The sequence below is a fragment of the Physeter macrocephalus genome, chromosome 8, assembly GCF_002837175.3.
Source record: "Physeter macrocephalus isolate SW-GA chromosome 8, ASM283717v5, whole genome shotgun sequence".
In the NCBI taxonomy this organism is placed as follows: domain Eukaryota; kingdom Metazoa; phylum Chordata; class Mammalia; order Artiodactyla; family Physeteridae; genus Physeter; species Physeter macrocephalus.
In genome coordinates this window covers 117,334,509-117,406,597 of record NC_041221.1, presented here as the reverse complement: position 1 = coordinate 117,406,597, position 72,089 = coordinate 117,334,509, and the positions used below count along the sequence as shown (strand labels likewise).

The 72,089-nt window shown below is 36.4% G+C and overlaps 1 protein-coding gene across 1 annotated transcript; it reads right to left on the bottom strand.

Moving 5' to 3' along the window:
- Positions 1-22,699: 22,699 nt before the first annotated feature.
- LOC102986915 (dual specificity protein phosphatase 3-like) lies at positions 22,700-59,909 on the bottom strand. Its single transcript, XM_055086900.1, has 2 exons — positions 59,819-59,909; positions 22,700-23,268 (listed from the first exon to the last, which is right to left on the bottom strand). The coding sequence occupies exons 1-2, from the start codon at positions 59,907-59,909 to the stop codon at positions 22,700-22,702; spliced, it is 660 nt and encodes a 219-aa protein (XP_054942875.1).
- Positions 59,910-72,089: the final 12,180 nt, after the last annotated feature.

Below are 72,089 nucleotides of genomic sequence, written 5' to 3'. Positions count from 1 at the left end.
TTTCTGCAGATGTTGATAGCAAGGTAGATGCAGAAATATTGGACCTTAGGCCAAACAAATGACAATATTCAGAGACTTTAGAGACCAAATATTTCAATGGCTTTCTCTATAAAGTGAGGAATTCTTACAAAAGTATGTAGCAACTTCCTCTTTGGTCCCATGTTTTGAACCAGATCATGTCAGGACAATGCTGTCACTAAGTACTTAAGCCGGAGAGCTTGATCCACAGGAGGATGAGAGTAATAGTTTCTTGAGATCAACTGCTCTCAACTCTGGCTGCACTTCAGACTCACCCGTGGAGCTTTTAAAACAATATCCCAATAATCAGGACTTATCCCTTTGAGTGGTGCTCAGGTATCTGTAATTTGTAGAAAATCCTCACGTGATTCTAATTTGCATCTGGGACTGAGAACCACTGGCTTGTACTAATTAGAACTCACCACTGGATGTGGAATTAACTCCCAAACTGCATGTACTGAACAGTGTCTGAAAATTAACCTCAGTATCCAACAAAATGCACATAAACACAAAGAAAACTTTAACACATTTAAAAAAACAAAACTATAGATCAGATTAAATATAAGATTGCCCAGTTATCTATGGTTTAGGATAAACTATGTTACATCAGTGTCCTAGATAACTAGTCAAGAAAGAAAAGAAAAATGTAATTATATATAGACCCTCAGGAAAATAATGAGTATCAAAGAGAATTACCTATCAAATGAATATAATAAATCTGAATTTGATATTGGTGGATGTGTATTTAAAGTTCTAAACTGATTACTTTGCCAAAAAGGCTGATATTTTCCAACATGACATAGCATTCACATTGTATTCTCCTTTCCTCTCCCCTCCCTTCTGGTAGAAGCTCTATAGAATTTTTGTGTTTTACATTTAGGACACTTTCTTTTTTCTTCCCATTTTAGAGTAATTAAAGTTCATTACTTCTATTATTGATAGATTGTCATTTTCTATTTCCATTCTGTGCTATATCTATAGCTATTAGACATTAATTATTGTGGAAGAGAGGAAAGGAGAGAGGGAAGGAAAAGAAATAAAAAGAAGGAGTGAAAAAGAAATCTTCAGTAATTACAGAATCACATGACATTGTCTGTTCTTTATTTTTTTTTAACACTTAGTAATCCTGCCATATTCAAACAGAAAACCAGTTCAAAAATACTTCTCAGAACCTTCAGTTTTCAGACCTTTGTTCTCATTGGATAATGAGTGAAAATAACAAACAAGGGTCAAGAAGAAACGCAATTCAAACCTTTCCCAATCTGATCTTTCCACCAAACTTGATGACTGTAAAAAAACAGTATGTACTACACAGCAGACATCAAAAGAAAGTCATCAGAGATTAAAAGAAAAGGGCATTCCCAAAAGACTTAACAATTCTTAATGTGTATGCACCTAATAACAGAGTATCAAACTCTATGAGGCAAAAACTGATAAAACTACAAGGAGAAATAAATGAATCTACTATTATAGTTGAAGACTTCAACAATCCTCTATCAAAAATGGACAGATCCAGCAGGAATAAAATCAGTAAGGATATAGTTGAACAGAACAACACCATGAATCAACTGGATATACTATACATCTATAGATTGCTTCATCCAAAACAACAGAATACACATTTTTTGCAAGCCCCCATGGAACATTCTCCAAGATAGACCACATTCTGGGCCATAAATCACACCTTAAATTTAAAATTATAGAAGTCATAAACAAAATCTGCACTCAGACCACAATGGAGTTAAACTAGAAATCAATAACAGAAAGATAACTGGATAATTCCATAATGTGGGCAATTAAACAACATACTTTTAAATAACACATGAGTCAAAGAAGAAATCTCAAGAGAAATTTAAAACCATTTTGAACTAAGTGAAACTGAAACACAATGTATTGGTGGGTGACATCAGCATCATGGTAGCATCTCTCACGTTCTCCCCCACCCAACAACAAAAATTCAGCATTCATCCATGGATTGAAGTGCCTTTGAGGGAGATTTCAGTTCCAGTGACATATGCCAAGGAACCTGGAAGTAGTGTAACCCACCCATGTGGCAGGTGATAGACAGACCTCAATCCTGGCTGTGGACCATGAACCAGATTCAGCCCCTCTTGGCTGTGGTCCTAGGAGCCGCTGGAGAACACTAACTTAGGCAATCATCCATGAATAAAAGAGCCTTTGTGGGAGTCTAATTTTCTAGAGAAGAGTTTCTGCACACTACTGGAGCAAAATAAATATGACTTTGGACACATTGATGTAGATATGAGAAACAACTTGACTTACCTGCATCACCCCTCAGCCAAGGCAGCATAGCTTAGGGCTAACAGAAATCTTCCTCAGCCTTGACTTCTCCTGTGGGAAAATGGGAGAGCATGTGATTAAGCCTCTGACTTCCCCAGCTATGCAAGATGCTGCCACAGAGACTCATTCCTCTCTCACCCCATTCATAGTACTAAATCATAAGCTACATGACTGGGGACTGGGAGGAGCAGAAGACAGAACACTTGGGGAACAGTAAAGGAACACAGATCCTACTAATTTTATGATGGACTCCATCAAGAAGCCCATAAATGGACTACTGGGAACACCTCACTCATGGGCCCCCTCAATTGATCCAAGAGCACCCTCAGCACTCCATGTGCCTTACCCACATACACCTGCACACATTTGCCAGCTTCTTGTGCATGTTTCTGATGGCAGCAGTAAGAGCAGTCTTTGGAAAATGGCTAGAGAGTGAGCAAAGTCAGACAAATCTGTGAGAGATGAGAGCAACCACGAACTTGGGCTCTAGCACCATGTTTGAGAAAACAGAAGAGAGGCTGTCAGCACTTAGCCATGGGCATTGCAGTGTTCATAGATAGCGTGCAAGCTTAAGAACCCTCCACAAGATGAAGCAAAAAGCATGGAGCAGGTGTACCCATAGAATGTCTGAAATATCCTCAGAACATCTACCAAGACTGACAGAAGGCATCTCTCTCCCAGAGGCAGACAGTGAAAACTGGAGGAAGTGAACGCTACTTCAAATGCAAAGACATCCACACAAAACTTCAAGGAACATGAAAAATTAAGGTAACATGACATAACTAAAGAACCGCCATGTCTTCCAGTAACCTAATCCAAAGACATGGACATCTACAACTACCAGATAAAGAATAAAAGATTGCTGTTTTAAGGAACTCAATGAGCTACTAGAAAACACAGAAAGACAATTCCATGAGCTCATAAAAATAATAAACTAAAAAATGAAGGGGCTTCCCTGGTGGCGCAGTGGTTGCGCGTCCTCCTGCCGACGCAGGGGAACCGGGTTCGCGCCCCGGTCTGGGAGGATCCCACATGCCGCGGAGCGGCTGGGCCCGTGAGCCGTGGCCGCTGGGCCTGCGCGTCCGGAGCCTGTGCTCCGCAACGGGAGAGGCCACAGCAGGGGGAGGCCCGCATACCACAAAAAAAAAAAAAAAAAAAAAAATGAAAAGTTTAACAAAGAGAAACCATAAAAATGAACCAAACAGATATCTGGAGCTGAAGCAAACAATGAATGGAATGAAAATGTAATAGAGAGCATCAACGGAATTCTTAAGTAGGAGAATCAATGAGATTGAAGACAGAAACTTTGAAACTATCCATTCAGAGGGGAACAAAGGAAAAATAAGGAAAAACAATGGAGAAAATAGATGTTAAGCCAAAAACAATAACTAGAGACAAATGAGGTCATTATGTAATGATAAAGGGGTCAAATCAGTAAGAAGATGTATCATAAATATATAAGCACCCAATATGAGAGAACAAAAAATATATTAAGCAAATACAGATCTGAAGAGATAAAGAGATAGTACAATAAGAGTAGGGGACTTCAATAACCTGCATTCAACACTGCAAAAATCACACAGTCAATGAAGCAACAAGGAAACATTAGACTTAAACCTTACTTTAGACTGAATGGGCTTTATAGATATGTACACAATATTCCATCCAACAACAGCAGAATATAAGAGTTCCCCACTGTCCAAAGTTTTCCTTTTCATAGTTTCACTTACCCACAATCAATCACTGTCCAAAATTACTAAATGGAAAATTCCAGAAATGAAAAATTTATAAGTTTTAAATTATGTGCTATTTTTGATACCATAATGAAATCTCCCACCTTCCTGCTCTGTCCCACCTACGATGTGAATCATCCCTTTGTCCAGTGTATCCTACCCAATTAGTCTCTTAGTAGCCATCTTTGTTACGAGATTGACTGTTGCAGAATCATAGTGCTTGTGTTCAAGTAACTCTTATTTTACTTAGTAATAACCCTAAAGTATAAGAGTAGTACTTCTGGCAACTTGGATATGCTGAAGAGATGCTGTAAAATGCTTCCTTTATGTGAAAAGGTGAAAGTTCTCAACTTAATAAGGAAGGAAAAAGAATCATACACTGAAGTTGCTAAGATCCACAGTAAGAACAAATCTATCAGTGAAATTGTGAAAAAGGAAAAATAAATTCATGATAGTTTTGCTGCTGCACCTCAAACTGCAAAAGTTACAGCCACAGTATGTGATAAGGCCTTAGTTAAGATGGAAAAAGCATTAAATTTGTATAAGATATTTTGAGAAAGAGAAAGAGAGACTACATTCACATAATTTTTACTGCAGTTTATAATTGTTCTATTTTATTATTAGTTTTTGTTGTGAATCTCTTATAGCACCTAATTTATAAATTAAACTTTATCATGTTTATGTATGTATGTATGGAAAAAACATAGTATATATAGGATTCAGTACCATTCACAGTCGCAGGCACCCACAGAGGGTCTTGGAACATAGCCACCATGGATGGGGAGACTATTATATACATTCTTCTGAAGGGCACATGAAACACTCTCCATCATATGGTAGGCCACAAAGCAATTCTGAGCAAATTAAAGAATACTGAAATCATACCAAGTATCTTTTCGAACCACACTGGTATAAAACTAGAAAGCATTAACAGGAGAAATGTTGGAAAATTAACAAATATGTTCAATTTTAAAAACATTATCCTATACAACCAATGGGTCAAAGAAAGAATTGCAAAAGAAAAAAAAATACCTTGAAGCAAATGAAAATGGAAACACACACATCCATACCTATGGGATGCTGCAAAAGCAATTCTAAGACGAAAGTTTATAGTAATAAACACCTACATTAAGAAAAAAAGAAATATCTCAAACAACCTAACCAACCTAATTTTTCACCTCCAAGAACTAAAAAAAAGAACAAATTAAGTCGAAAGTTAGTAGAAGAAAGGATATAACAATGATCAGAGCAGAAACAAATGATATAGATCTGAAAACCAACAGAAAATTTCATAGAAACTAAGAGATGATTCTTTGAAGAGATAAAGGAAACTGACAAGTCTTTAACTAGACTGACTAAGAGAAAGAGAAGAGTAAAATAAATAAAATCGGAAATAGAAGAGGAGACATTAGAACTGATACCAGAGAAATGCAAAGAACCATGAGAGACTACTAAGGACAAGTGTAAGCCAAAATAAAATTATATAACCCAGAAGAAATGGATAAATTTCTATAACCATACAAACTACTAAGAAGGACTCACATAAAAACAGAAAATTTGAACACATAAATAACAGGAAGACTGAATCAGTAGTCAAAAATTTCCCAACAAAGAAAAACCGAGGACCAGATGGTTTCACTGGTGAATTATACAAAACATTTTAAAAAGAATTAATGCCAATCCTTCTTCAACTTTTCTAAAAAAATTTAAGGGGAAGGAACCCTCCCAAACTCATTTTACAAGGCCAGCATTACCCTGATATCAAAGCAAGATAAAGACATTACAAGAAAGGAAAACTAAAGACCAGTATTCCTGAAAAATATTGATGTGCAACTTATTCACTGCATTAATAGAATAAAAGGTAAAAATGATCTGATCATCTAAATCGGTGCAGAAAAAGCATTTGACAAAATACAACATCCTTTCATGATAAAAATGCTCAACCAATTGGGAATAGAAGAAATATACCTCCAAATAATAAAGTCTACATATGACAGATCCACAGCTATCATCATACTAAACAATGAAAGGTTGAGAGCTTTTTCTCTGAGATCAGGAAAAACACAGGTTGCTCATTCTTATTCAATATAGTACTGTCCTAGCCAGAGCAATCAGACAAGAAAAAGAAATAAAATGAATACAAATCAGAAGGAAAGAAAGAAGTAAAATTGTCTGTTTCCAAACGATATGACCTTATATGTAGAAAACCCTAAGAGTCCATGAAAAATGTTAGAACAATCAACAAATTCAGTAAATTTTCAGGATACAAAATCAACACGCAGAAATCAGTTGCATTTCTCTATACTAATAACAAATTATCTGAAACAGAAATTAAGCAAATAATCCCCTTATAATAGCATCAAAAACAGTAAAATACTTAGGAATAAATTTAACCAAGGAGGTGAAGGATTAGTACACTTGAAACTATAAGAACTTGATGAAAGATATTGAAGAGGAGCACAAACAAAAGGAAAAATATCCAGTGTTCATGAATTAAAAGAATTAATACTGTAAAAATTTCCACTCTAGCCAAATCAATCTACAGATTCAACACAACACTTTTCAAAATTTTAATGGTATCTACCAAAGAAATAAAACGAATATTTCTGAAATTTGTATGGAACCACAAAAGAATCCAAATAGTCAAAACAATACTGAGAAAAAAAGAGTAAGCCTGAAGGCATCACATTTTCTGACTTCAAACTATACTACAAAGCTATAGTAATCAAAAGAGTATGGCACTGGCATAAAAATAGCACAGAGATCAATGGAACAGAATCAAGAGCCCAGGAATAAATCCCCACATGTGCAATCAACTAATATTTGACAAGGGAGCCAAGATTACTCAACAGAGAAAGCATAGTACCTTTATAAATGGTGCTGGGAGAACTGGGTAATCACATGCAGAAGAATATAACTGCACCCCTGTCTTACACCACTCACCAAAATTAACACAAAACGGATTAAAGATTTAAACCTAAGGTATGAAGCAATAAAACTCCTAGGCAATAAAACTCCAAAAACAAAAAAAAACCTCCTATATATTGGGGACAATCTTGACATTGGTCTTGGCCACAATTTTTTGGATATGACACCAAAAGTGAAAGCAAAAAAAGGAAAAATTAATACATTAAACTAAAAAGCACAAAGAAAGAAATAATCAACAAAATTAAAAGGCACCCTAGGGATGGGAGCAAATATTTGCAAATCATATATCTAGTAAGGGGTTAATATCCAAAATATATAAGGAATTTATACAACTCAATATCAAAAAACAAGCAAGCAATCAATCTGATTAAAAAACAGAGGACATTTTTCCAAAGAAGACAAACAAAGGGCCACTGGTACATGAAAACGTGCTTAACATCACTAATAATCAGGGTAATACAAATCAAAACCACAATGAGATATCACCTCACACCTGTTAGAATAACTATTATCAAAAAGTCATGATGTAACCAAGGTTGATGGAGAAAATAGATTTTTTTGCTATATTTTTGGGAAAGTAAATTGGTACAGCCACTATGGAAAACAGTATGGAAGTTCCTCAAAAAATTAAAAACACATCCAGCAATCTCACTTCTGGGTATACATCCCAAGGAAATGAAAACAGACTGTAGAAGAGATATTTGCACTCCTATATTAGTTGCAGCATTATTCACAATAGCCAAGACATGGAAACAACCCAAGTGTCCAAAACAGATAAATGGATAAAAATAGATGTGGGTTGTGTGTGTGTGCATATAGTATAAATAATATAAAAATACTACTCAGCCATGAGAAAGAAGAACATCCTGCCATTTGCAACAACATGGATGGACCTTAAGGAATTATGCTAAGTGAAATAAGCTAGGCAGAAAAAGACAAATACTGTATAATATCACTTAAACATGAAATCTAAAAAATTTTCTCTCATAGAAAGAGTAAAATGGGGTTTCCCAGGGGCTGGTGGGTGGGGGAAATGGGGAGATGTTGATCAAAGGGTACAAACTTCCAGTTTTAAGACAAATAAGTTCTGGGGAGCTAATGTACAACATGGTGGGATTATAGTTAATAATACTGTAGTGTATAGTTGATAGTTGCTAAATTGCTTAAATGCTCACCACAAAAAGAAGAGGTAATATGTGACATCATGGAGGTGTTAGCTAACACTATGGCAGTACTTATTTTACAATATATAAGTGTATCAAATCAACATGTTGAATACCCTGAAATTATGCAATGTTATATGTCAATTATATCTCAAAGCAGAGGAAAAAGAAAACACAACTTATCAAGATTTATGAGATACAGTGAAAGCAGTGCTGAGAGGGAAATTTATGGCGTTGAATGCATGTATTAGAAAAGAAGAAAGATCTAAAATCAGTGATCTAAGTTTCCACCTTAAGAACTGAATAAAAGAAGAGCAAGGTAGACCCAAAGTTAGCAAAACAAAAGAAATAATAATTAGAAACAAATAAAACTGAAAGCAAGAAATCAATAAATAAAATCAATGAAACCAATAGCTGGTTCTTTGTCAAGATCAATGAAATTGATAAACCTCCAGCCAGGCTAAGAAGAGAGGGGACACAAATTACTAATAAAGTAAAAGAAGGAGGATCATACTGATGACATGGACATTCAAAGAATAATAAAGATATACTATTAATAACTCTATGCCCACAAATTTAATAAACTAGAAAATGGACTAATTATTGATAGATATGATCTGCCAAAACTTAAAAAAGGAGAAATAGATGATCTGAATAGGACTATATTTATTAAAGGAATTCAATCAATAATTAATGTTCTTCCAAAACAAAAAGCACCAGGCCTAGGTGGGTTCACTGGTCAATTCTACCAAACATTTAAGAAAGAAATTATACCAATTCTCTATCATCTCTCAGAGAATAGCAGAGAGAATACTTACTAATTTGTTCTATGAGGTCAGCTTTACCCTAATACCAAAACCAGACAAAGACATACAAACAAGTAAAACTACAGACCAATATCTCTCATGATCATAGATATAAAAATCCTCGGGCTTCCCTGGTGGCGCAGTGGTTGAGAGTCCGCCTGCCAATGCAGGGGACACGGGTTCGTGCCCCGGTCCGGGAGGATCCCACATGCCGCGGAGCAGCTGCGCCCGTGGGCCATGGCCGCTGAGCCTGCGTGTCCGGAGCCTGTGCTCCGCAATGGGAGAACACACACACACACACACACACACACACACACACACACACACACAAAATCCTCAATTAAATACTAATAAGTCAAATCAAAACAAGTATAAAAAAATTATACAGCACAACCAAGTGAGATTTATCCCAGTTATGCAAAGCAGGTTCAACATTCAAAAATCAATTAATGTAATCCATCACATAAACAGAAAAATTACATGATATCAATAAATGCAGAAAAAATATGGGACAAAAACTAGCACACTTTCATGATAAAACCTCTCAGTAAACTAGGAATCAAGTCCTCAACTTGACAAAGACTGTCTACAAAAACCCTATAGCTAACACTATACTTACTGGTGAGAAACTCAATTTTCCTATGAAGATCAGGCACAAGGCACAGATATTCCCTCTCATCACTCCTTTTCAGTATCATACTGGAAGTCGTTACTAATGCAACAGGCAAGAAAAGGAAATAAAGATATACAGATTGGAGAGAGACATAAAAGTATCTTTATTTGCAGATGACAAGATTGTTTATGTAGAAAACATGAAAGAATCAACAAAACAATTCCTGAAACTAATAAGTAATTATAGCAGGTTGCAGGATACAAGGTTAATATATAAAAGTGAGTTGATTTTCTATATAACAGTGAACAAGTAGATTTTGAATTTAAAAATGCAATTCCACTTACATTAGCACCCCCAAAAGTGAAAGACTTAGGTATAAACCTAACAAAACATGTACAAGATCTACATGAAGAAAACTAAAAAATTCTGATCAACAGCAACAAAGAATTAAATAAATGGAGATATATTCCATGTTAATGGATAGTAAAACTGTACTGTCAAGATGTCCGTTCTTCCCAACTTGACCTATAAATTCAATGTAATCTCAATAAAAGTCCCAATTATTTTATGGCTTTCAATAAAATGATTCTAAAGTTTACATGGAGAGGAGAATGACTCAGGATAGCCAACACGATATTAAGAACAAAGTTGGAAGACTGACACTATTCTACTTCAAGACTTACTATAAAGCTACAACAATTGAGACAATGTGTTTAATGAAAGAATAAGCAAATAGATCACTGAAATAGAACAAGGAGTCGATAAATAGGCCCCATGTATAGAGTCAATTTACCTTTGACAGGAGAAAAGGCAATACAATGGAGAAAGATAGTCTCTTCACCAAATACTGCTAGAAAAAACTGGGAATCCACATGCAAAAACTTGAATGTAGACACTACCTTACACCTTTCACAAAAATTAACTCAAAATGGATCACAGACTTAAATGTAAAATCCCAAACTATAAAACTCCTAGAAGATAACATAGGAGAAAACTTAGATGACCTTGGGCATGATGATGCCTCTTTAAATACAACACCAAAGATATTATCCTTGAAATAAATAATTGGTAAGCTGGACTTCATTAAGATTAAATGTTTCTGCATTATGAAAGACAATTTTAAGAGACTGAGAAGATACAGAAGAAGAAAATATTTGCAGAAGACACATGTGATAAAGAACTGTTATCCAAAAATACAAAGAATTCTTAAAACTCAACAATAGGAAAACAAACAACCCATTTAAAAACTGGGCAAAAGACCTTAACAGAGACCTCATCAAAGAATATATACAGATGGCAAATAAGCATAGGAAAAGATGTTTCACATCATACATCATCAGGCAAATGCAAATTAAAAAATAATAGGATACCTCCACACACCTATTAGAATGGTCAAATCTAGGACACTGACAACACCAGATGCTGATGAAGTTGTGGAACAACAGGATTTCTCATCCATTGCTGGTGGGAATGCAAAATGGGCCAGCCACTTTGGAAGGCAAGTTGACATTTCTTATAAAGCTAGACATACTCTTACTATATGATCCAGCAAACATACCCCTTGGCATTTATCCAAAGGAGTTGAAATTTTCTATCCACACCAAAACCTGCATATAATGTTAACAGCAGCTTTATTCACAATGGACAGAACTTGGAAGCAACCAAGGTGTCCTTCACTAGGTGAATGGATAAATAAACCACAGTACATTCAGACAGTGGTGTACTACTCAGTGCAAAAAAGAAATGAGCTGACAAGTCATGAAAGGATGTGGAGAAATCATAAATGCATATTGCTAAGTGAAAGAAGCCAGTCTGAAAAGGCTATCTTCTGTAGGATTCAAAATATATGATATTCTGGAAAAGGCAAAACTATGGATACAATAAAAAGATGAGGGGTTACCGGGAGCAGGGTGGTAGATAGATTAATCGGCAGAGCACAGTTTCACTGCCCTAAAGAGGATCTGAAATTGCTCTGTGTAATACCATAATAACGGATATATGTCATCAAACATTTGTCCCAAGCCCATAGAATATACAATACCAAGAGGAAACCCTAAAGTAAACTCTTAACTTTGGATGATTATAATGTGATAATGTAGATTCACCCTTAGTAAGATCAGGTAAATGATATTGATAATGGGGGTGACTACATATGTGTGGGGTAAGAGGGTATATGGGAAATCTGTACCTTCCTCTCAGTTTTGTTGTAAACTTAAAACTACTCTAAAAAATCGTCTGTAAAACAGTATGCACTTATTTGATTTAGATAAGCCTCAAATAATGCTTTAGATAAGCCTCTCCCCCACCATTCAAAACAGTCTAAACTTGGACTTATTTTGGCTCTGTCCAATTTTTACTATAATTTGAGCACTTCCTTTGCCAATTAATTTTTTCAGTAATTTTAGCTGTTCAAGTACGCAAAGATTATTCTCTGGTGTAAAACAAAAAGCAGATTTAACCAATGTCGAATTATTTAGTAAGCAGAGTATTTTGTATTCAGCTTTTAACTACCTTTATCTATCATATTTATTATCGAACAAATTCATCAAGTTCCTTTGACAAGTATGTATCAAATGCTTGAATTTATTAATGGATGGAGTTTAGAAAGTTGAAATAGGATTGAGGAGGTGATTTAATCACTTTGGGTCTGCATTTTCTCACTTATAAGGCAGTGGCTAGGACAAGGCTTTGTCTAAGGTCATATTTACACCTAACATTCTGTTAGGAATCTAATTTTGACAATGCTCAGTTATTAAGATGAAATCAACCAAGATCTGACCATTCTAGTCTTCTAGTTCAGACCTTTGTCTGAAAGATAGAATGTAATTTAAATGATTTAAAATATACCACACATGGAAAGAATATTACATTGCCTTGAAGGTAACCAGTCTAGGAACGATGGAACAAAATCTGCTAGGAACCATATTTAATAAAAATCTAACTCTATAAATGCAATACGATAACGTGAGAAAATGAAATGCTATCAGGTAAACAGTGCATAAAACTTTGAAGTAAACTGATGATCAATTTTTTATTTTGAGAATAAGCAAAAGACAAAATGCTTTTACACTTCTGATTATTTCAAGTTAGAGGTAAATTTAGGTATGAAGTTACTCTAAACAAGTCCTGGTCCCTGAAAATTTAGCACTCCTATCTTCATATAGTAAATTCCTATGTGCTCACTATATTATAGTTGATTTATATTTCTTTTCTAAAAATCATAACAGCAAAATTGTATACCTTTATTACAATGCTATATCATCCATTAAGTTGCATATCAAATGGTGAATATTTTAACGATTTAAATTTTCCTATACCAAGAAATGTGTATTAATCTGCTAACAGATTATAATCCATTTTAAGAAATTTTGATTCTTCCTATATATCATAGTAGATATGCATGCAATTGTATTGCATATTGGGGTTGTTTTTATTACATGTGATAAACTTTATAGATTTATAGGAAAATTAAATATTTTCATATTTAACAGAATTTTCTTGGTTCAAACTACTTTGTTTACTGAATAAAATTATCTTGATCACAAACAGTGGGCTCAGACATTTCACATAATCTTGTGAAATTCATAAATAAAATATGAGAGGTCAAACGTAGTATCACACGCTTTAGAAGCTTATGAAAATGAACAACACCTAATACATAATTTTACACTGCAGTTTCCAGCAGAATATATTTTATTATATTTTAGACCGTATGCCAATACAGATGGAGGAATCAGTTGTGAGAATTTTCTGATAATGATTTATGTTCAGCCGTCAGAATTTTCTAATTATAACTGAAGATTCAGTGTAACAATTGTGAAATTTAAATTGTTGATAAAGGCTCTAGAAAGCTTTGAAAAATGATCCCTGCCTGGTACTACTCATCATATTCTGATTTAATTGGTCTGAAATGCACCTGGTAAACAGTATATTTCAAAACCTCCTCTGTATAACTATGACTATGTAACTGCTTGAGTGCTATGACGAATAAAAGAATAAGAGATACTGTGGTTTACAGAAAAATCCAGCAAACACTGGACCTCCTTATAGACATGTCTGAAACAAACAAATGCTCAACAGGAGTCACACATCCCCTTAAATGCACTCTAATAACATAATTAATCACTGACTTTAATCTTTAGGTAAATTTTGTAAATTCTTTTAACTTTATTTTTTAAGGTATGTCTAGTTGTTCATAAGAATTTAAGCCAAAGTTACTAAATTATTATTTCTTAACAGATAAAAGAAATTTGGAAGAATAAATAAAAACTAGCTTTGTTATTATCCTTCATTAAAAGGTTGCTTTGTATCAATTCTAAGCAAAGATAAGAAAAACTGGTTATTGCTACATTCAGCCTAATTCCTTTAACAAAATATCCAGAAAGAGAAGCTCACATTCCATTTGTCCCAGATGGTCTTCTGGGTTGCTTAAAAATACCCTTATTATTCTTGGGCCTAGTATAAGACCTGTTCATTTTTCTCAGATTACTCTGAGATTAATTTTGGCTGTCCGAAGACCTACTCATTGAAATCTATAAATAAAATAGCATTACTAGGAAATGTACAATCGTCTTAATTTGAATAATATTAGTTCAAAATAAATAACTTGAAGATGTAATTCAGTTCTATAGAATTTGAAATTTCACCAGCTTTCACAATTTTTTCCAACATCTTATGTCTGAAAAATTTCAAGACTACTGTTTTACTAACCTTGAATATTCTTAGAAAATTGAATATTCTGATATTTTTGTGCTTTTGTCTTGATTAAAATATTCTCAGGCAAGTTTGCACCCCTTGGGAAATCCCAGGCATATATATAGTCTTCTTCAGTGGAAAGACAGAAGCAGTGACAACACTCAGTTGTTTGTAAAAAAGAAGGAAGGGAATAAGGAAGGAAGGAAGGAAGGAAAGGGAAGGTGGAGAGAAAAGAATATCAATAACAATATAATAATTTAGTCCCCTCAAGATATAGCCGAAAAGTATACAAATGGATGACAAGTGTCTGAATTGACTAGCAGACGGGTGAATGCCCAAAGAACTTGGCAAATGGAAGTTTTGGCCATAGACAGGCAGTATAATCCTGAGTGTCCTATAATCTTAAGAAGGCCTGGTACTCCACGACTTGGGATATCAGAACAGTGTGTCTGAATCCAATGCTGTGTAAACATATGCAGGAAACCCACAAAACTGCTTTTCCATGCCTTGTGGGGAAACTAATTTTCTTTGTAATCAAAAGGTTTGTAGGTTCTGTGATGCTTAACAAGACAAAAGAATATATGTTTACTGAGATGTACATGAAAAATGGAACAATGCAGCCCCTTATTTTCTATAAGTCATCTAATCTTCCTCAAGCTGGGAAGTGTGGGTAGAATTGAAGTTTGTTTGAACCAAAGTTATTGCAGTTCTCTCCAATTAAAACCATTTCTTTCGAGCTCTTTTGAATAAAGTCTAAATGGTTCAGACTGTCATTTCCTCCTTTGTCTTCTACAGAAAGGAGGCTATGGGGAACTTAGATAGCCTTGTGATGCCAGGAAAGGGAGCCCCATTTTCTGCTCTGAGCAATTGTCTAATAACGATTATAAATAGTAAATGATTGCAAATCTTAAACATTTTTTATAGTACCAGCATAGAGAACATTCACTGTAGGTTAAAGGGATTATAACTCGGGGGCATTTCTATTACTTCCTATGTAAAAATGTCACCTGTGCACTCAAACAAGGCACCACAGTTGTTGCATGCCATTGACCTAATGGCGCTTTGATTTGTTCTACCACAAATTTAGCAGTAGTAGCAGCAATCATCATCACCCTGAAAATGTTTTTATTTCTGCCATGTGGGGATGGGTGTCTAAAGTAAAATTTTCATTTGTATACAGAGAGTAAATCCCACAATCTCAGAGCTGTCATTGTGAAAAATAAGGTACAGTTCTTCAGAACTGACTTTTAAGCTTCATGAAAAAAAGTGTTCCTGTATCAAGTCACATGGTTATGAGCAAAAGATGTGCAATGCTGGTTCTAATAAATCAGAAAGTCATCACAGCCAGAAAAAGCTTTATCTCAAACTGTTTCAAAAGCATATGAAAGATAAATTTTTGACAAGCTGACAACTTGTTATGTTGTTACACAGAATTTCTAAATTCTACAACCTCAAAATGACAATCTCGTCAGAAGTTTCTTAAAGAAATATCTTAGCAAAAATGAACTGGCACAGACGAAGAACAGAAATGACATTTAATCAGTCATGTCAACATGCCCCTTGGGTCAGATTAAAATGTAAAGCTAAAAATAATGCTTTTAAAACATGTTTTACTCACAGGTTTGTCGCCTCAAGGGATTGACTTAAGGAAAGGAGGGCTGATGATACACTTATATTTATTTGAGATTGTAAGGATTTTCAGTGACTGGTGGAACAATACCAGCCAAAAAACTGGTATTAGTCCAAGCTCTCCCACCTAGAGACCAAGATTTTTACATGGCAAATATAGCAACTTCTAAAAGGAAATGACAATTTTATTAATATTTTAGTGTCAATTTCAAAGACTTTTCAGAAATGACGTTGAAATCAGAGTGTCTCAAAATTCGTTTCAACTTTTAAAAAGTATTGGGTTGGCCAAAAATTTCGTTCAGGTTTTTCTATAAACCCAAATGAACTTTTTGGCCAACCCAATATCATGTACATGAAATGTGTTTAATATTGAATTTCATATATAATCTTAACATGAAATTTAAAAATAAACAATCCATTTTTAGTTTCTGTATTTGTAAAAATAATATGAGTTCTATTTTTGCAGCAGCTATACTAAATAACAAAAATCTGTTCTTTCACAGTGAAGAATAGCAGTGTATTGTCGGTTGTGTCTCCGTGGCTTTTACTAAAGAAAGTTATAAATTTAGTTTTGTATTGGGTCTGTTTACTATACCATGCACATTGTTTAGGAAGATGATTTGTGTTTTATAACTCTAAATTGTATCTTTTTAAAAGTTTTTCTCTCTAATTAGGTATTTTATGTTTTGATTTTTTTGGTCTTTTTCTTTCTCAACCCCTCTGTCTTTTTCTTTGCAGTAGAGATATACATTCGTATGTATATATACACACACACACACACACGCAAATACTTCTGATTTCTAAAACATGGTCTATCTACGGAAGTCATAGATCATATATAGAATTTGAAATTAAGATCCCATCTCACTTTCTCTATCCTAGTTCTTTGTGTATATTCTTCTAAAATGCTTTGGAAAACTTCAACCTTTGTCATATCTGGAAATTCCTATCACGTTAACTCTTCCAAGGAAAGTGTGGAGACAACTATAAATAAAGAACTTGGCCATGTAAATAGATGTGCACTGACTATATTTTATCATTTTAGAGAATGTTTTCTTTTCCTCCTAAATTTTTTAGTTCCACAGTAATCTCTCAATTACATTTGATTTAAAAATGGAAACATTATTGATAAATCTCAAATCCCCTATCCAGGAAAGAAGAAAGCACAGCTATTAGCCTATTGTGTATTTTTATAAATCTTATTATAATTGTTTTCTACATGTACTTAAATATTTTTAGGAATATAGGGTATTATTTTATATTTCTAAAACATAATTACACATTTTACACATTATCTTTCATATTGCTTTTTTCACTTCTCAATGTATTTTTAAAGATTATTACATGTTAGTAAAAAACAGATTTATCTCATCTTTTAACCTAATGCATTATCTTCCAGAATATGGAGCAACCATACTTTATTTAACTACCCCATCACTGAAGAACATCTTTGTAGATTTCAAATTTCTGTTTGGAAATATTTATTTCCAACTTTGAGTGGAATAGCTAGTGGCCATTTTCTGCTCCACACAGAACAACTAAAAAGGTCTGATGAGATACAGAATTCATATTTTAAAGACAGCAGAGAGCTGAGGGAGCAATGAAAACCACAAAGCTAATATTCTTTCTATACAAGGGAAAGAAAAATTTTAAAACTCAAAGCTGATTTTTACTGTGATGATATTTACCATTTTGAGCATGAACAAGAAGCTAAGATTCCAGTACCAAAATCCCAGGAAAAGGCTGCTGCCAGGAGAGAGAGAAACTAGCAATCTTTCAGCATTCCAGATGGTTGGCAGAGACTTGGAGGATCTCTAAGACATGGCCAGCTTTCCCCTCAAGGCAATTACTGATTACACAGATTCACAGGGCACAAAGGCAGAAATGTAAGCATATAAAACCTCTGCAAGCAGAGTTTTTCTGAAGTCTCCTGAAACAAAATTTAGAATTAAGGACAATCCAGAGTGTAGCACCCCACAAAATACATTTGGCCCTGAGTAGAAACCAAGAAAGACCAAAGGTAAACCAGAAGTAGATGACTCTTTGCAGGCTGAAACTCAGCTTTGAGCCAGCACAGGTCCTTATTTGACTTGGAAAAAATTAATAAACAAAAATCCCACACAGAGTCGGGAGACCAGCAGGGGGAGCTCTCATGCCTGCAAGGATAGCAGAGCCCAAAAGGAAAAAGAGACTCCTCGTCTTTACTCGTATGGGCTCAGCCAATGAAAAATCGTGGACGCATTCTTTACTATAGCCACCCAACTTCCTTTTCCTCTCCTTCCCTTGCCATTGGAGGACTCGTACATGGCTCGCCAGGGTTGCAGACCCAGAAATGCAATTCTCTGCTAATCCTGAATAGAGCCATCTTTGCTGAAGAAATATCTGGCAAATGTTTCGTTTCACGTCAACAGGCTAAAGTGATCACTGCTACACTATCTTTCCTGCAGAGGGAAGAATAAACTTACGCACAGGAAAATAATATTATCTGGAGCTTTTGTAACTTTTTGTTCAGATATGCAATCCAAATTACCAGAATGATATAAAACACAATTGCATGACCAAAAACGAAAAAGAAAAAAAAAAAATAGAGACTGAGTTGCAGATAAATGAGGTATTAGAATTAGCTGAATATGATTTTTAAATAACTATGATTAGTATATTCAAGGAAATTTAAAAATATAGAAAAACATGTTAAATGATTAAAATTTTCAGAGAATTTTTTTACAGCCAGTGGAAACCTGGAAGTGAAAAATTAAGAATTCAAATGATAGATTTTAATGAGACTATCCGAAGAAGATAAGAAGGGAGATAAAAAGAGAAATGAAACAGATAAAACAAATAGAATACAAGATTTACCCAAACACATACAGACTAAAATACATAAATTATAAAAGGACTAAATGTATCAAAGAACTAAGTTTTCCAGATGACATTAAACAAAACTCAACAATATAATGCTTACAAGAAACACGCTTTAAGTATAAATACCCAGATTTGAAAGGAAAAGGAAAAGGAGAAAAATTACATTGTAGAACACTAACCAAAAGAATGAAGGTATAGTTACATTAATATATGACAGAAAAACTTAAGGGCAAAAAGCACTACATAAAATGAAAAGGACATTTCAATATATACAGGTTCCACCTACAAGGAATATATTACAATTCTAAATCTGTATGCACTCATTAACAGAGGTTTAAAATGGCTAAAGCAAATAACAACTAAAAGGAGAAATAAGTCTATAATCATAGGCATAAAAACATTTCTCTTAGTAGGTTACAGAACAAAGACACAAAAAAATACAAAAATATACAAAAAGGAAATATCCAACACATCAGAATTCACATTCTTTAAAGCACATAAAATTGACTATATTGTATATAAACTTCAACATTTCTCAGAGGTTGACAATTTTTTTTCTTTTTTTCTTTTTTTTGTAATGTATTTATTTTGGTTACAGTTTTAGTGTTTTAACACCGATTTGTGACATAACAGACATTAAACTTCCTTTTTTTAAACCAATTTAATACCTTCCCCTTTTCTGTCCAGAAAACTCACACTTTCACAATCAAATTACCCTAAAAGCTGACAGGAGGTAAGTAAAGCTTCCAACCAATCTGCTCTCCCAACCGGAGATGGCCTTTCTTTCCAATCAGGATAAAATCTTGACTTGGAAGGACCATCATTGTTGGCTCTTCAGTAATTTTTGTGCAGTTTCTATGACAGAAAATTTCCTGCAAGAAAAGCTAATATCTTCACATTTTAAGTTCAGTACTTATTTCGATTAAAAGATTAGCATCTTATCATTAACTTGTGACACAGAAAGCACCAACATTCCTTTTCCAAGCATCCATTCACCACGGGTGGAACACATTGCCACCTGCTGGTCATCATATTGTTACACACCCTATAACTTCCAGGCGACAGTCAATGTCAATGGGGATTCTTAAAGAACCCTATGGTGTCAGAGCCAAAAGGGACCTTAGAGGTCTTCAGATTGCTTGAGAGATGGTGATTTCTGCTCTCCAGCTAACTCAGAGTGGCAGGGAAACAGACCAGCCTGCGGAAGGTGTACTGCTTTAGAATTTAGAAGAAAACCGTTTGGTGCTCTCATCTGGCCTAGATGGGGGTTTGCTAGTCAAAGAAAGAGATCGAGTCAGAGGAGGGGGTAGAGGCACCCTGAGTTCCTATTCCATCACTTCCCAGAGGTAGAAAGCTATCCAGAAACAGCTTTCCACTCACAGTTGGGCATGTGTTGGCTCTTAAACAATAGAATTTGATTTTGAGGAGCTACATCTCGTGAAGTAAATATGGGGTTTCTGGGACTAAAGACTATCAAGAAAACCCAAGTTATCAGCAAAAAAGTAGCTCCAAAGTGAAGGCACTAATTCTCCCCCTGGCCTTTTCTCCAACATACCCCTAACAAAGAGCCCTTCAAGAGATCTTGGTCAGCCGGCCTAAGTAGCTGTGGCTGTCCTGTGCAGGAACCACTGCCTGGACATGGGAGGGGGACCCCCCACCCCAGCTCCTGAGCCTCTTCCAGAAGTGGAGCAGAGAGCTCTGACTTAGGGATGCTACATATTTACTAGAAGAAGAGCCACACATTCTAACCCAGTTGGGGACCCACACTTTTTACTTCCTTGTCCTGAAGCAGAGCCCCCCCTTGACATCACAGCTTGAACAGTTATCCTCTGGCCACAAAGCTAACTGGCTCTTGTGCACACAGGCTGGGTCATGGACATGCCCGGGGGCTCATTTCTTGAGGAGGAGTGTCGTATGAAAGAAATAATTCAGCTTCAGAGAGCAGCCAACCTGAAATCTCGCCTCAGTTCTGCCTTCGAGCTGGGAAGCTCTGAGCACCATACCCCTACTCACTCTGAACCCCAGTTCCTTTTCTTAAAGGTAGCAATACATGAATAAGCCCTACCAAGTTAATAGGGTTATTGTGAGGATCAAGATAGATTAAGTGGGAGAGTTATCCAAGCACTGTGAGGGACACAGTAGAGAGGATGGCCATTTCACTTAGGTGGGTCTATTGGGGCAGCTTCGTGTCTGAAAAAGAAGACAGATTCTAGTTTGTTCAGGGCTGCTGAGGTCACAAAGCAAAGGGGACATCCAGGCTGCGGAAGTACTGCTTCAACTTCTGCCAAGATAGAGACCATTACACCTGGGTGTGAAGCCCAAGGCACACCTGCTTCTCCTCAACCTAGCTGGAAGCTTCTGGTCAACTCTGGAAAAGGCACATTCCCCACCTCTATACAGTAATAACACTGCTGGAATTGAAACTTAAAACTGAATTTTAAATATTCAACAAAAGTCCCTGATAGTTCCTTTCAGGTAAGACTCCTTTGCAAATCCTTGCAAGTGATGCTACCACCAAGTCAGGCTTCTGGGAGCTTGATACACCCACCAGAACAACACCCTGCATATATTTGGTGCTCAAAAAAAAGAAAAGTTTAATTCCACAAACTTTTATCAGACATCTACGTGCTAAGCACTGGGGGCAGAGCTGAGGACCACCTCTCTTCCATTAGGGAAACTGAAGATGACAGCACTGCACCGCTTGCCCCTTTTTGTTTGTTGTACCACCAGGAAAGGCTCCATTTGGATGTTACGCCATGTTTCCTTTCTGCCTGGCTGAGTCATTTTTGCTGCCAAGGCTCCAGGACCTTTTCTGGCAGCAGAGAGCTGTAAGAACTACCTGTGAGTGGGCAGGATGTGAGCTTGGGCCCATTCATCCCCCTGCTTGTCCAGCCACTGGCTGTGTTGCACTCTCTTTCTCTCTCTCTCTCTCTCAGACACACACACACACACACACACACACACGCACGCACGCGCGCACGCGCGCGCACCCGCTCTATAATTGGCCAGCTTCCTCCTCCTGTTCTTGGAATAGCACCGAGACAAAAAGCAGTGAGCACGAGTGGCTTGGGCTCGCCAACACTATAATTCAAGACAAAACCCTTGTAATTCACCAAATGGTGGGGTTTTTAAATAGGCTGGATTTCAACACCCTGTTTTCTAAAAAAGAAAAATAAAACCCTGCCCAAGGCATTGCTCTTCTAACCGACCAAGTGACGTCTGAGAGCCGGGTACCCCAAAGACACGGATTCTGAACTCCAGCCTTCCAAGGAGTCACATTTTTCAAACGATTGATTTAGGAGAGTGCTCCAGGGGCATGTATTTGCCCACTCAAGGGTCTCTTTGTTTCACTATCTTTAATCCTAAGGAAATCATTTAAATGCAGTCTCTTCATGGGGATTTCCACCCAAGGACAACTGACCCTGAGCCAACTTCAGACCTCATGACGTGCCTCTGTCTAGGAGCAGGGTATGGACGGCTGTGAGGAGACAGGGGAGACAGGCACTGTTGGGGGGAGGGGGGCCCGCATTTGCATAGTTCCTTTACAGGGTCGGGGTCCCCACTCAGGAGAGGGCCCAGGGGTGGGCGGTGGGGAGGTCAGGAGGGGCCCCTGTGAGCGTCTCAGGCCTTACACTTCCACAGACCTCTTGCCCTGGGCCATCCAGAAGAAGCACACCTGTCACAGGCCTGCTCCCCCTCTGCGCCCCCTCCTCAGGGTGAGGACATCATAAATTGTAGGCACCAGGGAGCAGGAATGCCCTCCTCAGCAAGCTTCTTTATATGCTCCCCAGGGGGAAAGTGTCCCAGGGCTGTGTTGGGACAGACTTGTGGGTAAGTGCCTGGTGGTGCTGGGAGCAGGGTACACTGTGTTTCCTAAACATGGCAGCTTGGGACGCCACAACCAGGCCCCCCCACCCATCCGACCTCTAGAGGAGAGGCAGTGAGGGTGCCTTAGAGTTTCAATTTCCCCTCCTTGACTAGTCTGTCATTGACCTGGCAGAGCTGGGCCAGGAAACCATCCTTGGGACCGATCTCACAGTTCTTCCTAACGGTGCTCAGGGCAGACTTGACATCCATCTTCTGACTCACCACAAGATGCGCGATGACAAGAGTTGGGGAGCGGCTGTAACTCTCACAGCAGTGGACGAGCACTTGGCCGTTCTTCTGAGCCAGGGCCTGGTCGATGAAGTCCGCCGCCTTTTCAAAGTAGGTGCTGAGGAACTCCTGTGCGTCGTTGGCCTTGATGCCCAGGTATATGATGCCAGAGTCCTTGTAGAAGTTGGCATTGGTATTGACGTGCATGAAGGGCCTGCCCTCAGCCACATTCAGGACGTGGGTGATGCCCACTTTCTGTAGGCTGGGGATGTCTTGAGCCACAGATGCACTGCCCATATAGATCCTGGGGGTAACCTCGTTGCAGGGCTGGCTTGGGAGGCTGTAGCAGCCTCTGCCATCCGAGAGCAGGTCGTTGAGATCCTGCACCGAGAGCCCGAACAGGCCCGACAGGCAGAAGCTGGGCCCTGCCGGTTGACATTGTTCCAAAGCTAGAAAACTATGACCACAGGGTAACTATGCTAGAAATCAATAAGAAAAACTAACTTAAAATATACAATTGTTTGGAAGTTAAATAATACGTTTCTATACTGGAGAAATTAGAAAAAATGTGAACTAAATGACAATGATAATGCAACATATCAACACTTGAGGTATTCAGTTAAAATTATGATTAGAGGAAAATGTATAGCCTTAAATGCACATCTTAGAAAATAACAAAGGAAAAAAAAAATCACAATGATTTATGCTTTCATTAAAGAACTTTGTAAGGAAAGAGCAAATCAACCCCAAAAATGTAGTACAGAAACAATTAACATAAGAAAAAAATAATTTAAACATTAATTAATTAAAATTTTAATTTAATTAAATTAAAAAATTTGACAAAGCCAAAAATTGATTATTTGAAAACACTAATAAAGATTAAAAAAAAAACCCAACATATTACCAATTTAATGCACCAAAAGAAGATTTTGCTGAAGGCTTTACAGATATAAAAAGTTAATAAATTAAAATTATGGAAAGTTTCATACCAATAAATTGAATAATTTAGATTAAATGACAAACTACATAAAAACCACAAATTACCAAATTAAAGTAAAAGAAATTAAAGATAAGAGTTCCTTATCTATTAAAGAATTTGAATCCAGCATTAAAGTCATTCCCATGATGAAAACTCCAGGCTTAGATGAATATACTGGTGAATTCTTCAAAACATTTTAGGAATAAATTAAACCAATCTTATACTAACACTTCCAGAAAATACAAAGAGAGCACATTTACCAACTCTTTGATTAGATAAACAAAAATCTTGATACCAAAACTTAAAAGGGATGCTATAAAAAACAAAATTTGCAGGCTAAGTTTTCTCATAAATAAATGCAAAAATCTTAAACAAAATATTAGCAAGACAAATCCAAGAATATATAAGAAAGATAATATACCTCAAATGAGTAGGGTTTTTCCATGAAAGGAAGAGTGATTTAACATTGAAAAAAAATCAATGCAATTTACCCTATTAATAGAAAATAAGTGAGAAAAATAATACCATCATCACATTAGATGCATTTGATAGAATTCAACATCCATTCATGATAACAATTCTCAAAAAATTAGGAATAGAAAGGAACTTCAATAACTTAATGAAAACTATCTTGGAAAGATCCTACAATAAATATCTTAATGATGAATTATTGAAAACTTTCTATTGCAATCAGGAATGAGCCAATGATGCCTGTTATCACCACTTGTATTTAACAGTTTTGGAGTTCCTAGGCAGTGAGGTGAGACAGTTGAAAGAAATAAAAGGCACAAAGATTGAAAAAAAAGGAAAAAGGAAATAAAACTTCCATTATTGGCAGATGGCATGTTTTTTCATGTAGAAAATACAAAAGGACCAAGAGCCAAATTATTAGAATTACTAGGTGAATTTACTAAAGTCACTAAATTTAAGGTTAGTATACAAATATTAATTGCATTTCAACATATCTGTCTCAAATAAAGAGAAAATTAAATTTAAAAAATGATACCATTTACAAAAGCATCAAAAAACTTGAAACACTTAAGAAAAAAACAACTAACAGGTATGCAAGACTGCTACTCTGCAAACAAGAAATATATTGACAGAAATTTTTAAAAGACAATAGATAGAGGGAAATCTAAGTTCATGGACTGGAAGACTCAAAAAATCATGTATAGATTTGTTGCAATACCAACTAAAATCCTAAAAGGTTTGTTCATGAATTCAACATGCTTGCTGTAAAATGTGTATGGAAATCCAAAGGGCCAAGAATATGCAATGAACTCTTGAGAACTATCAAAACTGAAGGACTTATACTATGAGATATTAAGACCTATTATAAATCCATGTTAATTAATTCAATGTAGTTTTTGCACAATATAAACCAATTGACCAATGGAATAGAATAGTCTAGAAATAGACTCACATAGATGTGGTCACCTAACTCATGTCAAAAGTAACATTTCAGCGCAGTGAGTTGTGGCCAACTGGATATCTTTATGGGAGAAAAAGAACCTTTGCCTTTACTGTATTCCACACACATATAAATCCTAGAAAGATTGTAGATTTAAAAGTGAAAGGTAAAACAATAATACTTTTAGAAGAAAACATAGGAGAATATCTTTATGACCTTGGAGTAAAGAGCACTTTATTTCTTAAACAGGACACAAACGATATTTAAAAATAAATAAAATGTAATAAATTAGATGACACTACAATTAAAGTATCCTGTTCATCAAATGTTATCAATAACTCTGAAGAATACATACAGATGGTCAAGTGCCACATGAAAAGATGCTCAACATCACTAATTATTAGAGAAATGCAAATCAAAACTACAATGAGGTATGACCTCACACCGGTCAGAATGGCTATCATCAAAAAATCTACAAACAATAAATGCTGGAGAGGGTGTGGAGAAAATGGAACCCTCCAACACTATTGGTGGGAATGTAAATTGGTACAGCCACTATGAAGAACAGTATGGAGGTTCCTTAAAAAACTAAAAATAGAGCTACCATATGATCCAGCAATCCTACTCCTGGGCATATATCTGGAGAAAACCATAACTTGAAAAGATACATGCACCCCAATGTTCATTGCAGCACTGTTTACAATAGCCAGGACATGGAAGCCACCTAAATGTCCATCAGTGCAGGAATGGATAAAGAAGATGTGGTGTATATCTATCTATCTATCTATATACATACATACAATGAAATATTACTCAGCCATAAAAAAGAATGAAATAATGCCATTTTCAGTGACATGGATGGACCTAGAGATTGTCATACTGAGTGAATTAAGTCAAAGACAAATATCATATATCACTTTCATGTGGAGTCTAAAAAAATGGTACAAATGAACTTACTTACAAAACAGAAATACAGTCACAGATGTAGAAAACAAACTTATGGTTACCAAGGGGGAAAGGGGGGACAGGAGGGTAAATTGGGAGATTGGGATTGACATATACACACTACTATATATAAAATTGATAACTAATAAGAATCTACTGTATAGCACAGGGAACTCTACTCAATACTCTGTGATGACCTATATAGGAATAGAATCTAAAAAATAATGGGTATATGTGTATGTATAACTGATTCACTTTGCTATACAGCAGAAACTAACACAGAACTGTAAATCAATTACACTCCAATAAAAATTAATTAAAAAAAAATAGGATGTTGCTAAGATGCTAAGTATGACATGTCATATAATAAAATGTATTTGAATTTTTCTGAAAAAAGTTATCGAGTGAAAAGGCAACACAGAGTTAAGTATTTTTATTGTGTGTATGTATATATGGGTATGTACCTGACAAAAAAACTCATTCAAAATATGCAAAGTATTCCTACAAATTAATAAGGAAAATACTATCAAACTAGTATAAGATATATAAAAAACTTGAGTAGGCACTTCACAACAGAAAATATCCAAGTAACACATACACATATGAAACAGAACTCAGGTAAAGCACAAGGAAATACACACTAAAATCACAATGAGTTAACTTCACACCCACCAGAACATCTAAAACAAAGAGTGAGACAAAGCTAGGTATCGGCAAGATTATAAAGCAACTAGAATTCTGATACTTTGCTGGTTGGAGTATAAACTGGTATAACCCATTTGGAAAACTACTTGTCAGTGTCTAAAAGAGCTGGAGACATGCATGTTCTGTGATGCAGATATTACGCTCCTAAGTGCAATACGTAATGCAAATGGAAATGCATTTTTCATATAACAAAAGAAACGTACAGGATAAATCCCACAAATACACAATTTTAATACTGAGAGAGAAAAAAAGACAAAAGAGTACATCCTATATGATTCTATTTTTTAAATTTCAAAAACTTTAAAAACTAATATATGGTATTGGAATTTGGGATAATGGTTAACTTGGGGGTTTCAGGAGTCCTGGTAATGCTCTATGTCTTGATCTCGGGGCTGTTTACATGGGTGTGTTTATTTTATAAAATTCATTAAACCCCACCTGAATTATTTATACATTTTATAAGTAATCCTTCAATATATTTTACAGGGAGGAACTTTTATTTATGGGGCAGGGGGAGAGATAGAGAGGGAGAGAGAGGAGGTGGGGGGGCAATGGGGGCAGGGGGAGGAGATTAATAATTTCTGGTATACTTGCCTTTAAAGTCATTACACACTAGCTGAAATATTGGGAAAATTCTTATGTGGGTATTTGAAAGGCAGATGCAGTTTCTCCTTGCCAAGATTAGGCTGTCACATCTGAGGCAACTTTCAAAACTATTTTGTACTGAAAAGTTGACCAGTTTACCAATTTTTTTAGTTTCTGGCAGTTAGAAAATTCTCAAAAGGTATTAATTATTTTAAATTTGGGGGTTTTGTTTCTGCTTTGGTTTTATTTTGTTTGTTTTGTTTTGTTTTAATATCCGGATACACTGGTATGCAAAATCCTCAAAAATGATCAACTTACAAAACACACATGATTAATGATAGGTACATATTCAATCAAATTGTTTTTGACTCCTGAGAACTTGACTTCTAAAGTCAAGGACCAGTGGGTTGCACAATTGTACTCTACAGACTTTGAACAATAATTATTTTTATTTTACTTGAAATACTGTAATGAAATAGCCATTCCTCTGAAAGATACAACATAAACTTCTATACTGAGAAACTAAAACTCATCCACCTTCATTTTCTACTTCATGACAGATTTTCCATTACAGGAAAAGCTGGAGCAAAACATCTAAACTTATTTATCTCCTCCCACTTTTTTCAGTGACAACATATATTATTTTCCCTTTGTCTCTCAACAAACACAAAGGACTGTTGAATTTACTGGAAAATAATTAAGATGAATAACATTAAAAAGATATAAGAACATCTCCAACTTATTCCTTTTACTAATAAAAAATACGATTCACAGAGTCTCACTTCCCATCATTTTTACTGCTTACTATCACCTAGGAGGATCAAATCTAAAAGCTGATTATAGAAAATTATTTACAACCTTTGAAACCCTAAAGGAATCTTTCAAGCAATTCTACCACCTCAGTACCTGACAAACCTCTCTGAATGCAAAAAAAGAATTAAAAATTAACAACAAAAAAACTGTCTTTAAAGCTAATCTGTCACTTGATTTGACATGAGATTATTCTCTCAAGTCCAGGAATCCATGTAAATTCCCTCCACGCATCTCTAGGCAAAGTTCCTCTTCCTTTTTACAACTTCTAGGCAATAAGTATTGAGGCATACATCAATTCTATTATTAAAGGCTCTGCAAAGTAGTGCTATACTAAGGAGGGAAAAGCAACATGTTGGGGTTATGTGTGCTCTGTACTATGGAGGTTGCATGCTTGTCCCAGCCCACTGATGATAATGCTCTGCCCTAGGAATGCCCGCAGTACTCGCCTGGGGCCATGTTACCGGGAGAAAAGCCCACAGATATTTCCTTACCGAGGTCAATGTTGTGGCTGGGCCGGCCCTTGTGGTTCCTATGATGGTTACAGAGTGCACTTTAGCAAAATACTATCAGGGAAATTTGAGGAACAAGATTTATTATCCACAAATCCTGAAGGGTACACAGCATGCCTGAAGACCACACAAGGGGGAGGTTGAGTAGGGGGAGAAAAGGGGTGGGGGGGGGCAGGGAGAGTGAAAGAGAGAGAGAGAGAATGAACCGGGAGCTCTACATTTATTTGGGTCTAAGAGCAAGGTGTTTAGGATTTCTCTAGGTCACTCATTATTGGCTGATTTGAAGCATGAGAGGAGGAATGAGCACACAGGAGCCTGGAGATGGGGTCACTCAAGCAGCCAGTTACCTATGTCACCCAGGGCTTTCTGAAAGGGAAACTTCATGAAGTGGGTGGTCTAGTTCTTTATCTGGTTGTCTTGCTAGTAGCTGTGTCATACAGTTGGTAATATGTTTATTCAAGATGGAAGTCTTTTGAACTGGATGCCTTGGCAACCAAAACTTAGTGTCAGGCACTTACACCAGAGAGATGAAGCCCAAAGGAGATACTGCTTGTGTACCTTGATGAGTATATTTCAGGTATTTCTATTTCTTTACCCGTAAAGTGGATATAATAACTTAAATATTGGTATACTGTGGGGGAGGTAAGATTACATATGAAATAGCTTAGCAAAAATGACTGCAATGTATCTTACACAATAGGTGAATATTCAGTGTTAGCTTTTATCCTCATAATAAACTATTCCAGTATTTAGCAGCTTAAAACAACAAACACTGATTATCTTACCATCTCTCATGAGGATTGCAGTCAAGCTGTCAGCCAGAGCTGTAGTCAACTCACAGCCTGATGGGGCTGGAGAATCTGCTTCTAACTAACTCACGTGGCTGTTAGCAGGCCTTGGTTCCAGGATGGCTCCTGGACTAGGCCTTCTGTTGAACACAGAACATTCCATAAAGTTTTAACATGACAGATTGCTTCTCCCAGAGTGAGAGATCCAACAGAGAGTGAGAGAACCATCAAGATGGAGGCTGCAGCGTCTGACACACATAATCTCCTAAGGGACATATTATCACTTTTGCAGATTGCTAACAGTCACGCAGCAGAATCCTCACGTGCAATGAAGGAGGAGACTACATGAGAAAGTGAATATCAGGAGGTGAGGACCATTGAAGGCCATTTTAGAAGCTGACTCATACAAACAATAATTGTTTATATTATACCTCATAGTTATTATACTGTTTATTGAGCATCTTAGTGTTGTGTTTTTAAATGTATTAATTCATTAATTCTCACTCTAACCCTATTAGATAGTATTGTAATTTCATTTTTCAAGTAAGATAAAAGAAAATTTTAAAGGCATATTATAGCTAATAAGTGGTAGAACATTATGAAATGTAACAATCATCTAGTTAGTGTTTCACAATGATATAAATTTAAAAAGCAAATTTTTCAAAAGTGATAAAGGATTTCAGAAATGGTAGGCCTGCCTTGTGTAATTAACTCTGATTAAAAGTATGATATTTTGCTAGTAAAATAAGATTCAGCCACCATTTCAGCTATTACTTCAGCCAAAGAAATTATACTATGCATGAACTATTTTTTAAATATCTATATATTGTGGAATACTTTTATGGATAGTATTTATAAATATTATATTTAAACATATTTATCTCTCACAATTAGTATTTTATGTCTTTCCTCTGTCCCCTGAATTGAGAAATACTTGTATCCCTGTCCTCATTTTTATTGTTTTCATTTTTTTAAATATATAAACCTATCCAATTACATAACATTCTTCTATTTCCTAATTACATATTATCACTATTTTAATGGTGTATAAAGAGCAGTAGTATTCTTCAGGGAAAATATCCAAACTCAGTTTTTATCTGTGTACAGAAAGAAAATAATTACCAGATATTAGACATTGTAAAAACCTCTATAATTCAAAGTCCTGAGTTTTATCTTATAATTCTACTGTTTTCTTTCATGCAGCTAAAAACAAATTATTCTTCCCTAATTCATCAAAGAATTTTTAATACCAAAATAATTTTGAAAACTAATTCCTATTAAAATTTCTTTCTGAGTTTATACCACTAAGATGAGACCCACAGGAATCCATAGAGCCTGTGAAAGAGGTAGGAATAAAGAGGAAATTAAGAAATTGGGTATCACAAGCTAATCACCACAACCTACCATTGCTCATATTGCTTTGCTACTGCTTTTATTTCATGTCATTTTTTTTTCATTTTTTTCCCTTTCAGAACTAAAGAACTTCTCTTTAAAGAATACATAAAATTTAAGTAACAACACTTGTATTTAAGTAACATTATTCTTTCCACATCTTTCTCACTCCAACTAAAACTATCAAAATTCATCCATATCTTTTGATATAAAGATTAGAAAATGCTCTGCCTCCTACTACTCTACCTTAAAGTTAAATGTGAAGAAAACTAGGAGCATAGCCCAAAGAAAGCTGACCCAAGTTATAAAGCAGAACATATTTATCCAACTATGCTGCAAATACACATGTCAATTATGAACATCAGCGTGAGTTTCCTAATTTTTGTTGTTTTAGTTTTGTTTTTTGCGGTACGCGGGCCTCTCACTGTTGTGGCCTCTCCCGTTGCGGAGCACAGGCTCCGGACGTGCAGGCTCAGCAGCCGTGGCTCACGGGCCCAGCCGCTCCGCGGCATGTGGGATCTTCCCGGACCGGGGCACGAACCCGTGTCCCCTGCATCGGCAGGCGGGCTCTCAACCACTGCGCCACCAGAGAAGCCCGAGTTTCCTAATTTTTTACGTCATCTAAACTTCCCAGGACGAATTTAAACCACACTTATGAAGGGTTCTAAAATTTGAAGGGCTTTTGTTTTTTAAATGAGCTTGGAGTAAATATCTTAAGTCTTGGAGTGCATCAAATGTAGACAGTAAAGCTACTACAATCTAGACTGAAATAGACTGCCTCTGATATATTCCTCGTATACCAAAATTCCTCTCAGTGTCTGTTACTCTGCTGTTACTTTGAAAGTACCATATCAGGATTATTCCCATCAGATTGTTCAAGATGGAGGCTATTATTGTTTAGTCACCCTATTTCACTCATCAACTTTAAAGTATAAGGCCTAAATAAAAGCCCAAAGTAGCTTTGTGACCTCCCCCAAGATAACGGAACTTGAAACACACAGCAGAACTTGAAACACACAGCATTTAAATTTCTATGAAAGAGTTTCTTGAGTATCAGTTGAGTTAGCTGAGGAATAGTTCTTGGCCTTCTTTGGAAAAGTACCTAAGAGTAAATAATAAAATTCATTGACGAGATTTGAAATATTTCATAAAACGCTGAGTGGAAGTGTGAAATGGACAATTCTTCTGGAAGACAATTTGTCAATATCAAGGACCTTAAAATTTTACATCTACACCTCACCTAGTTTTAGAAATTGGTATAAAAATATGACTAACACTAATTCTACATAGTTTATTTTTATAATAATAAATAACTAAATTAATCCATAAATTATGTTTCCATATGTTAGAATATTTTTTGGTCATTAAAATTATGTTTCATCAATTAATATTTAATTACTTATTAAAATATTCATGAAAAGGGGATAAAAGTTCATAAACAGTATATTTTAAATTCTGTTTAAAAATATTAGTGGTATTTTGTGTGTATACACACACACTATATATTTATAAACATTAGTAAATGATAAAATATTTTGTCCAGATTTGAAATATTTTGTAAAACATTGAGTGGAGATGTGAAATGGACTAATCTTCTGGAAGACAATTTGTCAATAATATCAAGGACCTTAAAATTTTATATCCACATCTCACCTAGTTTTAGAAATGTATGTATATATATATATATATTATATACATATATATTAGGTATGAACATATGTATGTATGTATACGTTTCTTTCTCTGTCTCTCTCACACACACACACATATACACACACACTGCTCATTCCATCACCATAATGTTAGTAATTTGAGATTAGGGAATCATGTAACCCCAAATCTCAAATGGAAACAGCTGTATCCATTCTACTTAAAGGCCTTCACTACATTTTATAGTTAAATTGCAAGCAGCCAAACTGGGAAACAAATACAAATATTCTTAATCTCTAACATTTTTGTTTAATATACTTGGATATGAAAGCCAAATTAATTATGAGAAATGAATGCTCCCATTTTCTCAGCTTGAGGTCCATTTTAAATATAGATATCTAGCCACACATATTTGGGTAAGTTAAAGGTTGGCCTAGCTACTTTTGTTACAGTAATTCAACAAAGGGTAAATGTTGGAGTACCATGGAAACAAGGATATATTTAATTCTATATCCTGATCAAACCAATTTTGAATCACTTGTTATGCTGACAAATTTCCTTCAGACATATGGAATTAACTTAATAGATTTTCAAATATCATTTGCCCTATAAATCCATTAGTCATTTCACAGAGGTTTAAACAGCAAAATTAGTAAGCATTCCTTGGCATCATTTATATAGAATGTGATTTGGAAAAACTGGTCCTACCTCGTCCATCTTGTAGTGATAAATTTCTAGTAAAGAAAACATCCAGTAAAATTCATTTATAACAATGGCTTATAATGAAAAATGGCAGCCCTAGGAAAAAAGTTCCGAAGAATGTGATTTCTGTAACTACAGAGCTACTTCTATGATATTTAACAATGCAACCCTTCATTACCTTTCTCTACCCAACCATTCTAAACTGAGTTGAAAGTGAGAATATCCATCATTAAACTTTCTTGGAACTAGTGTCATTGACCTTGACCACACGCACAGTTGAAATCCTGAACTATATGGATAATAGGGACATTAAGGTGAAATAAATGTCTTTCTTTTCAGTTCTTTGGTTAACGTCTAGATATCTAACAACATGGCAGCTGTTGATCCAAACAGAATTTCAGAACAAATCTTGCCCTTTAGCCACTTGACAGCAAAAAGTAATTAGGCCCAAAGTAGGTATAACTGTCCCTTACCTCAGTGAAAAAGAGAGAGAGGAAGATTAAGATGGAGTTAGAAGTGAGGTGGCTCTCTAACTATCATAAATAACCACATTTATAAAGATAACATATCAGGTCACTATTAACTGCAGTGATTCAATGTCTTATATAACTCAATACTTTGTTAAAAACTTTAAATAGATTATGAAAAATTCTCAATTTCCAAAAAGACAATAAGCCACAAGTATGTTATTTACAAAGGTATTGCTCCATTAAATAAACACTATAAATGATGACAACCTCCAGTGCATTCAATACAAGCCTATATGAACCTCAATGTATAGAAATCTATTAGGAAAAACACTGCAAGCTATTCATCATGTGTAAGCACATTTCTCTTTAGGAAGTACATTAAAAATTTAATCTTGGACAACCAGAAATGGTCTTTCTCCACCTCCCTAACCCAGTCAACACCTGAGGCAAATCAGAATGGCTGCTAAGCAATGTGGCTCACATTTTTAGGGTGATTTAAAGAGGTCATTTACCTGGACACAGTCCAGAGGCGAGGAGTAGAATGAATATTTTGGCTGGATAGATGAAGAGAAGAAAGAGCTGATAAGATAGTTTGAAGAGATAGATTTTCTGCTACAGTGGAAGAGTTTAAACAGCACAGAAGAGATGAACCATTCTTCTCCATTCCTTCTCTTGCTCCCTTTATCGTAAGTTGGACACACACGTACAGTAGATTCTGATGGACGATTTTAGATTTGTCTATGTTTGCCACATGATATCTATAGTATTAAAATATTACAAAACTTTTCTGCAGTTTACCCAAAGATAAATTATATTAAATATTTGATATATGTCATTCAGTACTGTTTCTATTAATGTACAGAATGTGTATCTAATGGTTCACAGATTTGGAATCATGTCCTATATACAATTGTGTATTCACTGTGAGCAAATAATGAGCATTTTCCTATGGGATATTCTCCTAATTTTAATTTGTGTACAGTAGTCTACAGTATTTCTTTACTGGGCATTTAGGTCATTCCCCACTTGCACTATTAAAACATTCCCGAACATTCTTTTGTGAACTAATTTTATTGTTTTTATTTTACTTATTCTAGCTTTATTCTTATAAGAAAGAAATAAAGAGTCAATATATTTTAAAATTGTTTATATATTAGTGTTTTTCAATCGTGGCTGCACATTGAAATTATTTGGAGGAGCTTTCAAAAAATATTGGCAGAGTTTCTCTTGCTTTTTAAAGTTCCCCAGGTGATTCAGGTGTGCAGTCAAAGCAGAGGCTGATATGTATATTACCAAATTGACATCCTTAATCTTAATACTAATTCACATTCCTCCAGCATTATAAACAATTGTCCACTCTGTCCAACACTGTATTGTTCTTATTTGAATCTTTGTCCAATGGGTGACAATGGTATCTCATTATCATCTTAATTTGCATTTTTGATTTCTAGTGAAAGTGAACATTTTTCAAATATACTACCCATTTATAATTTTCCTTTTATGAATTGGCTTTTAATATTTTCTGCCCATTTGTTCAATTGCAATATTCAAGTTTTATTATTGTAAATAATCACCCATGAGAATTAAATAATTATTTTGCCAAATAGAGCAAATTTGTCATTTAGCTTTTAATTTTGCTGATGTAGTAGATTATATAAAGATGTAAACTCACTAATCTATTTTTATAGTTTTCTATTATTCCTATCCTCATTTAAACTAAATGTCAACTGATATCACTATACTTCTTAAAACTAAGATAAAACCACGCATTGAATTCATTTTCTTAGTCACCTCAGGCTCCAGTTTCCACTGAATTAGTTCAATTTAATGATCATCTTACCATCTCACTCAAGCTACTGTTGTTCTGAACTATATTTACCCAGACCAAGTACACGGCCTCTTTCTTCAATTTATTACAAATTATTCACACATGGTAATTTTGTGTACAAATTTGGGGAAAACCATGTGACTAAATTCAATGTTAGATGTTCCTCTTCTTAAAACTCTCTTGGCTTTTTGATGGATTACATCTCCTACGTGGATCTAACTCTTCGCTCTCCTCTAATCCACAGATCATTTTCTACAAACACCAAATTAATATTAATGCAGAATTGCTTAAATACTTCTTTTGTTGTCTTAGACCTGACTAAGCCCTACAACTTTGTTTTGGTCAGAGTGGACTACGTACTGTAACAAACACTTCCCAAATCTCAGCGGCTTGAGGCAACAGGTTTTTTTGGCTATGATCAGTAAGTACTACGGTAGAGGTAAAAGGGAGGCTAAGTTCAATTGTTTAGGAACCCTGAATTCTTCCATCTTGTGTTTCTACTATCTTCTTTGCTTTCAAACCACAGAGTTCAAAAGAGAGAAAGAGAGCTTATGAAAGGCATAAATGCCCTTAACTGCTTTGGTCTTAAAATAACATACATCACTGACACACGTATTCAGTTAACAGGAAATAGTGATATGGCCCCATCTAGATACAGTGGGGCCTGGATATGTGGTCTAAGTGTGCTCAAGTGAAAGAAGAGACATGAACATTGGTGGACAGTAGCAAATCTCACAGGCATATTAAAGCATTTTCCTAAATAAGTAGGGTTTCCTCTAGAAATAAATTCTCATCTCAGATGTTAAGAAAACTGTTTGTATGCTGCATTGAAAGACATTCAACACTCTGAGATCAGAAAAATATTCAACAATATTTTATCTATTTACTTCATGATTTCATTATCTGTATTTAAATACTTATACTCCTGGAATATATTTTGGAGTGCAATATGGATCAAACTTTATTCCAAAATGCTCACCAATTAACCAATACTATTTAATGGTTAATATTAACACTTAACATGCTATCTTCATCATACAGAGAGAGAGAGAGAGTTTCTTAGATACCACTTCTATTTCTATATCTATATCTATATTACCCCTGGACACACTATAGTTGACTCTTGAACAGTGTGGGAGTTAATCCGAGTATAATTTATCAAAAGCCCTCCATAATTAGGGGTCCTCTGCATCTGTGGATTCAACCAACTACTGACAGTGTAGTATTGCAGTACTTCCTCTTGGAAAGTATATATGTATAAAGTGGACCCATGCAGTTCAAACCCACATAGTTCAAGGGTCTACTGTACAACTGTTATTACTGTAGCTTTATAATTTAATATATACCATTAAAACAACCCTTTGTCATACTCATAAAATTTTCCCTCCTCTGCTTATTTTTCATATATAGTTTATATAGATCAAATTTTCTGTCTGGAGTCATATTCCTTCTTCCTGAAGAACTTCTTTTAATATTTCTTGTAGCATAGATCAGCTGGTTATAAATTCTCTCCACTTTTATATGTTTGGCCTTTATTCTCCTTCATTTTTTAATGCATTTGCTTTTGTTATTTTGGGGGGATTACTTTGTTGTTTTCTTATTTTAGTTGAAATTGTGATTGAAGATATTTATAGATTCATTTGCAGTTATAATAAGTAATACAGAGAGAACCATTGTGCACAATGCCCAGTTTCCCCCAATGGTAACATTTTGCAAACTATAGTATAGTATCACACCAGGATATTGACATGAATACAATGCACTGATCTTATTCAGATTGCCTCAGTTTTACTTGTATTCATTTGGGTGTGTGTGAGTGTATGTGTGTATTAAGGTCTATACAATTTTATCAATTGTGTAGGTTTGTGGATTTCTTTTCCATTTTTGAGAAGTATTTTTTCTGGATATAACTGACTTCAAAAAAAAATCTCTTTAAAGATGTCACTCCATTTTCTCCTGGCTTGTCTGGTTTCTGATTAGAAGTCAGCTAATACTCTTATATTTTTCCTTCATATATAGTGTGTCTTTCTTTCTCTGTCTGCCTTGCAGTTATCCTTAATGTTTGATTTTCAACACTTTAAACGTGACATGTGTAGAGGTGTGTGTATATGTGTATGTGTATATGTGTGTGTGTGTGTGTGTGTGTGTGTGTGTGTGTGTGTGTGTATGTTTGTGTTTATAGAGAAGGATCACATCCAACCCATGGACCTTGGAAAGGAATAGAAATTCCTAAGTAGATTTAAGTTGCTCAGAGGAATAGAAAACATCAAAACTTCCCCCTGTGAGAAGACTGTCATTCTTTGACCAAACTGCAAATGGGGGCTGTAATAGAGGAGGTCGTGTATTTTGTGACTGGGGATTTATTGCACTTCATTCTGCTTTACTTTACTTCACCTTCATCACTATCACATACATATTCTTTGGGGGATTTCCTTTCACCTGATCATGACTACCTTCACCATAAGAGGTCCACCCTGGAGATATTATAAATTTCCTTCTTGTCTTGAGAGACTAAGCAACAGCCTATAAGTAATGACATTTTTACATTCTTTCTTTGACATTCCACAATTGTACAGAGAGTACAATTATAGGCTGACGAGTGCATTATGTTGTGATTAATGTTTACCTGAACAAACTGATACTTGTCATTTTTATCAAATATCCACAGTTGCATTCTAAAGCAGTTCATAATGACTATGAACCAAAGAAATACAAAAACATTCTAGTATAAATATTGCTAGGTCTATAGTCAAAGAAAAATAAAACTTAGCAGTATCTGATACAAGCGACAATTTCAAGAGAATCATAATGAAGCCCTAAGTCCTAATCCACCCACACTCTCATAGAGATTACAGGAGATACCATTACATATAACATTCCTTTTGAGGGAATAGTGATCCAATATCTGCACCTCCACTTACATGAAAGAGAACCACTGAGCCTTAACATTCATTCACTCATTCAACGAATATTTACTGATGTGTTCATCAATGTATTTATGAGCTAGGTATTGAGTGAGATGATTCCTAATAGGCACTGGACTGCAGAGCCAAGTGCGTACTCTCAATTGATTGTAGATCTACTAAGAAGTTTTCATAAAATTATGAAGCAAATACATAAGTATGTACATTTTAATGACTCTGTTTCTCTGCTCTTTTAGTCTAGAGCAACAACACAACCCAGTTGTTCTAACTCCCAGTATTTCCCTTCTAAAAAAATAGACAATCTTCCTTCACCATTTCCTCCCATCCGATCAACACATATATAGCGATCCCTACACTGCAGTGGCCCAGTGGGCAGGATGGTGGAAGAGTGCCCATATCTTTCTTTTTGATGTCTGCTTTAGTGTATGTTCTGTGGCTACGTATTTGCTGACAAGGGTGTAAGAGGTACACAGATGAGCCAAGATGAGAACCACAAAACTGCTGCCTTGGGAAGAGCCTGATGTTATAGAACAAATTCAAATGAAGCATTTTAGACCTACCACATTGCATACAATTTCAAATGTTCTTAAGAACTTGAGTTTACAAACCAGGAAGAAAAACTGTTCTCCAAGGACCCACACACATTGTAAATGGAAGGAGCTAGCTAGAGAGGTGCTCTCAAATTTACCTTTTTTCTCAGCAATGCCTAAGAAGTAGTTTCCATAGAAACACCTACTGGGGACTCATCTAATTTTTAGGGCCCTTTCTTTGAATCATCTTCCTCCTCAGGAAGTCTATGCAGAAAGGAATTAAAATAGCATGATGGAAAATGCCTTTAGTTGTAATTTTGCAACAAATAGTGCAAATCACATTTGATTAATATATTATTTTTAAAACTCTTTTACATATATCATTGACAGTTAATTATTACAATAATCCTGTGAAGTATTATCAACATTTTTTTGGTTATGAGAAATGAGCTCAGATTAGTGTAGCAATTTGACCAAGTTTACATGGCTAATAAATAGAAGCGAAAAGATTTAAACTCATGTCTAATTTACAACCAAAACTCTGAGTTATTTGCACCACATGAAACTGGATAGGCTTTATGCCATTATTTGTAAACATTAACAGCAAAAAAAAAAATCTAACTCTAAATAATTATTTATATTGTTCATCCATATAAAGCACAGTTCAGCAAATTTTAAGAAATACTCAGGTTAGAAGCAAAGATTTAGTTGGTTCATCAAAATGTGAGATTAAGGAAACTGTGGTCTGGAGGAATGACCTGAGAAAAGGGACTGTCATAGGCTAAATAATGACTCCCAAACCTACCAAGATCCTAATTTCTGGAACCTGAGGTTGTTAATTTATTACAGCAGCAGAGACTCTGCAGATATGACGAAGTTAAGGATCTTGATATATGGAGATTATTTTGCATTATCTGGATGAGCCATAAATGCAATTACAAGTGTTCTTATAAATGAGAGGCAGGGATATTTGAATACAGAGGAGAAGGCAATCTGACAAGAGCAGGGAAGGATTTGAAGATGCTATACTGCTGGCCTTAAAGATTGAAGAAAGGGCCATGAGCCAAGGAATACAGCCTTAGAATCTAGAAAAGTTAAGGAAACTATACAGGAAGAGTTATTTAGGTGCAAAGCCAGGTGAAGAATCCATGCTATATTTTCAGTCATGTAACCTCCCTGAATACTGTGTTAATCTCATTAGTTTGTATTCAATTGTGCCTCAGATAAGTTATATAAAGACAAAATAGTATTAATATAATCACATATATTCCCTGAGGTAGGAATGAGCTTGGTGTGCTCATACAACATCAATGAAACCAATATGGTGGAGCTCCAGGAGTAAGGGGGAAAATTAGATCACCAAAAGGAAGATCATGTAGGATCTAGTGGGATTCTCATCCCAAGTGTATTTGGAAGCAGGAAGTCAAGAGGGAAAGGAAGAAAGTGATATAAAATGCTATACTTTTTAAACACCTCACTCTGGCTACACTGTGGAGAATACCCTGTGGGATTAAGGGTTTAGGTAGGAAACAAATGAAATAGCACACACAAAAGTAACAATGGATTAATCTGTGGTAGCACATATTCAGATTGTGAGTGTAGAAAAAAATGAGAGATTAAAGAGGTGAGGTATAAAAGAAAGATATAAATAAAGGATGATTCCAAGGTTTTTGCCTACAGTAACTGGATATTATGGTGTTGCCATTTCAGAGATGGGGAAAACTATTGGAAGAGAATGTTTGGGGAAAGAAATCAATAGTTTGATTTTGGATTTGTTAATATTGTAATGCCAATTAAAGGTCAGTTGTAGATCTCCAGTGAGCAGTTGGATAGATTAATCTGGCATTCAAGAGACAGATGAGAGCTGGAAACACTAATTTTGGAGTCATCAGCCTGAGAGCTATGGGTTTTAACTAAGGACATAGCATCCCTTGGGGAATTTGGAAAATCTGTGGAGGAGTTTTAGGCCCTCTCACAATTTAGAAGGTGCTTCTAAAATTTAGCAGGTGGGGCCACAATTGCCAGACTTTTAAATGTCATGTAAGTAGAAAACCTGTTTATAATTATTTGTTCCTAGATCCTAACTACTGATATAATTACATAAACACAAAAGTATATCATATGATTTGTACGATTTTACTACATAAACTCACACATATAGAGTCAACTAATATTTGATAATGGAGGCAAGGATATAGAATGGGGAAAAGACAATCTCTTTAATAAATGGTGCTGGGAAAACTGGTTATTTACATTCAAAAGAATGAAACTGGAGGTCTATATTACACCCCTCACAAAATTAATTCAAAATGGATTAAAGACTTAAATTTAAGACCTAGAGGATCTCCTAGAGGAAAACATAAGGAAAAAACTCCTTGACACTTGGCTTGACAAGAATTTTATGGATATGACACCCAAACCACAAGCAACAAAAGCAAAAATAAACAAGTGGGAATACATCAGACTAAAAGTCTTCACAGAAAAGCAAGCAATTAACAAAATGAAAAGGCAACATATGGAATGGGAGAAAATATTTGTAAACCACATGTCTAATAAGGTGTTAAAATCCAAAATATATAAAGAATTCATACAATTCAACAGCAACAAAAACAAATAATTTGATTTTAAAAATGGGTGGAATACTGAAATACACATTTTTTTCAAAGAAGATACTCAAATAGCCAACAGGTACATGAAAAGGTATTCAGCATCACTAATCATCAGGGAAATGCAAATCAAAACCACAATAAGATATCACCACACACCTGTGAGAATAGCTATTATCAAAAGGGTAACAGATAAGGGCTGAAGAGAATATGGAGAAACAGAACCCTGTATACAATCGGTGGTAATATAAATTAGTGCAGCCACTATGGAAAACAGTATGGAGGTCCCTCAAAATATTAAAAACAAAACTATCATATGATCCAGCAATGCCACTTTTGGATATATATCTGAAGAAAATGAAATCCCACTATCTCAAAGAAACATCTGAACCCCTATGTTCATTTCAGCATTATTTACAAAAACAAAGAAATAGAAACAACCCAAGTGGCCATCGATGATGAACAGATAAAGAAAATGTGGTGTGTATACAATGGAATATTATTCAACCATAAAAAAGGAAATCCTACCTTTTGTGACAACATGGATGAACCTGTCATGCTAAGTGAAATAAGCAAGACAAAGACAGTTACTGTATGAACTCACTTATATGTGAAACCATAAAAACCCACAACAACAACAACCTAATAGTACTAGAGAATAGATTGGTGGTTGCCTGGGGGTCAGAGGGAGGGGGAGAGTGAAGGTGGTCACAGTGTACAAACTTCCAGTTATGTCCTGGGGTTGTAATGTTCAGCATGGTGACTGTATTTAACAATACGATATTGTATCATATGTTTGAGAGTTGCTAAAAGTAGATTTGAAAAGTTCTCACCACACACCAAAAAAATGTAATGATGTGAGGTGACCGATGTGTTAACTAACCCTATTGGGACAAGCATTTTGCAAGATAGATAAAGTCACTACATTGTACATCTTAAAAAGAACGTGTAATTTTATGACTAATTATTTTTATGTTTGGTTACTTATACAGAGTTCATATTTGAAATAGAAAACATGTAATTGGTTGGGACAACAGGTTAACTGTGGAAACCCACATATTTGGAGCCTACCCAGCAGGTAATTGGGACACTGGTGTGGACTCCACCCTGTGGTAGTCAACACAACAAGGCCCCATTAGAGCTGTGGTCACCTTCCAAGCCAGTGATAAGTACAGCTTCTTTAAACCTGTAAGTCACAGCCTGAACAACACCAACTTACCCAAATTTCAGGGTAGCCAATTACCCAAATTGTAGGTCATGATCCTCCAAATAAACAAACAGCCTCAGTAGCATAATTCAGTAAACACAAATGTAGAAAATGACAGGAAATTACACTAGTAATATTGGGTTGTTTTACATAATTTGCAAACTTACTGAGTGCCTCATGGGAGTAAACCCCAAAAAAGGAGAGCCCTGATCTTCTAATGGCCAGGCTGCAACCTCCTGGGGAGGAGTGCCAAACCCTTCTTTCTGCTCTGAAGCAGGATTTCAAGCATGTTTAGACTCTGATGAAGCATCAGTCATTCCGTTTAACAAAGAGAAAAGCCTGGTCACAAACCCAGAGCCTATAATGATTTTAATTCAAAATTCACAATTGGCTCCCTGTAGCCTAGAGGATCAACTCCACACTTTTTTATTGTGTCTCAGTTTGAAACAAGTATCTGGGTACAATTTGGTTTTTTGGAGGTAAGCCCAAGATGCACAAATGATGAAATGAAAAAAGTGAGACAGGGAATGGAGAAAATTCTATAAAGGATGTGTTAACAAGTAGGTTAGCTCTGAAGGTACCTGGGGCTCAGTTCCACCGCAGACTCTCTGTGTGTGGACCACATCTTAAAACTGTATAGGGACTGAGGCATTTAGTCATTGTCTACCCGCCCCATTTGCTGAGAGTGCTCCAAGACATAGTAACACCCTTCCCAATCTGTACTGCTTGAAAGGGAGCCATCTTCCCTGGTTGTATAGACAAAGATCTCAGGCACAAAAGAGAGAAGCAGATAATTCTGTGATGAAAAGGCATCAGTGTTCCAGACACTGTCTCATCCTTCAGCTGCAGGTGAACTCAGGAAGGCTGAGGGAAGATGCGTGGGGCATTCATGAGTTTGCTTCACGTGGCATTGCAGACCCTTGTGGTTTGGCATGGAACTCAGCAAACTTATCTCTGCCTATTTGATCCTATAATTCACCCACACCAAACTGTCTGCAGTTTCTTGAATGGACTACACCTTTCCAAAATTCCAAATCCCCAATTGTACAATCTGCTTCTCTTCTCTCTGTGCCCACTGCAGCTGGTTCATATTTTATGAGGGTGCTTATCTAGCATTATGCAACAATAACAATTTACATACTGAGTCTATCACAGAGAGTGGCATAGAAGGAGCACTCATATGTTTGTTGAATAAAGACAAAAAGGACAGAACAATCCCTTGGATGGTGGTGAGATTGCTGACAGAACAAATAAACACACTTAGCCTGCTGGGATCACGTAGAATAATCCCATCTGCAAGGGAGGCAGAGAAAGTACTTTGCCAGTGTATTGAAACACAGTGTTCCAATACTTCTGGACAACACTGTGACAGGTAGACAAACTAAATTCTTAAATATGGCTAAGAGAAACACGGGTGAAGCTTTTTGAGCTCAAGTTTGGGGTCTGCCCTGAGTCTGAGGTTCTTAGAAGGACCTAAATGATATGTTGCTTTTATTTTATGTCTAAGAGATACTGCTAAATACCTACCAAACTGGATGTATTCTCCACCAGTAGATTTGGAGAGAGCTCCAGGGAGCCCCATTGCTCCTACTACTTGGCAAAGTTATCACTTCTGCCTCCATAAACATACAATGGATTTTTCCCCCCTAATTCAATTGAGAGACTCAAATGTTCAGATTCATTGAAATGCTACAGAGACAGGATGTTGTGTGAGATTTGTAGGGTGGCTCATGAACCTATTAACCTTGCTTCTAAATCTAGGAAGCAGAGTTTCTTTGAGCTCATCTGAGTCTTATAAATGGCCTGATCTCTTTAGGCTGGTGCTAGGTCTTGGCAGGATACTCATCTGGGCACCAATAGTTGTCACAGGACTCTACTATTTCCCTGGGGCCTATTCAGAAGGCATGCTGTAAATTCGTAGCAATAAGATATACCGATACTGGAGTTTTGTGAGGGTAAAGACAGACTTTAGAATTGATGAATCTTAAATACACCTTTAGCAGAAGTGAAAGCAAGCTGTCAAAGCCAGTCTTTTTAGCCAATAAACTGGAATTTCTTTTTTTAATTTTCTATTTGGAACTAAAACATCCTTTTGCCACATAGGCAGTAGTGTGTTCACAAGTTGGTGATTTGGGGTCAGAGTCCTGAGCTATGCATTGGAGGGTGTATCCAAGGTTTCTCTGAGCAAACAGAAGAACAGCACCTGTACTTTTTTTGCAATGGTACATATGAAACAAGAGCTGCCTAATGATTCTGTGAAACACTATGCTGAAAACAAACTCCCTATACTAAGTGCTCAAAAGCAAAACACAGCCAATGAAAGTGACAAGGACATCTATAGATGACACTGAAGAACCAGGCCAAGATCTTCACACAAAATTAAATCTTTCATTCAGAGACAGCCTAGCTCACACGGTAAAAGAGGAACAAATGACCCGATGCTTGTGCTAAACAAATGATAGAACACAATAAAAAAATCAACACAAATGATTGCTTTTCCAGCCATGGAATGTTTGGGAGTTATAGTACAGAAGGCCAACAGAGAAAACTGTTTTACCAATATGCCTCTTAACAGTCAAGTGAATGTTAATTCTCCTCATTTATAGAGTCTCATAAATACATATGACCGAAAAGAACAGAATGTGTTAATGACTAAACTCTGACTCATTTCTCTCACTCTGTACATGGAGTCTGTCGCCAAAATCTATCACTTCTTAAATGACTCCTATAATTATAACTTTCCTATTTACTATCTATGTGGTTTACAACACACATACATGATGTCCGTGGAGTCACAACAGCACCATTTCACAGATTAATAAAACTGGCCGTCAGCAGCATTAGGAAACTGGTTCAATGTGACTCAGATAGTAAAAGGTCTAATCTCACTTTCTCATCTGGAAGGTTATCTTTAAGGCACCATCTAACTCTAAGATGCTATGGTTTGATAATTCCACACCTTCCTTTTCTTCATCAGTCTGCCACTGTCTCAGCATTAGACTTGACCATTTCTCACCTAGGCAGCTACAATTTCCCCTTTATCTGCCAGCAGTAACTTCAGGGAGCAAATCCTTCTTCTTCATTTTGGCCTCCTACAGTGTCACACTCTACTCTAGACATGAAAATAACTCTCTTGGCTCTTGTGTTCATAGCCAAGATGCTCAGCCTATTTTCTCAAGTCTCCCAACAAAGACTGTATTGTATGTCTGGTGCCACGTCATTTGGGCCTGGCCACTTCTCCACAGCTTATCATGGGTTCATTCACAGCTTTCCCTCTTCCTGATCTCCCACCCTGAGGTTCCACAAAGCTGTCTTATGTGCAAACATACGCATTTTATTTCACTCCACCTAGCTGCCTACAGCTTCCTCTGCTTCTGTTTTCATTTAAACAACTTTTAAAGTTCCCCTCAAAAAAGCAGTTTTCCCAGCTCCCGACTTGGCGTGGCCTAGTCCTGTGTGAAAATGGAAATGGCACATTAGCACTATCTGCTGCAGACTGCAAACTCCTGCAGGGCAACGACAAAGCTTAATTATCCCTACTTTGTAGAAAACAGAAAATTAGCACTCAATATGTTTTAAATAAAGGAAAACAAACATTTTTATTTTTGTTGCCATTTGATATTTTTATGGGCCATGTTTTGAAATCATTTTGCTCAAAATAAACTGGAACAAATTTCAGGAGGCTTTTACAACAGTTACCTTAAAAATCATCCCCACCCCCAGAAAATGAAGCCTCTGGATATTTGACTTTGATGACTTGACGTTTAAGGGAAATTTATGGAAAGTCACGTTGTTTTTAACATGTTCATATATGTTCTTTCCATTTTGCAGCGGGTCTGTGTGTCACAAAGTACAAAGAATCTTCCAAAGTAAAAGTAAAGGTACACGATTTTTTTTTTTGCCACCATTGTATCCTTGGCACCTCATTGACTCAGAATAAGCCCACAATGAATATTAAATTGAACTTTAATTTAAAATGCATTTTTTATTTCTAAGTCATGAGCAGGATATGAGTTTTAATTGTTTAATTGTTTAATTGTTTAATTGTTTTAATTTCAATTCTGTGCATGATACATTTCATGGTGAGGGAGGGCAGCTGCTAATTTGAAGGTGTTTGGTCCAGGCAACTAGGCTCAGCCCTGCCTAAGAGTTCATGAACCTCCTGGAAACAGAATTGAAGGGCCTAGTGATTAAAAACTATATCCAGGTCACACAAAAGATTCCACAGTTGTCTTAGGTACACTCTTCTGATTCATTTCTCATTTCCAATAAGCTTCAAAAGACAAAAATCTTCCATAACGATATCCTTCATGGCTATGTTTTCTTTTCTAATCCTATGGCCATTAGCCTAACCCAAGCCCCTAGCTTTTCACAGAGGATTCACTGTAGCAGACATCACACAGACTTTCCTGATTCTCAGATTTTGCAGTTCTGGTACAGTATTCCCTGTAACATAACACATCTTTTTTAAACAAGCATATTCTATCACACTTCCCAAAATTATTGTGTTCCTTGATTTTCCTGTTTATCAACACAGACCCTCGCTATCTGACATTTAATACTTTCTGTAACCCAGTTTAAGAAATCTGGCACCATTCTTGACTTCTCCCTTTCTGTTGCCAGCTCCCCTCCTAAATTAAGCTCTAACCTATCACCAAGTCCTATCTGTTTTACTCTCATGTCCAAGATACTAGCATCTCTCTCTCAGACTACAGCAAGCCTGTATAGGCAGTAACTTGATGATGATGGTGATGATGATGAGTGATCCACCCAATTTACTGTATACACAAGAACCAGAAGAATCTTATAAAAAATAGGTCATATTTGATGATCTTGCTTAAAAGACTCCAAAGAAGTTCTATTAATTACCTAAGAACAAAATCCAAATTCTCTACTCTGCTCCTCAATGTCAGCATGATCTGGGTCCTGTCTATCTGTCTAATTCATCCTGAGCCACTTGCCCCCTTCCTTACTTGGCTTCAGGCTTTAACTTTCTGTTAGCTTTTAGAACCCATCAATCTCTTTCTGTGTTATCTGTTCTCTCCTCACCCCCTCACCTACTTGGCTCCTTCTCAACTTTTAGATCTTGGCTTGAAGGTCAACTCCTTAGAGATGTTTTCCCTTACTCCCCCACCTAAAAAATTCTCCCATCTCCAATATTCACTGTTGTAGCATCTAGCTCATATTGTCTTCATCACATTAGTAGCATTACTACTACCACTACTTACCACAAACTTGCTTCTTATATGTATTTGCTTACTTGTTTGGTTGCTGCACTCAACTAGAACGTAAGTCATACAAGGGCAGTATATCACATCTGTCTTGTCTACCACTGACTCACCAGAACTGGATAGAGCCTAGTGCATGGTGTGCATGCCATCATTATTTGTGGAACATTCTATCAGTGGTTTTAATTTTATTCAACTAATTATTTGTCTCTGCTCCCAGATTCTTGCTCTCCACTGTGTTCACGACAATTGCCTCATCTTTGCATCAAGGTACACTATTTCCATCTCTGAGATTTCACTCATCCCCTTTGATTGGAATAGTCAACCCTTCCAGCTTGGTCTGCCAAAATTCTGATGAAGTCATCTTGCCCTCACTGATCTTTTGCTCCTTAGTATTTCTCTATCACTTAAAAATTCTCCACAAAATTCTAATTCTTATATATACAACATTATATACAATACAATGTTCTAATTCCTTAATATAAATTGCCATAATTTCCTCAACTAAACTCTGAATACATATGTTTGTATATATATATTTACTTATTCCTAGAGTTACTAGGTCAAAGAACACAACATTGGTTTAGAATCAATTGATTAGAATCAGATAACTTCATATGTATTAGATATATTTATTAGATATCTTAGATAACTTCATAAGAAGGATCTTAAAGAAAGCTAAGACCCATGTGTATATACTAAAATTCTAAATATCCACCCCAGCAAAGCTTTCATCTTTAACATCTTAACATCTATTTTTTTAAAAATAAATTCATTTCTCTAGTCCAAAAGACACTTTTTTAAGTTTTATAAGAATTGGGTTTTGCTTGGGTGGTGATGACACCTAAGCTTCCCAAAGTATTCCATACTCTAAAAATTGCAGGAACAGAGCATACTGGAGACCATATGGAAACAAGTTCTGCAAGAATTCTGTATAGTTAGCATCTGCTTCTGTCATAACTGGTACAGAAACTGAAACTTGGCTTTTGGTTTCTTCTCTCAGGCTAATGCTTCAAGGACAGTTTAATCAAGGAATACTACTAGAAAGTGTTTTGCCAAGATCTTAATAGCTGAGTTACTTTTCAGGACAAACACCTGTAATTCTGAGTATCAGTGCTACTGACTCATGCATCTTTATGTAACAAACTCAGAGATCAAGTGTAAGAGTAACTTTTATAAACATTATTGACCCTCAAAGCCAAAGGAAGATTTAAATTTGTGACCAGGGCTGTTTCTGAAGCTCTGCATAGCCTCAACTTCTCCCATATACCAATTTTGCTCTAGGGGCCACTTATTCTCCCACTCAACAAAAAATTATGGGCAGCCAGCTCTTTGCCAGGTTTTGTTCTGGGTGCTACAGACATTGAGGTAAAAGATGGGAAAGGTCAGTGTTCTTCAAGGTGCTTTGTAGCATTCCACTGGTAATCTTAGTGCATTCTTTTCTGACTGACAAACGTACTTCAAGATCTCTATTTTTCTCATCCTTTCCCTCTCTCAATGCTTGAAGGCAATATAAAATCTTTTTTTGCCATAATTTACCTCCTAATTCTCTTTTTTTTTTTTTTTTTTTTTTTTCCCGGTACGCGGGCCTCTCACTGCTGTGGCCTCTCCCGTTGCAGAGCACAGGCTCCGGAAGCGCAGGCTCAGCGGCCATGGCTCACGGGCCCAGCCGCTCCGCGGCATGTGGGATCCTCCCAGACCGGGGCGCGAACCCGGTTCCCCTGCATCGGCAGGCGGACGCGCAACCACTGCGCCACCAGGGAAGCCTCTAATTCTCTTTTTAATTCTTAATATTTCTTCTAAATTCTCAAAAATTTCTCATCATACTTAATAATACCATGTTTATAAATCTAAGATGCCATAAATTATAAGAACACACCACTATTTTATGTACCCCTAAGAGCAAAAAAAATACCTTTGATAATTAAATTATGTTACAATACTTTTTATCACTTGCAACTTTTTTAAATTTTTTATTGAGGTATATTTGATTTATGATATTATTCAGTTTATTCATTATTACTATGATTCATTTTATATTACAAAAAGAGCCTATTTGAATTTATTTAGATGTAAATGTTTACTAAATCACTGGCGTTTATGTAAAAAGAAATATAAACATAATAAATTATTTCTAAAATTTCTTCACATTTAGAATCCAAATTACTGATCAACTCAGAATCATTAAAGTCCATAATTTGCCATATAAAACATCCCTCTGTGCCATCAACAGCCTTGGTGAAACAGCATTTTTTAATTGTGCCTCATTTCTGTCTTCAGGACTCTCTTGCAAGCTGCAGATTATGTATCGATATTTACATATCTATTTATTGATATAAATTTGTACGCCCAAATATGAGCAGTAAGAAATACATCACAATTGCTGCCTACATGACAGCAGTTGCATGACACCTTTTGATCTCACACATGTTAAAATGTACAAAGAAACATGGTTCTTAGAAACGATGAAATGTATCACACCAAAAGTGTAAGCCAATTTTTTAAAAATGTGCATTATAGCTACAAATTTTAAAAGAAAAATACTCCTGATTCTATCCACAAGTATCTTCAAGCACAATGTTAGTCTCACGCAGATAAGCCATGAATATATGGCAAGTTCCAAAACTGTGAAAAACTGCCCAAATGTGATCGTTCTCATCACCTCCTAAGGTAGAAACAAGAAATGTGTCCCCATTCAAAATTACCAGTGTCTGCTGTTTGCTCTGTCTGAGGAAATGTCTTGAAAGTGAAACGAAGATCCAAGACTGCCTACAGAATCAGCTTTGCCAAGAACCTTAATTTAGCGCTGTAAAATCCTAGAGCCAGTAGAGAATTTGTAGAATGTCTAGTCCCAATATCCTTCTCTGGCACTGAGGAAACCCAGGCCTGCAGTCATAGAGATAGACACTAGACCTCAAGCTCCCTGAGTCTTGTGCCATAACTCTTTCTCCCACACACTGCAGCCCTTCCTCTCTGGGAGTCATTCTAGCACTTCCAGAAGAGAAGCAGTACCCCATTCATGCTCCCAAAGTGATACTGTTTGGCACTGAAAGGACACACTGCAATATGGTTCTTCTGGGTTTGATTGAAAAGGACTGAAAAATGTCTCTTCAAAACATTCTTAAAGCAGAATTTGAAATGATCTAAGGACCTCTAGGAAAGACAGAGCTGACTAATGGGTAGGAATCACCAATCTGTAACAAAGGTCGGTGAACTATACTTCTTGGGCAAAAACCCCACCTGCCACCTGTTTTTAAAAATAAAGTTTTGTTGGAACACATTCATGCCCATTTGTCTCTGTATTGTCTATGGCTGTTTTCAAGCTATAACAATGGTTGAGTAGTTACAATGGAAACCACGTGGCCCATAAAGCTGAAAATATTTACTATCTGGCTTTTTACAGAAAAAGTTGTCTATCTCCTTACCTAGAAGATAGGCTTTTAAGGACAGAGGCCAGGAATAATAACAAGCTGCAGCTTCAGGCTCCAGAAAAGATTTTATGGGTTGATGGTACAGAAAAAACTATTCTTTTTAAACATCTGTTTAACCAGGGCACTCATTATCACTACCTCATATTCATACTTCTTCATCCCATAGAATAGAACACGAACACACAGAACATACACACAAACACACAGGCACACTTCCAGAAAAAAGGGAGTGGCTTTTGTCCAGTTATCTGCCAGGGTTAACCTTGTTGTCACAATCTAATTAAGTGATACAATTATTTCTTCAGCTATGAAGAATTCTTCAATTACCCTCTTGATTCATCATGTTTCCCCAAAACCTTGTCCAGTGTATTTGAGACCTGACTCCAAACTTTCAACACTCCCACTCCTGAGTCATCCAAAACAGTAACCTATTCCTCTGCATTACTTCTACAATAAAATTCTTATCTAATAGACACTGATACTGTACTGAATACATCCTGCAAGTAGTAAATCTCCATAAACATAATTGGGCTACAGAAGTTCTATTAATAAAAATATTATAAATGAAAATACTGCTTTTATTTTTATCCAAAAGTTAAAGAATATATATGACTTTTTTAGAATATAATCTTATAGTTATCAGGAGCAGAGACTTTGGAAATAACTGTGCTCTTCACTTAGCACAAAATTATCCACTTATGCTAAACAAATCAAGGGACTGCCTTGATGGTGAAAACTCAACAGAACTCTTTTAGCATTATCCATATAAATAAATCAAGACTTTAGCTCACAAAAGAAGAATCACTGGATTTATTTGTAAATCAATTTATAGATAGTGATTCTAGATAAGAAGTAAAGATTCTTCTTTAGAAAATGTTGTAGAACTTATAAAGTTAGGATTTGGGAAATAGTACAACCCCTAAACTGATGTGGTAATCTACTAGATGGAAAATATACACCCAAATAAATGCCTATTTAAGTGCACAATCTCCTATGGCCTTAATGTGCCACCTGCTAATTTTTTACAGGCAGTCCCTACCAGAATAGAAACATCTTGAAATGCAATTCATTAAATGAGTCCCTCAACCATACTTTAAAAAAAAAAATATTGTGAACTCTAATTGACTGTAAACTTTCCAACAGAGAGCTTTATGTATGCTAATAGTGTTGGCCAGAGAACATCTCTGACAATTTCCCTGGGTAAGTAAACCTAAGAGAGAGGTTGGCAGTCATCTGCACTGAGGTTCTCCTAAGCCTGCAAGAATACCTTAAAATGCTGGAATTGGTGAAAATACTTCTTTAGATATTCACACCTTCCAATCCCTCCTTTTCCTCCCAGCTTGATTTGTAGTATTTGGTTCATTTGCTCTCAATCCAAAAGAAAATAAAATAAGCTTACTGAGGATTTAGGAGAAAGTATAAAAGATCTGGGGATGCTGAGAAGAAATACAAGAGAAACAAATATGGCACTGAGACATTAGACAAAACCTGGCATAGAGTTGCAGAAAGAAGGAAAACAGATTTACTTGAAGAAAGAAAAATAGTATCCAGAAAATAAGAAGCTGGATGGAGTGGGAGAGGAGAAGGCAGGGAAGAGAGGAATGAGGGTAAATACGGCAATCAGATGGAGAACTCCTAGCTTTGAGAGCTTATAAACATTGGAATGATTTAACAATCTCCTTGAGAGAGTTGTGAAATGTTTTGTTCCTGGAAATGTTTAGACAAAATGTAGGTAAATTGATGCAGAGAAGTAATTTAGTTGACGTCTCTAGATGTCCTTCCAACTCTGATTCTATGATTTTGTAACTTAAGAATGACTGAGGTAATGCCAAAAAAATAATAAGAACCCAAGCTTATGTTAAGCATACACACAAGATTTATGGTCTGCCCCAGAACTTTTTTCCAGGGTAACACGGAGTGAATTTCAAATGTATCATTCTCTGCCGGTAATCATTTGTTTAAGTGCTAAGAGTGACAGTACAATTGTGTAACAATATTCAGTCTATACATGTAATTGCGCTTCTGGCTTTCTTTGTATTCTCGGTCCAATTTTCTTAAACTCCAAATCAGATAAATGTCTCATCAGCTTTCCAGTAGTCTTCCTAAAGATATCACAATTTCTTCAGATTCTACTAGATTATTTCTATATTTTTAATGACAGGCCCAGCCTCAGTTAAACAAGCTAAAGAACTTTTTTTTTTTCAAATTTCACAAAATGTTGATCCATTCTAATGCAATTTTATTCTATATTATGAGGTATGCCTTCCTGGGAAGCAGCAGCATACTTATATTTTCATTTAGATATGATATAATGGGTTTGATCTGGGGGATGTGAGTTAATTCTGCATTTTCTCTCATTTATCTGAGTTTTCAATGGTATTCTATATATTCTCCTTTTGGTCCATCACAAAAAAAAAAGGTTCATGTTAATTTACCACCATGCAAATCAAAGGGAGGCTCTAACAACAGGCTCTAACAAAGGAAGGCTCTGCTTCACGGTAGCAGCATTCTTCAGAATGTTATCCTTTATTACTCCCTAATGTACAGGCCCATTTTTTTAGGGGTAACATTGTATCTGAAGGCCGACTTTCAATTACATACGGTATTCAAAAGCTGTGCAGTATTCAAACCTGGCTGAAATTTCCACCAGGATTATATTTAGACTATTTCCCACTATCATTTTAAGTGAGCATTTTTTTTTTTTTACCAACTCTGAATAATACTGAACAACCCAGTCATTATTCCTTTGGCCAACCTCTGCTATTTTCTGTTCCCCTTTTCCTTTTACTCCAATAATTGCTTGCTTTCAGTTCTTTTTATAGGCCAACCAATTCATCACATGTATTCAGTATTTTCTCATAATTTTCACTCTAAATACTGTTTCTGACATCTCGCCAATATCCTATTGGGTCTCCCTATTTCTGCTTTTATTTAAATGCTAATTATTTCAGTCTTGGGCATTTTGGAAGAATTAATGAGTACATGAGAAAACTGACGTTCCTAAAATTTTAAGGTCATTAACCCAGCTAGTTATTAACTCTCAAAAAAGGTCCTTATAGGAAAGTAGGTGATTATTGTTCCTGTAGCATCTTTAATTAAAAAAAAAAAAAAGGAACTATTTTCTTTGGTACAACTGGTTTTCAGACATAATAGGATTCATCAATTTAAAACAAATTTAGGAAATGTCCAAGAATAATTTTAAGACATTATCTGTCAGTGAGCCATTTTATTTTTATACAAGGAAAACCAATAAATAGATTAATTTCTTTAATTACAGACAAAAGCAGAAGAGGAGAGAACAAAACTGTCTGAGAAGAGTAAACCATTTTTTCCCCCCTTGGGTAAGCGACAGCTAGCAAAGAGCCAATCAAGATATTCACAAGGAGACAATTTCACCCATTTACGGATTCTCTGAAAAGCACAGTGAGTTTTCCAGTGAGGCGCAAGCAAGCCCATCCCTGAGTAATGGCTCTGGGCCCTTTCTCCTATGAGAATTTCTCAACTCCCCCCAGTTTGATCAAACTCAGCTCCCTAGTCTCTCTGACTGTCAGGGCATCAGTTCCCTCTGACACAGAACATGACCTGAAAATTACTTGGGGGAAAGTGGCTTTGTATTAGCATGTAAGTATGTGAATATAAACAGCAAAGTTGGACAAAAAGCTTATGAATTTTACTTCTTGTGTCATCTTGATATGACCCCTTTAGTCTTGGAGCACTTTCTTGCATCTGGCACAAGATGTGACAGGATCTCCTTGTACTTTTCTTCCCCCGACCTGGGTCAGCCATTTCTCTAGAGACCCTCATTTCTTTCTCTTGGTGAGTGTATTTAGAAAACAAATTCTGAGCACTAGGTGTGCTCATTGCTATAAGGGTATTCTTATATCTGGACCTTTCCAGTTCATAGAGCAAGAAAATACACCTATGCTTTCAAGTCCAAGTCAACACCACCAGATCAGTTAAAGGTTCACTGTGAAGCTAATGAGCTCCTTCTAATGCTCTATACATAATTTTGTTATTTCTGATTTTTCTTAAAGAGATTCTCCACAATTGTATAAGCTTCAAGGCTCAAAAAAACTGTATACCTATATCCTCATACCCTAACACAGGGTCGCCTTCATATTCTACAATACCATTCTTGTAATCTGCCTTCTTTAACCAAAGGGTTGTTTAAAATTATTTGAATTTTTACTTTGTGTAGTTATCAATTTCGTAACACATTAGGTTCATTTGTATGTGTTTCTATTTAATTTTAGGGATTTTTACTAATTATATAATAATTTAATCTTAGTTTCATTAAATATTTACATGACTCAAAACTCAAAATGATAAAACTAGAGATAGCATTCCTATCCTTAACCTCTCCAATCTGTTCCTACCCATCTTAAGGCCTGCTCTGAAATCTCATATTATCCCTGACTCTTATGGGGAAGAGTAGCCATACTCCCTTAACTTTATCATACTTAACTTGCTTTATTGTCCTTAATGTTACCTATCACTACAGGACATAATTTTATTTATTCATTCATTCATTTATTTATTTATTATCTGCTTCTACTAGAATATAAATTCCCTGAGAATACTTTGTTTCATTCACTGCTATATCCCAAGAACCTAGAATAATCCCATGCATAGTAGGTACTCAATACTTATTTGTTGCAGGAATTCCACGAATGAATAACATATTTATTTATACAAATTGGAGCCACCCTATAAAGACTGTTCCAAAACTTGTCTTTTTTACACAATATTTCCTAGAGATCATTCCACATAAATTTTCCCCTTATTTGTGGAAGGCTACATAATATTCCATGGTAAGGCTATAGTGTATTTAATCTGTCCTCTGTTGAATGGCATCCAGGTTGTTTCCAGTCTCTCACTGCTGCAGACCCTGCTGTAATGAACACCCATTTACTTATAGTTGAGTTCATTTTTATATTTAATATATTTAAAATATTAATCTTCAACAAACGTTTGTATATAATAGAGAAGAAAGAAAAATTTAGATCTATTTTACAAGATAAATATGATTTCAAAGACATTTCCTACTTATAGTAGCTTCAGATTAAGCTGCAGACTTATAGATGATATATATTGGTTTTACGCATTCTAAATGGTATTTGGGTGCAAATGCTTGAGAAGAATAGAATAAAATGATTTCTAAGATCCTATGTAACCCCAGGATTACTCCAGGGTATCCTATGCTCTTTTGGCTCTATAGAATATACCAGATTTCTTTTAACCCATTTTTCCCAGATCTTTTAAGATATTAATGTGTAAAATGATAGAAGTCTTATGAAATAGAGTATTTACATCTACAGGTAGTATTAGGGTTCTTTAATTCACTCAGATGTTTACAGCAAAAATAATGACAGTAATGGACAACATACTGAATTTAAAAAAAAAAACTGAGTTCATAATGATACTGTGAGAACACAAAAGAGGACAAGCTGTACATGTGTAAAGTGAAAGTCCAAAATGTGAACAATTTGGAAATCTAGGAGAAAGGTATTCAAGTTTACTTTAAAATGTTTCAAAAATTTTAAAAATTGGGGAAAAGGAAACAAATCATGAAGATGAGTCTGAAAGGCAAGGAGCAGGTACATGGCGAGATGCATGGGCATCTACATCTCTCTCACCCTTCTGTTCCCCAACCTACCTTCCCTCTAAAAAAAAATAAGTTGCACTGAACTACCTGCTCTGACAAAAGCAAACATAATTCCATATACAGTTTGCTATGGATAATGCATTCTCAAGAACTACTTTATTTTAAAATACTAAATGTTACATTTGGGGATTTCCTGGGATGTGGAAATGACATTTGAAACTAATACAAAATTAATGTAAATACTGTAATAGCAGGATATTTTATGTGTCTATTTGATAGGCAAACTGCAACACAATCCTAATTAAATATAGTCTCTTTAGAAATACATGATGACAAAGGAGGCAAGGATATACAGTGGAGAAAAGACAGTCTCTTCAATAAGTGGTTCTGGGAAAACTGGACAGCTACATGTAAAAGAATGAAATTAGAACACTCGGAAGACATACAGATGGTCAAGAAGCACATGAAAAGCTGCTCAACATCACTAATTATTAGAGAAATGCAAATCAAAACTACAATGAGGTATCACCTCACACCAGTTAGAATGGGCATCATCAGAAAATCTACAAACAACAAATGCTGGACAGGGTGTGGAAGAAAGGGAACGCTCTTGCACTGCTGGTGGGAATGTAACTTGATACAGCCACTATGGAGAACAGTGTGGAGGTTCCTTAAAGAACTAAAAATAGAATTACCATATGACCCAGCAATCCCACTACTAGACATATACCCAGAGAAAACCATAATTCAAAAAGACACATGCACCCCAATGTTCACTGCAGCGCTATTTATGATAGCCAGGTCATAGAAGCAACCTAAATGCCCATCGACAGACTAATGGATAAAGAAGATGTGGTACATATATACAATGGAATATGACTCGGCCATAAAAAGTAATGAATTGGGTCATTTGTAGAGACGTAGATGGACCTAGAGACTGTCATACAGAGAGAAGTAAGTCAGAAAGAGAAAAACAAATATAATATATTAACGCATATATGTGGAACCTAGAAAATGGTGCAGATGAACCGGTTTGCAGAGCAGAAATTGAGAAACAGATGTAGAGAACAAACGAAAGGAGACCAAGGGGGGAAAGTGGGTGGGGGTAGGGTGTGATGAATTGGGAGATTGGGATTGACATGTATACACTGATGTGTATAAAATGGATGACTAATAAGAAAATAAATAAATAAATAAACATTTAAAAAAAGAATGTATCTTGGTTTAACAACAACAACAAAGACATACTGAACACACATTACTTTAACATTAGCATTTATTCTAAATCCAAAGGTGATTTAGGTAATGTAACATAACATACATTTCAGGAAAGTGTCATATTAAACTAAGCAGGGCTGGCCTGTTTATCCTTCATTCCCAGGCTTCTCTCCTCCCTTTTAGAAGATTCCCACATCTTCAGGGGTTCGCCATCCAAAGCACATGTTATTTATTCATTCACTTTGTTTCTCCTCACCACTGAAATCTTACCTCTGCCTTGTATCTGCTCTACTCAACCCCCTGCTCCCTGATTCTTAAGCACTGCATGGAAATTCACCTTCTGTATTCCTTTCCTTCATGGTCCACAGTATTTGCTAGCTAGCATTATAAATCATTCCTGCTTAGCATGCTAATTAGGCGAACAAGTTGACCACTCCATAAGTATGTGAACTGTAGCCTTCTGACAATACCACGTCTTTCTAATGCCTCAATTACATCAAAGTTATTCCTCAACTTCCTCTGTAAACCTACAGCCTTGTGCACATCTTTGTAAAACATATTACTTAATAGTGAAATTATTTCTCTAGGTCTTTATCGTATCCCAATCAGACCAAGTTCCTTAAGAGCACAGATCATATCTTGAACATTTTAGTATCCCTACACATAACCCAACACTTAGCACATTATAAATGCTCAGTAAAAGACTATGTGACTTACTTATCAAATTGAAAACAATTTCTTTCTGCAAACACTTCAGCCTGGAAGTAGACAGTGCATTTCAGAGAGAATTCTTTAAGAAAAAACAAACTAATGGGAGTAACAAGCAGGGAGACCAAAGACCAGAGCATTTTCCAGTTGCCAGAAAAACTCCCTGTTGTTGAAAGCAGATAGATTCAAAATAGCCTTTTGGTTGAAACAAGGGTAGCCTTATGGGAGAAGCGTGCTCAATGCCCAACCTTGAGATAATCCAACAAAGAACCCATTTCAAAAGAAAAGAATTTGAGCCATTTCTGCGAAGCCTTCACTTTTACCCAGGTGATTCTTGTTACAGTCAGAAAGCAGGGGGGCGGGGAACAACTTTACCCAAAACAATTTTCAAGAAAAAGAGTACAATAGATTATATATGACCACGAATCTCCTCCTGGAACTTAAAACCTTAATCTATTTAATATCCTGGTCCTACAAAAAGCAACAGTGCCTCTCAAAAATAAGGGGGAAAGAAGAAATTGTCCTGGGAGGCAAACACAATCACGGAGTTGATATCTATTGTATACTGCAGTAAAGATTAAATTCTAAAACTTTCAACTATGAGAATCAACTTACAATATTATAGTTCTCTAGACATGACAGATTATAAGAGTGAAAGAAAACTGGGGTGAAGGCAGAGAACCAGAACTCTAAACCCAGCATTTGTATCTTCTGTTCACCCAAGCAAAACACTTGACTTACCTGCACCTCCGATTCTTAATCTGAAAACTGAGTACGTTGAACTTGCTGCGATTTTAAGGTTCTTTCGAGGCATGTTATTAAATAATTCCATGTTTGATTTGTTTTTTTCTGAGAATAAAAGTAAAATGGGCGTGAAACTGCCCCATAAACTCTATTAGTATATATGAGTTTTGAGCGATTCCTGGGCTGCACTGCCCAGAGCTTGCTCTCAAGACCAAAGCTGGCCTCTCACGGCGTTATCTTCAGGGGGTGGGAGTGCTGGCTGCAGATAGCTCACAGCTGAGTCTCTCTCAAGGCATTAACCTCAGGTGCAGGGGGTTGACTGGCCACAGACACTTCTTCCCAAGGAAGAAGTAGCTACCAATCAATGCAGAGATACAAGGACTCAGCCCTCTTGCCTCAATTTGGGACAACTCTGAAAGAAAATCCGAGGTCTAGAGCACCCCAAGGACTCAAATAAAACCCATTACAAACACAGTGCAAATTCTCCCCCAACCCAATCTTGCTTCCCTCACTCCCTTTCAGGTATTGCGTCCAAGAGTATTCCCCAGTGTCCTCCTAACAGCACATCTCCATCTCAAGTCTGTGTCCTGGGGAATCCAACAAGTGGTCCTAGAAAGCAAATTATAAAACAGAATTTGGGGGAGCTGACAGTGAGGACTCCTTCATTGGTGGTAGATAGAATACTTATTCCTGGTATGCTAAAGTGGTACAATTATTAAAACTTTTACCTGTGGTAAACTGAAATGAGACAGTGTGTCAGAAAGCACTGGCAGGTACAGTGTCTTAGGTATTTGAGAGAATTAGGGAAAAAATAATTATAAGAACTATAGAATCTGACAACCTTTGCTGGCTACTACTGATGCACTGTAAAACTTCAAGGATACTCTGAGAGGGATTCATCTCAAATTTAAAACTACCAAAATCAAAGGGCCTCCTTGGAAGCATATAAGGCATATAAAGTAGATGCTTATCTACTGCAGCCAGAGGGCAGAAAAAGCTTAAGATCAGGTTCAACAATGAATTATAAGGAAAGCAAAAGTCCAGAGAAGAGAAACTGAATTCTCAATCACAGCAGGTATGCCACTCAAGATAAAACCCTGAGACTTGGAATGGTGACATCTGGGTTGAGACATTTGAGAATCTTGACCCCTCAGATCTGTCTAGCCCTGCAGAAGTAGCTTACCCTTCTCAAAGCTTAGTATTCTGCCTTGGCTCTTAGATGATGCAGAGCCTTGAAAGAGAACACCCACCCTCCTCAGATTCTACCCTACTGACACTCCCGGCTACAAGACTAATAACTAGGGTCAAATCACTACATAACCCAGCCAAGCACGTTCTCGGCCTGCTGAGGGAGAACAGGGATACAGAAGGAGCTACAGGACGTGGCAAATGTGAGTCAGGAGGAGCCAGGAGAATATGTATGGAGCTGGAGACTGAGGGTGCTGGATCAATGAGTGTGGAGCATGAAGTTAGGTAAGGGAGAGTTTATCCATACGAGGACACTCTCCAGTGACACAGGAGTTCGTCATCTGGCAGGACCCTGAGATATGGTGCTAAGACACTGTTATCCACATGTTGGATGCCTAGAAAAAGCAATGGCCCACACCAAAAGAACAAGAAATGGGAGAACAGCTGTGCTAGTGGAAAAGGGTGCAAAAAGATCAGGAGAGGGAATATGCCAGGGAGGACATTCTAATACAATGGGGAAAAAAAAAAAAACAACTAGTCACTGACCAGCTGTGCTCCATGGATGCACTTGAAGGGCAACACTGTTTCCTAAAGCAATAAGGAATGCATTGGTGAAAGAAGCACCAGAAATGGTGAGAAACTTACTGGTAGCTATTCTTTCTAATGCAGGGATAATTGTAGGAGATGCTGGATAGTTACTACTGGATAGTAACCAGAATTTTATAATCCTAAAATAATACAGGACAGGATGCAATTGATGGAATTCAGAGTATGCTACCGCAGAATATGCCAGTCTGGCTTGTGGATTATTTTGAGCAGAAAACAAACAAAGCCCAAAAGACTCAGGAAGAACCTTTGAATTCCACCATAACTGCCTAAAAGAATTTAAGATAGAAGGCCTCTTCCAGGAAGGAGCTATCACTATAGTAAAGTATGGACTAGGTGTGGTAGACAGGGAGGAACCAAGCAAGACCCATTTGATCAAAGTCCTGTGTTCCATTGTCTCTAGATGGCCCAGCAAACATTGGTTTACCAAACAATAACTCTTTTCTTCTTCCTGTGAATTACCTCACCTCCCTTTGAAGTCCCAAACCCCTACCTCCTTCTCCTTAGTCAAAATGACATACATAATTCATCTTACCTTACTGTCTTTGGAATTCTTCATGCTTATGTGTATTCCCCTACAAACACAGTAGAATTTGATTTTCTCTTGTTAATCTGCCTTACGTCATTTTAATTATTTGACCAGCCATGAGGGGAAGGGGGAGAATATTCCCCCTTCAGAATCATTCAGAAACAAGGGGTATGCCCTTATCAAAATGAGGGGCAAAGTGGAGTTGCAAATTTTATTTTATCTTAAGATGCCAGTGGAGTACTGGCATCTTAGGTGCCAGTACTTTTTAAAAGATTTCCAAATCTCTATTCTGGGATGCAATTAAATTGCTTTAAAATATTTGATCTTTGTAAGAATTTATTTTAAACTTTGTTAGAAGGGACCAATGCAGTCTTTAGAGTTAATTTTGCCTCACTGATGAAGCAATAAATACTCTTCTGGGTACCCCACCCAACCCCCACCCCCATGTGGCTGATGGGAATTCCAACAATTTCTGGCCCTCTCTGTGCTCAGGGGATTGTTTTGATTGCTCCCTTTTGGTGGTTTTTTTTCCCCTGCTTTGAGAAGTCAGCTGAAGATCCCAGACTCTCAAAGATGTTTGGAGCGCCCTCTCTCTCTCTCTCTATCTCTCTCTCTCTCTCTCTCTCTCTCGCTCTGTCTCTGTCTGTCTGTCTGTCTGTCTGTCTCTCTCTCCAGCTCTCTCCTCTCCAGCTCTCTCCTCTCCAGTATTTTTCCCTAAGAACTCTAACCACATCAGCCCTCCCAAACTCCCAAATCTATCTCTTTAGCTCAAAATACTTACATGTGAGAACGCAAGACTGTATTAAGGAAATAAAGCATCATGATCAAATTGACCAAGTTTATGCATCAATCCATACAATCTGTGTGAATTTTCTCAAATAATTACAAGTTGGTATGATCCCCTTTCCTAGAAATCCTAGACATTTCTGAAATACAGAACAAGTACACTTCCCAGGAAGTTTTATTAAGATGTTTAATTAGCAGAATATACTATAAAACACATATACCTATAACCATTGAGATTTCTGAGATAATTTCAATGTAAAAAACCCAATATTCTTACACCCCAGATAAACTGCCAATACCTGAGTTCCCAGCATTCTTCCTGTGGCCTCTATATCGCATGCTTTTGTAGTAAACAAAGATGGAATTCCTGGCCAACAAATGTCCCTATTTTCAGAGAACTTGTTGCTCTCCCACAGTTGTGGGTCCTGCAGTCATGTTGGAATCACATACCCTTGTACCCACAGGAGCAGAGTTATACAAGTCAAGATAAGCTCAGAGAATTCTCCACCTACCAAAATTTGGAATGAAACCTAGAGATAACAGTTAATTTCTTTGATGCCTGAACTGAAATGACCTTTACAATTACTTACAGCTGTTACATGGAAAAGCCAAGAAAGTTGATCTAAAGAGAGAAGAGAGTAAAGATGAGATGCAAAGAGAAACAGATGATTTGGGAGACAGTAAATGAGGTTATAATAGCCTTACAGTCCTCAGTAATCTCTATGTGTGAGACACATGTATGTTTCCTGACATTGAGTTCCAAAAAGAAATTATTTTAATAAATTCTCCTTTTTCATTTAAACTATTATAACAGAAAAATTGACCTAGCATGCCTTATGGAATGCAATCAAAGTGCAACTTTATTTATCTCCCCTTGTCCTTTAAACTTCATTCCGTGAAAGAAAATTTTTCTCTTGCCCTTGCATGAAAATTCTTTCTCTAGTAAACCCCATAAGTTTTTGTTCTCATTTAAAGTATAAAATGACCTCCAGTCACTTTAAAATCCAAAAACTGCCTCAGTTCTCTAATTATCAAGGCGTAGGTAATAATTCAAACTCAGTTTTCCTCTCAGGCTACTACTGATGGTTAGCAACTTACAAGTGGAAAGGGAGAGAAGCTGAGGGAGTGCATCATCTTTCTTTCTCTACTCACCATGTCTCCTCTGCTAACTGCAGTTTCTGACATCCCCAGGTTTGAATCCAGCTGGGAAAGAGGGCTTGGGGTCAAGAGCAGTCACACTCGAAGTGCAGGGATCATCTGGCAATAGGCCCCTCTCAATGACAGATGTACAGATGCTGACCTATTTCATCAGAACCTTTGTGAACTTTCTAGAGGAATACCCTTCTCACTTCATGCTTAATCCCTTGGGCTGCAATACCTGCAGTGTGACAAATACACATATTCTTTTGGTAGTCCTTTCCTCTTTGACCCCCAGATTCCCAGGAATCCAGGTAATTCATACCACACAAAACTCCCTCTTGGAATACTCAAGCTATCTGGGAAGTTCTCTTGGACAGAATTATAAATGGCTTCACCATTTCTGTCTTTCCTGTGAGGTCCACTCTTGGTGCATGGGAAGAACACATTCTTTGCACAGCTGCCACTAGGAGTGGGTTACATTTCAAACAGTCCTCTGTTCTCTTTTTTTGCCCTGCTGCCACCAGCTGACAGCAACAGCCCCTCACCTAGACCAGCAGATACATCTTAGTTTCTGAGTTGTCCTATTGAGGTAGCACTACCCTCACTTCTTTCTCATGGAGGAGTGGAAATCAAGGCAAGAGTTCACAACTCCCTTCTTCCCTGGATCATTTTATGCAGTTGGCCTGGGTCATGGTCGCTGAGAGAGGTCCAAGAGTTTAAAACCAAACTGTCCATTTTTTTTTTATTTCAATATAGGACCTTTTCTTTGTGGGTAGCTCCCATTGCTGGTGCCACAGGCAAAAGTTAAATTTTATCATGTATCATTAACATTAGTTGGTTTCTATTACTATCCCTCCTACCCCTGATAAAGAACCATTAATGAAGCACTCACAGTATTCATGGAAAATATCTACATTATAGGCTTTATGAACCTGAAGGTAAATCTCACTGTTGAATGACTGTACATGTTCATGGAATGTAACTATTTGCTGAATCAAGAATTTGAATCACATTAGCTAACAAATGATCTAGCAAACTATTCTACATCCTTATCAATATGTTATCTTGATTTTCTTTACCCTGAGTGAAATAGAAAGTAAATCTTGTGGAATGGTTTAAGGAAAAGATCATTCTTATTTAGAAAATAGAAGTTGTAAAAGTATCAAAGTATCAAAAAATCAAAGGCTGGGATTGTAGAATATGACTGTGGCTTAAATCTATGATTATTAGAACCCACCAGACAATTCATTCATTGAACAAATATTAATTGGGCAGCTAGCATCTGCAATCCATTATGATGGGAGCTATGTATAAATGCTGAATAAAATGAGCATGATTCCTGCTCCTTTGAAGCTTACTATCTCTATTCACTCTAGGTAAAAACAAGAAAAAAAAAGATTCAAGAAATTATTTCCTCCAGTACCCTACTTACTCATCAAGAAAGAAAGAAAATTGTGATTAAAGGTAAAATCTGCTTAATTTATGGTGTGAAAATATGCACAGGAAACATGTACCTTTAGTCAAAAATGTGAATCCTTAGAAAGCCATCTACTGAACAAGTTCTTTTCGTGAGGCAAACATAAAAGAACTGACCTTTAACAGAGTAAAGGTATAGAAAGGCAAAGAAATATTTTGCTTCCTATAATATGAAGTTAACAGGAAAAAGAATAAAAATAAGGTAATCACATTTCTGCAGAATTGCTCTCCTCCAATCTGAAGAAACTAACGAAGGATGAAGGTTGTAGCCTAGAACAAGTGCTCAGTGTCTGCTGAACAAAATGCCTGCAAATACACACCCCCACACACACACTTCATACGTAGTACACAGAACAGCTCTCCTCATTCATCAATGCTGCTTTCATTTTGTACACTCAAGGAGGATGAAGGTTGATATTATAATAATGATGACATGTAAGATACTATAGGGTTTATTTTGCTAGCAGAAATCTGACTTTAAATTTTATAAACTACCTTATTCTTCTATTTATGGGTTACTTGGACATTTCATTTATATTTTGCTTTATTAGAGAGATATATAGGATATGGATTCTGAAGAATTATCCCTAAGATTTTCAAGAGACCTACCAGTTGCACCTAAAGTCAGCTGATATACCTGGCTTCCACCAGTGCTGATACCTAGGAGCAGCCAGACAAACCCATAAATCATGAATATTTAGAAACCTGCTTTAAAATGCTTTATCAAAAATGAGTGTCAGTAACCTGCATTGTTATTTCTGGATATTTTGCATGTACTTTGCCAGGATCTACTATGATTTAATACTAATTGGTGATTCTTTTCTAGATTTTGGAAACCAGAACAGCCTCTTGAGGAACAATTCCCCATTAGGGCTAATTTATAATCCAGCTCAGGACACTCTTGAGATCAAAAGGAGGAGCTATTACAAGATATGGAAACAACCCAAATGCCCATCAACAGATGAATGGATAAAGAAGATGTGGTACATGTATACAATGAAATGGTACTCAGCCATAAAAAAGAATAAAATAATGCCATTTTCAGCAACATGGATGGACCTAGAGATTATCATATTAAGTGAAGTAAGTCAAAGAAAGACAAATACCATATGACATCATTTATATGTGGAATCTAAAATATGACACAAATAAACTTATGTATGAAACAGAAACAGACTCACAGACATAGAGGACAGACTTGTGTTTGCCAAGGGGGATGGAGGATAGGGGAGGGATGGATTGGGAGTTTGGGATTAGCAGATGCAAACTATTACATATAGAATGGATAAGCAACAAGGTCCTACTGTATAGCACAGGGAACTATATTCAGTATCCTCTGATAAACCATAATGGAAGCGAATATTAAAAAAGAACATATATAGATGTATACCTGAATCATTTTGCTGTACAGCAGAAACTAACACAACATTTTAAGTCAACTATATTTCAATAAAATCAATTTTTAAAAAAGGAGGAGCACTAATAAATATGCCAAAACAAGAGTTATAAACCAGCAAGCAGCAACTCATGGTCACTCTAGCTGAGTTTTCAATCTCCGAAGGCAGAGTCTGGGATATTTGCTTTTCTTGAATAGAATAATAAAAATGCAACTTCAAAGGAAGCAGAGATGTCACAATGTGAGGAGATACACAATGCGTGGTGGCTCGTGGCTGAGCTGTGTGTATCTTCAACTGCTTAAACTGCTAAAGATAGTAGCAATGGAAGAGAGGAAAAAGACTTGATCTGACACCTCACTGCCCACACAGTGTCTACCTCCCCCAGATGGCGACTAACTCATAGGCTCTCTGAGTTAATAACTAGAGTGTTCAGTATGACATCAACTCATGAACCATGCAATCCCATAATAGGAACAACCAGACCATGTGGGAGCAAGAGAACATCCAAAAGAGCAAATTTTGCCAACTCACTTATCTAGAAATTGTGATTTTATGGGATTGCTTTGGGGAAACTTAGACTTAGCATAATTTGCCAATTATTTGTCTTTAAATATGATTTATTTTCTGTATTTATATCCATACCACAGAACCTTTTATGTCACCAGGACTCTGACATTAGGATTATTGATGTAACTTAAGGTTATCTCTCTGATCTACTCAGCAGGATCCTAGGTCACCTCTCATATCCAGAAGGCTATAAATAAGTGCAATTTTCTCACTAATGATCTCTCAGAAATTGTTGTGTTATGCCAAGAGTATTTGTCTTTATTATTGGGACAGAAAGGCATAACTGTATTTGAATAAATTACTTTTGGGGAATTATCTTTGCTACTGATACATTATCAAAATGTAAAATCATGAGTTTATAACACATTCTTTCTACGCATTCATTCGTTTGTTCATTCATTCATTTATTCAACCAATATTTGTGCCTACTATGCACTAGGCATTGTGCTTTGTTGTAAGGACACAATGATGGATAAAGCACAGCATGGCTTCTGCCTTTGTAAAGCTTTCCACTTAGTGAGGGAGACAGACCACAAACAAGTAAACAAACCTACAAGTCAAGGCTATGGTCCAAGTCACTAGAAAATAAAAAGGGGATATGTTAAGACAGAATAGTCAAGGAAGGCCCTTGGAGAAAGAAAGTCTTCACTTGCTCCATTCTTTCTTACTATCTTTAGATTCTCTCTCTCTCTCTCTCTTTTTTTTTTCTATTTCTTCAAATTTCTAATCTTAAGTGACATACCCTTATGAATTTGTTTTCTTTCTCATCCATATTTATTTGGTTGCCTTATTAATTTATTCTACACTTTTACTCCCTCTTATCTTGTGTATGTGGCCTGTCAGCTAGGAAATATTATGGAAATTCACCATTTTTCTCTGGTATAAGGAAATTTAAGCCAAAACTTTATTCGTCATTAACCTCATGTTCACAACTTTGTCACATTATACTATTTAAGTATTTTAACAGTATTTAAAATACTGTTTAAGATGTGAAACAAGGGTCAGAGCATACTCTGTAACATTTTATTTGAAATTTCTTGTATGACCTACATTGTTTTCGCTAGAAAAAATAATTGACTCAGTTAGTGAGGCTACTTGTCCCATGAACATAACTTGGGTTTCTTTTCTTATTCCCTCTCTCTCAAAAGTGTTATGGGAGACTTCTGAACATTGACAAAGCATCTGCAACATCACATAGAGGCATAAGAAGACATTTCTAATCGTTTTATGTAACCAATTCAACAAATTCATTAAACTGCATTCGGTGGGGAATACAAGCATAACCCTTTCCCTCCAAGCTCATGGGCCAGCAGAGTGGAGAAATTTGTTTTCATTACTATGTAACACAAATTTGTCCAAGCTTCATTAGTCTATTGGTAGTAAATGGAGTTCATATTAACAATAATAACTCTAATTTCACTAGTTCTTATCTGATTGCTGAAGCATGGACTTCGACTCCATGCTGAGGCCCCGCTAATATTTCTGGTGTCTGCCAGGTACTCTATTCTGTTCTTCCCAGATGGCACTTGTGTTCTGCAGTTTCTGACAGGCACTGCGATCTCACATCCAGAACATGGTACCTTCAATGTTTATTTATAACCTACTCTTTTCCTAGTACCCAGCTTTGTTATTGACCTGGTTTACTGTGCCTGTATCATTCTACCCTCAGCATACATCCTTTCCAAAGAGGCACCTCAGGCCCTGTGCAAGCAGATGTGAACTCTCAGGTCATCCAATCAATTGGAAATAATTGGCTAAACCCAAGATAAATGGTCTCTGTTTACTTGGACCACAGCACCCCTAGGCCTTTTACAGCTGTGGTCCGGAGTTAAGAGAGAACAGCACAAGCGGGAAGGATTGGGAGTTTGGGATTAACAGATGCAAACTATTATATATAGAATGGATAAACAGCAGAGGGAACTATATTCAATATCCTGTGATAAACCATAATGGAAAAGAATATGAAAAATAATATATATGTATATAACTGAATCACTTTGCTGTACAGCAGAAATTAACACAACATTGTAAATCAACTAAACTTCAATAAAAGAGAGAGAGAGAGAGAGTGATGCTCAGCTTCCTCAGCTATCAGTGTCATTAAAGGGGTTAAGGTGGAGCCTCCAGGTTTGGTATAAGTTTGTTCCTCAACTAAATGACTGGAATTAATACCAAGCCTCCTCTAGATCTTCTGCCCCCTTTATCAGAGGTCAAGAGGAAGTCTGTGTAATGAGGCTAAGACTACATCTCAAGATGGCTTTAACTATCATCTTGACCCTAGATCAGTGGATTCAAGAAGGAACCCCCAAATCTAACCACTTCCTATCCCCAAAACTCACACCTTTGCCACAATCTGTGTTGATTCCAACAGGACTAATCTCATTATTCCCTTTATTTTCTATAATGTTACCATAAGAATTCAGAATCCCAAGATATCATCCATCACCTGCACCCTAATCTCCACTAGTAGATACAAATCACATCCTCTCTTTCCCCCACTTTCACCCAAACTTCAAAAACTCTTCCACTCTCTCCTCTGAAATTCACCATTCAGCATCATCAAAACCCTCCATCTTAATATTTCTGAATATTTTCTTCATTTTCCAGCTTTAACAAAAGGCTGTTTATTCCCTTAGAATACTCCTTCCCTTGCAAGCATTTCAAGTGTTGGATTTTTTTTTTCTTTTCTCTTTTTGTTTCCCACAGTCTTTATAGTATTGAGCTTGGAGATTCTCTGGGTTCTAACTGCCACTTCTACAGTATTTTCCCTATGACCTCCGTGTTAGTAAATCCAGCACTCACTCTTAGTCATCATCTCAAGTCACCCCTATTGCAGTGAATAACTTGCATTCCCTCCATGTACTTATTTCACTTGTCATCCGAGACATCATCTTCTCTTGGTTTTCCTACAGAATCACTAATCACTTCTTCTCCATTTTCTTTGATAATTCTTTTTCTTCTCACTGATTTCTTAATGTAGAAGAGCCCCAAACTCTCTCCTTCTTGGTGACTTCATTAAGTTCCATGGCTACACATTTTATGTATGAGATATATATATATCCATCTCAGCTCAGATCTCTCTCCTGAATTCTAATCTCATACATTCAATAATCTTCTCAGCAGCTTCACTTGGTTGTCTAATAGATATCTCAAACTTACTATATCCAAAAAGTTACCATATCCAAAATTGAACTGTTAATCTTACCCTCCACACTTGCTCTTATCTACAACTTTCTCAAGTGAGGACAATTCCATACTTTGAGTTGCTCAGGTCAAAATTCTTGGAATCATTGTCGATTCCTTCCTTTCCTTCACAGCCCATATCCCAAATACCAGGAAGTCCTATTGGCTCTGCCCTCAGAATAGAATTAGAATCTGATCACTTCTGAACTCCTTCATTGTTACCATCGTAGTTCCATTCTGTATCATGCTTAGCATGCATTTCTGTTTTTCCCTTTGCTCCCCTCCTGTCTGTTAACACAGCAACCAGAATGATCCCTGCAAAATGTAAATAATATAATATTTGTCACTCCTCGGTTCAGAATCCTCCAATGGTTACCTTTTGTTCTGAGTACAAGCCAGTGTCCCTGAGGGCCTGTAGGGCCCTACATAATGTAGCCTCTGCTATCTCTCTCACTTCATCTCCTAGTTTTCTTCCCCTTGTTACAAACTGGGCACACTCAAAGCTAGGGTCTTGCACTATCTCTTTCCTTTCCTTAGTTCATTCTCCAGATTGTCACATGGGTGACATCCCCTCACTATCTTCATGTTTTTGCTCAAATTATCTCCTAAACAAGGTCTATCTTACCCATTCTATTTCAAATTAAACTGGCCCCCAATACCAGCCAGACTCCTGATTCCCTTTGTCCAGCTCTCATTTTTTTCTCTTTTTCATAACCTTATCATTTTTTTAACATACCATGTAGCTAACTTACTTATGATGTACATTACTCATTATCTGTCTCCCTTCCCATAAGGGCAGGAATTTTTGTTTTGTTCACTGACATATTCCAAGTTCTCAACATAGTGCCTGGCATAAAATACATGCTCAACAAATATCTGTTCAATTGGATTAAATTTGGGACCCAACAAAAGTACTGTAAAGTGTGGTCTGTGTTTTCAAAAAAGGATAAATAGAATATCCTAGGGAAGAAGATAAAGGAGATTATATTTCTTCTAGAAACACTGAGTAAAGCATTATGAATAGGTAGAATTAACAAATCTTGGTGACAGAAAAAATAATTACAAAATATAAGAGAAATGGATATGACAAGGATTCTATTCTCAATGACTTAATAAAGTATGATAGAGAATGCAAGATGAAGATGTATGCAAGATCTCTGATTTGAAAGTATATTTGAGAAATTCAGGAAACGTGTTGGAAATTTGTGTTTGTAGCTCAGGAGAGAAGTTTAAACTGGAAATGTATATTTGTGATTTCATGGTTAATGGGTATCTATGAAGTATGTGACCATTAAGTTCAGAATATACAGAGAGAAGCAAATAATAACAGAAGGAAATGTCTTGGAAATATTCAGAGAGGTGAGGGAAATGATGTCATAATGCACTTGAAAAAGAG

Coding starts and splice junctions, on each gene's coding strand:
- LOC102986915 (XM_055086900.1), bottom strand. CDS start 59,909: ATGGAATTATTTAATAACATGCCTCGAAAGAACCTTAAAATCGCAGCA. Junction 23,269..59,818: donor ATTAAGAATCGGAGGTGCAG/GTAAGTCAAGTG, acceptor GTCAACCGGCAG/GGCCCAGCTTCTGCCTGTCG.